At 40.9% G+C, this 72,089-nt stretch overlaps 3 protein-coding genes and 2 non-coding genes across 9 annotated transcripts in view; 2 read left to right on the top strand and 3 right to left on the bottom strand.

Moving 5' to 3' along the window:
- The window catches only part of LOC127644550 (gastrula zinc finger protein XlCGF57.1-like), a 22,244-nt gene extending 20,453 nt beyond the window's left edge, over positions 1–1,791 (bottom strand). For all 4 annotated transcript variants that reach the window (XR_007970674.1, XR_007970675.1, XR_007970676.1 and 1 more), the window contains exon 1: positions 1,741–1,791. The gene's annotated coding sequence lies outside the window, so the exon portion shown is untranslated. The remainder of the gene's footprint in view (positions 1–1,740) is intronic.
- Positions 1,792–18,311: 16,520 nt separating this feature from the next.
- Positions 18,312–32,635, top strand: LOC127644576 (G2/M phase-specific E3 ubiquitin-protein ligase-like). 2 transcript variants are annotated; one of them, XM_052127811.1, is made up of 4 exons: positions 18,312–18,392; positions 20,308–20,512; positions 30,177–30,349; positions 30,909–32,635. In XM_052127811.1, exons 2-4 carry the CDS (start codon positions 20,498–20,500, stop codon positions 31,075–31,077), a joined length of 357 nt encoding a protein of 118 aa, XP_051983771.1. In that variant the 5' UTR covers positions 18,312–18,392; positions 20,308–20,497; the 3' UTR covers positions 31,078–32,635. The 2 variants fall into 2 exon arrangements, with proteins under 2 accessions (XP_051983771.1, XP_051983769.1); XM_052127809.1 differs by lacking the exon at positions 18,312–18,392 and having other exon boundaries at positions 19,928–20,512.
- Positions 32,636–39,815: 7,180 nt separating this feature from the next.
- On the top strand, positions 39,816–57,007 carry LOC127645741 (oocyte zinc finger protein XlCOF6-like). Its single transcript, XM_052129403.1, has 6 exons — positions 39,816–39,900; positions 41,349–41,504; positions 41,658–42,621; positions 43,078–43,082; positions 54,169–55,420; positions 57,001–57,007. Exons 2-6 carry the CDS (start codon positions 41,420–41,422, stop codon positions 57,005–57,007), a joined length of 2,313 nt encoding a protein of 770 aa, XP_051985363.1. The 5' UTR covers positions 39,816–39,900; positions 41,349–41,419.
- Positions 57,008–65,894: 8,887 nt separating this feature from the next.
- Positions 65,895–65,967, bottom strand: trnak-uuu (transfer RNA lysine (anticodon UUU)). The gene has a single exon. It is a non-coding gene; the product is annotated as a tRNA-Lys (tRNA).
- A 5,564-nt stretch (positions 65,968–71,531) lies between these two features.
- Positions 71,532–71,613, bottom strand: trnac-aca (transfer RNA cysteine (anticodon ACA)). Its single transcript has one exon. It is a non-coding gene; the product is annotated as a tRNA-Cys (tRNA).
- Between the last annotated feature and the right edge of the window lie 476 nt (positions 71,614–72,089).

Genomic DNA, 72,089 nt, shown 5'->3' with positions numbered 1-72,089 from the left:
AAAAATATCGAGGTTACAGTGAGGCACTTACAATGGATTAGATTAATGTGGACAATTGTTGGAGGGTTTAAAGGCAGCAATGAAATTTGAACTTTATAATTTTATAAAAGCACACAATAATTCTGTTAAAACTCAAGCATTACTTGAGCTATAAAGTTGTTTAAATGATAATCTTCCCAATGTCAGTTTACATTGTCATGGCAAAAAAGTTGTACATTTTCTTGGTAAAATAAATTCTACACAGAAAAGGTTAGTAAGCGATTTATCACTCTAAAATTACATTAAAAAATACTGTTTATGTCTTGTGGCTGAACTTTTGAAACAGTGAGTATTTTAATGTTTACGGATTGGCCACATTCACTAGAACCCAGATTTTTGATTCTTCTTCTTTTTTTTACTTGTCAACCTGAGGTATTCTCTTTTTTTAATAACGCCAAAACCTAAGGATAGATATCTCCGACTGAGTTTGAACTCCTATATTGCCAGCATCCTCTCAGACCTGTTTTCTATACTCTACCAAAGATTCTCAAAAGACTCATTGATCCTCCAGGTCATCCAATTGTGGCTCAAACTAATGCTCTTCTATCTCCCTTATCGCAATATGTTGATTTTTTTTATAAAACCATTTGTTCATTCATTACCAGAATATATAAAAGATTCGACAGATTTAATTAATAAAATATCAGATGTACAAGGTTTACCTGAAACATCTTTGTTATTTGGACATAACTAGTTTATATACAAATATCTCTCATGAGGGGGACTTCGTGTGCTAAATCATTATTATTCTGGCCGAGGAGATGTCCACCTTCACAATTTCCAGTAGGCTAGATATGGATTCACTTGTTTTGAAATATAATTATTTTAGTTTCGATGATGATTTTTATTTACAATTGAGTGGGACTGCAATGGGATCGAGTTTGCCCCTGATTATGCTAATTTGTTTGGGTGTTTTTTAGAATTGTTATGTTTTTAACAGCTATGTTAATCCTTTCCTTTCACGCATCTTAAAATGGTATAGATACATTGATGATGTATTTTTGTGGGGGATCTTAACATAGTTCATGATTTTGTAAAACAGAATTTGGAATTTCATTTGGAAGTGAGTTCGATACGTGTCCATTTTCTTGACATGTGGGTTCAGAAAAATGAAGGGAGTCTCATTACTACCAGTAAGGTTTCTGCACCATCTCAGAGACTGTTTAGTCCGATCACAAATGGAAACTATCGATGTGGTAATTGTGCACAGTGCAATAATACTTTTTAATAACACTTTTTTTTGTCATCCACAAACTAGTAAAAGGTGTACAAAAAAACGGATTCGTTGCCCTTGTGGTCTTTGATACGTTGGGAAACATTGCGTTAGTGAACTAAGTGTTCAAAAAGGAGAAAAGATCTAAACTCCAGTTGCAGCTCATTTGTTTGAATTTAATAATGATGTCTCCTCTTTGCGTTTTTGTGGCATTGAGAGTGTTAAGATGCCACCAAGAGGAGGCAACATTGAATTGATTTTACAGAGACCTGAGATTTATTTGATCTACACACCGCAAACCTTATCACCGATGGGACTTAATAATGAAGCTCTGTTTTGTTGGGGGACATAAAACACATTAAGCAATGCTAAATGTGTAGATGCGCTTAACACGATTTACAAGATAACAATTATCAGCACTTCACATACTACAGTAAAATGATGAAAGCTCTGAAGCACTTTTGAACGTGTTGTATCGTTTAATTCACCTTATCCTGAAGAAAAAACTGCAACATAAACAGAAGATCAATGAATCTCGGCGCAGCTTTATGGCGTCACAACAATACAAAAACGACTAATCAAAATAAAAGTAACGCCAGACCCCAAAATAAATAAATAAATAGAAATAAATAAAAGCCATTTTACACTACCTATTTCTTCAATCACAAAATGAAAATTGAACAATAAAACAATGTAAAAAAAAAAAAAATAGTATTGTGGGATTTGAGAGAGATAATGTTTTCTAATAACTCTTTCAGCAGCGCTGTCGAAGCGCCCAGGGTCAAAGCAGAGAAGGAGAAAGCTGCTGATATGCGCTGTAGATCCAACAGCATACGCTCTGTAGAGATGAGTGGAATAGTAAGTGAATGCAGCTCACTGATCACACAACCGCTCAACTCTGAAGAAAAAATCTGAATGGACAGACACATATTTCCCTCCTTTTATACCCGTTCGACACAACGTCGAAGTGAGCGACAGATGGGGAAATTAAGATCAAAGCCTAATTTAACACAAAATTGAATAAATCAGTGTAACAGGGGTGTAACAGGGGTGTTCAAATGGGAAAAGAGGAGGCAGGAACCAGACGAACCATCAAAGTAATAGTTAATGTAAAATTACATTATTACATTGCGTGTGGCTCGCTCTCTCCCGAACTGCCACATCCGGCTGCCTTCATCCCTCTTCATGGCTGATTAGCCCGATTGGGAGCCGGGTGTGCATACTCACCCTGACCTCTGGCGGATGACATCTCGCTCCTCCCCCGGTGGACAGTAGTGGGTCCTCTGGCCCCGGGCAGACAGTGACTCTCCTCCCCCTCTTTTCTTTGTTTTCTATTCTTTTTTTCTTTGGGGGGACGGCAGTGTGCCTCAGATCCTCGGTGGCCAGCAGTGACGCCTCCATCCTCGGGCAGATGGCCTTCGGTTGGCTGGTAGTGGCGAAGACTCCACGACAGCACATCCCTCCTCTTTCCCAGGCTTCAGCACCAATGTAACAGAGGGGTTAAAATGGGAAAAGAGGAGGAGGGAACCAGATGAACCATCAAAGTAATCTTTAATGTAAAATTAAAACATAAAGACACACAGCAGCTGCGTGTGGCTCTCTCTCTCCTGAACTGCTGCATTGGCTGCCTTTATCCCACTCCTTGGCTGATTAGCCCGATTAATGAGAGAGGCTGGTCTGAGAGTGCAGCCAAATCTGCAATGCTCAACAACAGTGGCATCTATTGTGAGACATTTCTGTCAAAACAACAGGTAAAATGTGCATTCTGCAAGGACATCTGACTGAACTTCACATTACAGAAGTAAATTAAGCAAAGCCTCCAATCCCACTTGTGCGTAACTGTTTTTGTATTTCTGCTTTGGACCCAACAGTTACCTTCCACAGGCGGGAGAGGTAGAAATTTCACTGCTGTGCAGGAAACTGAAATCGTTGATATAGTCATCAGAAACAATGGCATAAAACATAAAAAGATTCAGGACAGAGTCTTGGCAGACAACATTACATTTGGAAATATTCACAATGTAAGCATACCAACTAATTCTAAAGTCCTGAAACAACATCAAGTCAGGATGAAGCAGTTGTATGCTGTCCCCTTTGAGAGGAACTCTGAACAAGTCAAGAAACTCAGGAACCAATCTGTCCAGGTAAGATGACTATAAAATACAGAACTGGTTTTGAACAAAACAGGGCAGAGGCACACAAAGACATGTTTTTAAGTATAATGTAAACTACCGTAATAGCCTAACTCTTATGTTGCCTTGTAGATTTATTTTAGAGAGTCATGGAGATTGAAGCCAGGCAAACAACCCACATATTCATCTTTGTGGAAGAGGCTGGTTTCAACTTGGCCAAAACACGGCGGCGAGGAAGGAATGTGATTGGGAAAAGTGCCAAAGTGGATGTCCCGGGCCAGAGGGGTGCCAACATCACAATCTGTGCAGCAATATCCTCTGATGGATTGTTTTTACACAAACAACTATTTGGGCCATACAACACAGAATGTCTCATTTCATCCCCGGAGGACTTCTATGGAAGGGTTGTGCCAGGTGAGGAAAGGTTTGCAGTGAGGCAAAATCAGCCAACGTTTGTAATTGTATGGGTCAAAGTGGCATTTCACCACTCCTGTGCAGTCGCAGATTGGTTTGCAGCCCATCCCGGGATGGTGTCACATTTTCTTCAACCTTACTCTCCATTTCTCAACCCCATAGAGGAATAATTTTCCTCAGGGAGTTGGAAGGTTTATGACCACCATCCACATGATCAAATGTCCCTCCTGGATGCAATGAATGCTGGAAGATTGCCAGGGGTGGATCAGGCATGCCAAAAGATTCTTTCCTAGGTGTATTCCCCAAGATTTCATGTGATGTGGATGAAAACCTGTGACAAAATGCAGAAGACAGGGTTGACTAGAATTGCTACTGTATCTGTATCAGTAGATGGTGTATATATATATATATATATATATATATATATATATATATATATATATATATATAAATTCTTGTATTTTGGAATTACTCAATGGCAAAAAATGACATAAAACATATTGAAGCATATTGCATCATGTCTGATTAATTCCTGTAACATATACGGCAGTGAATTCAAAACAGTAGAGAGGTGTCATTCTTGTTTTGAAAAAAACATTATGTAAAACATTGAGTAGTTTAAAAAAAAGCATCTTTTACTGATCTCATGTGGATTCTACTCATAGTATGAGGCATCAAGATATTTTAATGTCACATTAGTTAAGGTTTCAAATGTAGTCTTCTGCGTCTACATATGTACTGTAAATGGCCCTCTAAACTCCTCCCCCAGTGGCATGGCCAGTGTCTGAAAGTTAGATAAAAGTATTCCATTGCTCAGCTGTTTCTTTTTGGCTCAGAGGAAAGAGCAAATATAACTTCTCTGTGAGTGTGCCATGGCCTTTATTCTGCACACTTTGAAATTAATGACTGACTCCCTCCAAGGCCCACTGCTGTTAAATTTAGATCAAACAGGTCAGTTGATGACGCCAACAATCTGGCCCTACATTAAATTGTGTAGCACTTGGAGAGGTCTAATTCATATGTCCGTATTTTGTTTGTGAACTTTAGTTCCGTCTTCAATATTATCCCCAACATTCTCCTGACTAAATTGATGATACTCAATGTCCCTTTTACTCTCTTTAGCTGGATTTCACAGGAAGCAGTATGTCAGGTTTGGCGGCCACATCTCAGACCCAGTCTTTCTTGGTGGTGCTTTCTCCTTTGCTCTATTCACTTAAATGGAGCATATCATGATGAAGTAAACCATCTGGTGTCATGGTGTGGAACCAATCAACTGGAGCTATCAAAAAGACAGTGGAAATTATCAGATTTCAGGAAGAAGTCCCCTACGGTCCTTCCCTTGGAAATAAATGTCTCCACAGTTATCAGAGTGGATTTTTCACATTTCATGGCATCAGTGGCGCAGAGTGCTCAAGTAGTTACTTTGCCTAATTTGGGCTAATGATTTGCACTAAAAAGCCATTGGGGGATTCTTATTTGAAATCATGGATAAACAACAATGAACAAAGGTAAACTAAGGCCTACCTGATCACCACTAGCAATGCATGATCAGACTGTTATTTGACTAGTATGCCAATCACCTACCAAAACTTCATGTCTTCAGCAAAGTATGTTTTATTTAAACATTTGCTTATCTCAGCATACAAAGTCCATCATTATGAACAAAAAAGCAAAGAACCTATGTGCAAAAAATAATAATAATAATAAAATAAAATAACAACAACATATTTACATAAATAAAAATAAGTAAGTATACGGAGTATGAGAAATTCCGTCTAGTGCAGCCAAACAAATTTACTCAATGAAGGACCCAAAAACATCTCTCCTCCTTTCATTACCCTGAACATACTGCTGGGCAATGTCTTGCCTGTCCAGTCTGTCAAGCCTCTCTTGGTGAATATGGCACACAGCAATGCCATTGAGTCTTTTTTGTGTCATGGTTGATCGCAACCAAGTTTTCAACCTGCGTAACCCACTAAAACTGCGCTCTGCCTCAGCAGATGATATGGGCACCACCATCAACAATCTTACTAATGTCTCTACCTGATCAAATAGGCCCCTGACTTCAGGGGGCATTTCTCTCAAAACATGCACAGCATCTGCAGTTGTGCTGACCTTGTACTTGTTTTTAAACATGGCTAATTGGACTTTCAAGTCTTCCTCGTTCAGTTCAGGATATTTGCAAACTGCTGCATTATTTGTAATGGGAGTCAGGAGTGAGTTTTCCAGTTCTTTTAAAGTTTGAATGCCTGGTTGCATAAACTTCTCAGTAGTTTGTTCATCTACTCTGTCAAGGACACGGTAGAACTCTACTCTGTAAAAATCCACAGCTGATCCAGGTGTGTATGCAGGAGCCTGCCCAGAATATCTCTTAGGGGGCCTATATGTGCGTGGTGGAACAATGGTCTCTAGAGACAGATTGTCACACATGTCTCCTGCCTCCTTAAAGATTGCCTCAAAGTGTTCAGTGTTTCTTTTGGATTTCAAGCTTTCTTGGACAAGAGAGACTGCAGAGAGCATGCCCTCCACTGTCTGAGTTTTTTTCTGGAGAGATGCATTTAGAACCTCTAGTTCACTGATCACATCTAAGGCAAGCAGTAGTCCCAGTACAACATTACCCTGTTGCAGTCGAACACGTAAGCCCTCTGCCCGGCTTGCAGATCCAGAATTACTTTCAGCCATCTCATCCAGTGCATTTAGTACCATCCCATATTGGCTGAGAACAGCACGGATAGCAGGTGAGCGTACAGTCCACCTAGTGGGACATAAAGGCCTGATGGACAGGGCTGGCCCTTCTTCTTCAGCTGCAACAATGGCTTTAAACTTGTCTTTCAGCTTACCAGACTGCCCAAAAAATGTGCCAAGTTCATGTATCCAGTCAAGTGCATTTCGCACGACACTGGAGGCTGAGCAAGCCTGTTGTGTAATTAAATTAACACAGTGTGCCCCACAATGTATATATGGCGCTAGTGGCTGTGCTCGCTGAATAACAGCCTGGGCACCTGAGTACTTTCCAGACATATTTGAAGCCCCATCATATGCTTGACCTCTGAGGCCAGATATTATTATCCAAAATTATTCTGGCAAGGTTTTCACCTGTTGTAGAAGTTGTTTCATACAACCCTATAAAGTCTTCGTGCACCAGCAAATCAGTGTCAACATAACGTAGGCACAGCGCCTCCTGCTCAACACCAGAGATATCCCTTGTCCCATCCATAATTATCGAATACTGCAACACTGGAAGGGACCGGATCTCATCTGCAATTGTCCTGATAATCGATGAACTCATCAAATTGATATGCTCATTTTGACAATCCCAAGATGTGTGCACCCCCCTCTTTGCAGATAACCACATAGTGAATGATTGATCATCTTCAGCTTTGTATTTTAAAAGCTGGTCAAGGTTACCTTGATGATGTTCATGCCCCCTAAAGGCCAATCCCTGCCTCGCCAGAAACATCTCACCCCCTATTACTTTTAACAGGCTAGCTCCGTTTTCTGCCTGCTGTGTACTGACTCCACTGCTCAACTGTGTAGTAACTGGCCTGTTTTCATAGGCAGCAGTTGTAACAGCAATGTGGTGACCCTCTGATTTCTCATGCATGGAACATTTTTCAAGTGCTTTTTTCCAGTTTTTAAATCCAGTACTGACAAAAGCTGGGTCTATACTCTTGGCTTGTGCTGGTTTCCCTGTCTTGAAGTACTTAGAGCAATGAAAACACAGAACACCATCTGTACCCATACTAACATGCAGCCAAGGATACTTCTCATACCATGATTTTTGGAATGTCAGTGTCCGGTCTTTCATCACTTGCTTTTGCAAAACTTTAGGGTCAGGTTGATTTGGCTTTGTATATGTCATTATCATGTCAACATCCTCTCCCTCTGTGTTGCCTCCTGTCCCTCCTTGTTGTTCTGTCCCTGCTTCTTCTGTCTGTAATTCTACTGTCTCTCCTTCCTCATGCTGTCTTTTTCTACTGTGGCTGCCCTCCTGCAGATCCTCATTTGACTGACTAGGGTCTGACTCACTGTCATCAGAAATTGCCTGCAGGCCAGGAGGACAACATTTTAAATCTTATAATTTCAGTTAACCCTCTATACCTGTTAGGGTTACCTTGTCTTGTTTTACCGTTGCCCCTTTGGTTTCCATTTTTGTCCCTTTTGTTTTCCGTAGTTTTCACTTTTGTCCCTTGTTTAGCTCCACTGTCTCACTAGTCTATTGTTTAAAAGAACTACACTTCCCAGTATCCACCTGTCATCATCACTGCCATTTTGTTCATTGTTCTCACCTGTGTATCATTTGTAATCATCCTGTCCTTGTGTATTTATATCCTGGTTTTTGGTTCAGTCCTTGTCTTTTGTTGAATGTTGTTAGCCCGGTGTGTGTTCCCTGCCTGTGTTTTCTGTGTTATGTTTATTTCCCCATTGAGGGTTTTCCTTTGTGTTTTTGTGTTTCAATAAAGTAAAGCTTGCACTTAGATCCGCTCTCCTCGTCTGCCTTCGCTGTCTGCATTCGTAACAGAACGAAAGACCACAAATGGATCTAGCAGCTTACCTCATGGAACTGACCCAGGCGGAGTTGACCATCCGCTGAAGTTCTCCCACTTCTTTCCGCTGTTGCCCCCACACCGGCTTCGACGACGCATCCCTAAAGACCATCTACCAGCTCGGGCTACCAACATACCAGCTGAGGGAATTGCCGAACTCCGGAGACCTCACGTGGAGGGAATATGTGAGTTTAGTCTTGGGAGAACTTGCTGCCGGGGAACCACCTCTCTCGATCCCGGTTTCCGCCTCTGGGCTTTCCGTGCCTGCCACGGCCAACGAGCCAGCGTTGCCAGCTTCGTCCGCCCGGCGGAGGAGGAGGAGAGGAAAGGCTTCTGCTCCCCAGTCTCCGCCTGCCACGGCCAGCGAGCCAGAGCCCACGCCTGCCACGGCCAGCGAGCCAGAGCCCACGCCTGCTACGGCTCTGCTCCCAGAGACTCCAGAGCTTTCTAGGGCTCCGCCTCTCGAGCCTCCTACGGCTCCGCCTCTCGAGCCTCCTACGGCTCTGCTCCCAGAGACTCCAGAGCCTTCTAGGGCTCCGCCTCCCAAGCCTCCTACGGCTCCGCCTCCTGAGCCTCCTACGGCTCTGCCTCCCGAGCCTCCTACGGCTCTGCTCCCAGAGACTCCCGAGCCTTCTAGGACTCCGCCTCTAGAGCGTCCTACGGCTCTGCCTCCTGAGCCTCCCTCAGCTCTGCCTCCAGAACCTCCCGAGCCTCCTACGGCTCCGCCTCCCGATCCTCCTACGGCTCCGCCTCCCGATCCTCCTACGGCTCCACCCCCAAGGCCTCCTGAGCCTCCCACGGCTCCACCTCCTGAGCCTCCAGAACGTCCCACGGCTCCGCCTCCCGAGCCTCCTACGGCTCCGCCCCCAAAGCCTCCTGAGCCTCCTACGGCTCCGCCCCCAAAGCCTCCTGAGCCTCCTATGGCTCCGCCTCCTGAGCCTTCCTCGGCTCTGCCTCCTGAGCCTTCCTCAGTTCCGTCTCCTGAGCCTTCCTCAGCTCCGTCCTCAGAGCCTCCCAGGCCTCCTGACCCGGCCCCTGTCCTGTGGCCTCCTCCCAGGCCTCCTGACCCGGCCCCTGTCCTGTGGCCTCCTCCCAGGCCTCCTGACCCGGCCCCTGTCCTGTGGCCTCCTCCCAGGGCCCCCGACCCTGTTCCTGACCTGTGGCCTCCTCCCAGGCCTCCTGACCCGGCCCCTATCCTGTGGCCTCCTCCCAGGCCTCCTGACCCGGCCCCTGTCCTGTGGCCTCCTCCCAGGCCTCCTGAACCTGCCCCTGTCCAGTGGCCTTCTCCCCGGTCCCCCAGACCTATCCTTGCCCTGTGGCCAGCCCCCAGACCACCTGAACCTGTCCTTGTCCTGTGGTCAGCTCCCAGGCCTCCTGAACCTATCCTTGCCCTGTGGCCAGCTCCCAGGCCTCCTGAACCTATCCTTGCCCGGTGGCCAACTCCCAGACCACCTGAACCTGTCCTTACCCTCTGTGCCCCCCAGGACTTCCTGCTTGCCCTCTGTGCCCCTTGGACTTCCTGCCTGCCCTCTGTGCCCCATTGGACTTCCTGCCTGCCCTCTGTGCCCCCCTGGACTGCCTGTCTGCCCCTCGTTGCCCCCTTGGACTTCCTGCCTGTCCTCTGTGCCCCCTTGGACTTCCTGCCTGCCCTCTGTGCCCCATTGGACTTCTTGCCTGCCCTCTGTGCCCCCGGTGCCATCATTTTGTTTTCTGTGGGTTCCTTTTTGTCTTTTGGTGTTTTTTCTTTTAGGATCGTCTGAGATCCGATCCTTAGAGGGGGGGCTATGTTAGGGTTACCTTGTCTTGTTTTACCGTTGCCCCTTTGGTTTCCATTTTTGTCCCTTTTGTTTTCCGTAGTTTTCACTTTTGTCCCTTGTTTAGCTCCACTGTCTCACTAGTCTATTGTTTAAAAGAACTACACTTCCCAGTATCCACCTGTCGTCATCACTGCCATTTTGTTCATTGTTCTCACCTGTGTATCATTTGTAATCATCCTGTCCTTGTGTATTTATATCCTGGTTTTTGGTTCAGTCCTTGTCTTTCGTTGAATGTTGTTAGCCCGGTGTGTGTTCCCTGCCTGTGTTTTCTGTGTTATGTTTATTTCCCCCATTGAGGGTTTTCCTTTGTGTTTTTGTGTTTCAATAAAGTAAAGCTTGCACTTAGATCCGCTCTCCTCGTCTGCCTTCGCTGTCTGCATTCGTAACAATACCTCTATAGAATTTCACAACAATGTGAAATACAACATTATTCCTGAGAATTAATGGCTAAAACTACTATTTCAAATGTCTAAGAATAACTCAATTTTAAATTTAAGTGTTAATTACAAGTTTTTGCAAGTTATAGATTAGAAATATCTTTCAAATGATGTATGACATATTAAGAAATGTTTTTCATAGCCCATAATTTAAGAATCTATATCCTCCGTTGCTCTGTACAATAAAAAAAAAAACATGATTTCCTGCTATAAGAGGATGTCAAAAGTTTATGTAGGCCTTTATTTGTTGTTTGCATAAACCTTGCACCACACAAATTTACTTATTATAATTATTTTTATAGTGGCTTACACGACAGTGAACATACCTCCGTCAATTTATACAGTACAATGGGTTAAATGATAAGATAAAATATTATTTCCTGACGACGATAAATTGTTTGATTTATCCAACCATTCTTTTTATGTTCATTCATTATTTGCCTCTGTCCACTCACCTAAATGCATAGTTATGGTCTCCACATTTTGCTGTGTTTGCTAAGTGCAAAAGCCTTTTTGCCATTGTTGTCAGACTAGCTATTCCCCTTAACAAATCTAATCTGCCACATCTGGGAAAGTCAACAGCCATAGGATACTTACATTGTTTGGTTTTTGAAAAAACGAGGTGATTGTTTTTTGTCTCTTCATTGCCTTTATGTGGCATTTACAGTTGATTTTTCTCAGTTCAGAAAATCACCGACTCAGCTCAGTCATAGATGGTATATGATCACTATGGTTACCGATCCGCTCCTACAGGCACGATCGAGGCAGCTACCTCCTCATAGGACCCCGGCAACGTCACTCAGGAGTCGTAGCACACACACACACAGAGAGAGTGTAAACGTCGGTGGCATGATGGCATCGTGTGTTTATTGACAACAGAACAGCATGTAGTGAGAATGTGGGTACAAAGTAATGGTGACCGCCGACCGGTGTAGATTATTATTGTGTGTCAGCCTGCGTCTGTCCCGACCCGATTCTGAATCCTCTGTTTTACCGATTTTTGTCGCCTTTCGTAGGGATAGTGAGGGCGGGGGACGAATCGGGTCACTATGAATCTGGGGGGGTCATGTCCCCCCCGTCCCTAGTGCCATCTGCGCCCTTGCATGGCATTAAGTAGAGGAAATTGTTGTGCTCAAACAAAACTTATGTTACTTCAGGTGCATGGAGAGAAAACATTATTTAACCTGCAAAGTTCAAAAGTTGCAAGCAAACGTTTCAGCCCATAGCTTTCTTCAGTGCTCACACTAAAATAACAACATATACCTTTTATATACATAATTAGGAATGTAGACCAGCTGAGCTTGATGGGGGAAAAAGTTATCCAAGAAGACTTAAAATGGGACAAGAACTTTTCAAGCTCAACAAAGCACTCATTTTATTAACAATGCTAAGGAAAATTTGGCAGCCAAAAGCTCTTCTGGTACAAGTCTGTACTGCAATAATACAATCTGTAATTATATTCAGTAGCGGTTTTAGGCATGGGCGAACCGGGCATTCGCCCGGGGCGGCATTCTTTCATGTCACATGGGGGGCGGCACGAGCAGTTAAGAAAAATAAAATCCTCTGCGCCGCGAAGCGGTTTTCTACATAGAGGTTTTCTATTATCTATCATTTCACTGTGTGGGGAATTGGCAAATTGGCACAATCCACTGTATAACAGAGCAATACTCTAATGAAATTAGTGGGCTAAAGTCAGTCACACTCGACTTTCTTCCAAATAACGCACATTTTATTCATAATATTATAAATACAGGCCTATAGTTCCTGCACATTTTTGTTTTTCTGTGTGAAATGGCAAATAAAAATAAGTAATACAAAACGATTATGTGGTCACCTCACCAAGGTGAATTGGTTTAGTCTTGACTTCTGGCCGTGACTCGTACGTGAGTGACAGTGTTGGGGGCGGGGGATGGGAAATCTGTTGATTGTCGAGTGCCAAATAAACAGGGATGGATAGGAAAAGGTCAAAGCCATCAGGTGCACAATTTAGGAAAAAAAAGAAAAGAAGAAGAGGAGAAACGAGCAAAAGATAAAGGTATGCAACTATGTTCTCTCTGTGATATGATTACAGTATCCATGTTGTCATGAATGAAGGGCTAATGTTAATTGTTGGTAACTCTTACGTTTGTTAGCCTATTTGCTATGATGCTTGCTATGCTTATACAACAATAATTCGGTTTTAAGTCAACAAACACGAGATCTAATTTCACCATAATATTGTGCTTTGCAACCAAACTGTTACAAGTTCAGTTATTATTTATTTCCATCAGTTGGGTTACGTTAGGCCCTGTAATTAGCCAACAGAATTTTTTTTTAATCTGTAGGTAGTTTCAAAGAGACGACATTTGCTATTTATTTACTACTTATTTGCTACATGACACATGCCATGAATATGAAGGAGGTTTTTATGCATGTTTATGACAACTGTCATTAAGTGTCACTCGCTCAATTATGACATTTTTAATGCAAATATGACATTATTTGTTTGAGATGCCTTTGTTGACAACTTGACATTACCAAGACATCATAACCTGTCATAAATATGTCATAAAAAAACATGACATAGCAGACTAATTATTAAACTTAAGAAACTACTTAGCTTTATGAGTTAACATTACATTAAACTGCCATGTTGGTTTTGACATTGGCTGTCATGAAGCCATTATAGGCTAACTGTGTCATGAATATTTTTCTGACCACTTTTTTTCCCAGTAGAACAAATTGAATGTCAGTAAAATGTCATTAAGTGTTAATACTCTGTCAAGTTGTTTTATAACAGTGTCATGTATACTTTTCTTGACCTCAAGTGGTACAATGTCATTTTAATGACAAATTCAATGTGTACCACTGTAGTTGAGGTCAAGAAAAATATTCATGACACAGTTATAATGGCCTCATGACAGCCAATGTCAAAACCAACCACATGACAGTTTAATGTAAAGTTAACCCATAAAGCTAAGTGGTTTCTTAAGTTTGATAATTCATCTGCATGTTTATGACATATTTATGACAATTTATGTTGTCTTGGTAATGTCAAGAAGTTGTCATGTTTATGTCTCTCTTATTATGTTTGGGGTCAATTTGACTGGCGGTTTTAGCTGTTATAAAAATTCATCATATGGTCTGTTTAATTTCAATTTCAATTGCAATTCAGGGGCACTTCTAAAATATTTTGGAGCATCCTCTGCCACTGGTCAGGATGAGCCACCCACCTCCCCCGCTACACAGGCCTCTTCTGGAATGGTCTCGACTCTTCAGGATGAGCTACCATCTATGTCCTCAGATACACATATGTCTTCACAAATTTCTCCACAAATATCTGATATTGAGAAGAAATACTTCTCTCCAGCATGAGCCTTCAGGTGAATTTTGTGTGTGTATGTGTGTGTGTGTGTGTGTGTGTGTGGAGGGGGTATGCCTAGGCTACAAGACAACTGAACAACTGCAATTTAATGTAATTTTAATATTTCTGATAATTTCTGAGTAGGCCTATGTGTTATGTTCCACTGCTATCTGCTTTGAGTAATGTGCCAAAATGCTGTCTGATAGAAATGCCTGGAGCTGAACCCCGACTGAGCCCCACTGCTGAGGATGAGCCTCTGTCAACCGAGCCTGCTAACTGGCCCTCACATCTGACTGACAGGATTCAGACTGAGCTGGTTCACAGAGGACCATGTAAGGTGCCACCTGGCTTTGTTTTCCGTAGGAATGAGAGTGATGGGAGAAGTTGCCACCACCAATATTTTAGGAAGATAATAGTAAGTGGTGAAAAGATGGCAAGAAGTTGGCTGATTTATTCAGTGAAGAACAACAGCCTCTTTTGCTTCTGCTGCAAATTGTTTTCCAAGAGGAACATTATTTTAACAAGTGCAGGAATGGCAAATTGGAAACATGTGAGCGATTACCTCACATCACACGAAAACAGTCCAGAACACCTCAATTGCATGAAAGCATGGAAAGAACTGTCAGTGAGGTTAAAAAGTGGGGAAACTATTGATAAGCTGGAGATGGCACTTCTGGAGGCTGAGAGGGTAAGATGGAGAGCAGTGCTGACACGTCTCACTGCTATCGTGCAGTCACTGGCACTTCGAAATTTGGCTCTAAGGGGACACACAGAAACACTGTTCACACCATCAAATGGAAATTTTCTCAAAGAGGTCGAACTTATGGCTAGATTTGATCCCATTATGAAAGATCACCTTAACCGTGTCGAAAGAGGAACAGCAAGTCAAAACAGCTACCTAGGCCATCATGTGCAGAATGAGCTGATTGATTTGTTGAGCAGCAAAATTATATCTTCTATAGTGGATGACATCAAGCAGGCAAAGTTTTTTTCTGTAATTCTGGACTGCACCCCAGATATAAGTCACACAGAACAGTTGTCAGTGGTCATTAGAGTGGTGTCACTGATGGAGAAGCCCCATATCAGGGAACATTTTATGGGATTTATGGAGGCAGAGGAGTCCACAGGCCAGCACTTGGAATCCATGATCCTGACGAGACTTGAGGAGTTGGGAATTCCTTTTGAAGACTGCAGAGGACAGTCATATGACAACGGGGCAAACATGAAAGGCAAAAATAAGGGAGTTCAAGCCAGGCTCTTAGAAAAGAATCCCCGAGCTCTGTTTGTGCCATGTGGAGCGCATACATTGAATTTAGTTGTGTGTGATGCTGCTAAGGGATCTGTTGATGCTATAAGTTACTTTGGTGTCCTGCAAAAGCTCTACACATTATTTTCAGCCTCCACCCAAAGATAGGCCATACTGAAGAACCATGTGAGCATCACCTTAAAGATGTGGGCAGAAACAAGGTGGGAGAGCAAGGTCAAGAGTGTCGAGCCCATGAGGTACCAGGGAACTGCCGTGAGAGAGGCTTTAATTGAGGTGAGAGACCACACCAAAGACCCTGCTATAAAGGCTGAGGCCCAGTCTTTGTCTGAGGAGGTGGGGTCATACCGCTTCAGCATCTGCACGGTTGTTTGGTATGACATGCTATCTGCAATACAGCATGCCAGCAAACTCATGCAGTCTCCTAGTATGGATGTGGACCTAGCTGTGAGTCTTTTGAAGAAGACTGAGCGAGATCTCCAGAGCTACAGGGCAAGTGGGTTTGTGAATGCACAGATGCCGGCCAAAGACATTTGTGAAGAGATGAATGTGGAGGCTGTTTTAAAACAAAAAAGGCTGAGGTCCACAAAGCGGCACTTCTCATATGAATCACATGATGAGCCTTTCAGTGATGCACTTAGGAAGTTGGAGGTTGGATTCTTCAACGTTGTCATTGATGCAGCCACGTCAGCCATTAAGGAGAGATTTTCCACATTGGAAAATGTGGGAAAGAAATTCTGGGTTTTGACAAATTTCCCAAGTCTTGCAGGTGAGGAGCTGGCAGAGCAATGCGAGGCACTAGGCAGCACACTGCACTTTAAGGGGCACTCTGATGTGGACAGTAGAGAGCTTGTGCAGGAAATTAAGAACTTCCCTGAACTGCCATCAAAGACCATGAGCCTCCTTGAGCTTATCACTTTTATGCATTATACGGATCTATCGGAGATCTACCCCAATTTTTGGACTGCTATCAGGATTGCACTTACTCTGCCAGTCACTGTGGCTCAAGCAGAGAGGAGCTTTTCAAAACTAAAGTTGATCAAGTCATACCTGAGATCAACCATGTCCCAGGAACGGCTCACTGGCCTTGCCGTCATCAGTATCAATCACTCAATAGGGGAGCAGATTTCATACGATGACATCATTGATGATTTTGCATCAAGGAAAGCCAGAAAAGTCAGGTTTTCTGTTCTTAGTATAAATTTCTCTTTAAGAGAAATGTTGTTATAATAAAATATGACTGTTTGTGGATAATTTTGTGGGGGGGGGCGCTCAAAGGTGGTCTCGACCAGGGTGCAATTCAATGTAGAACCGCCACTGATTATATTCTCCATCTCTGTCTGGTTTTGGCTCTGTAAAGTGAAAGTTGCAGCACATTGTGCAATGTGATAAGATCACTGGCTGCCAGTTCACTTCCATCTAAGACCTTTATTCCTCAAGACTGTGAAAACCATGCCAGATCCTTCTCACCCTGGTCACTTTCTGTTAGGGATGGGCAATACCACTTATTTTATTTTCGATCCGATACCAAGTACTTTTTGGCCAATATTGGCAATATCGATACCAATACTGATACCTCTATTAAACTGAATTTTTACGAATTCTTTGAATAAAAGGAGTAACTATATTATTACTTACATTTTGTATATATTTATGGGCCTTAACAGAACATTATTAGGCTGCTTTGTTTACCTTTTAAAAAATAGTTATTATAAGTCACATATAAAACCTCAATTAACCATAGATATGGTTACTATTACTAAAACCAAATTACCATATGGATACTACAGTAATGCTGTAGTAAAACCATGGTTAATAGGATTAAAACCTGGTTACTACAGTTGTTGTTACTATGGTTAGTACAACATTACTACAGTAAATCCATGGTAAGTTTTCATAAGGGTATCATTAATGAATGAGGATTAAAGATTGTTATCAATTTAGAAACATCTCTGAATTTAAATAAACCTGAAAAAATGGTCAAACAAGCAATTATAATGCATGTCATGACTTGGTTTGTCATTACTTAGTGTTAATAACTCCAGATGCGGTTTTCCTGTCATTACCCCAGGAAAACACTGCTCCCTCTTTGAATGAGCGCTATGACTGAAAGGGAGAGCGCTGTCTGACTGTTAGTGTATTTTAGCATTTCTGTGCATCAAGATGAGTGGAAGAAAAAATAGTTCATGCAACAATTTGCTCGTACGGTTATTTTCTTTCCACTTTGAAGCTTATGAGATGCATTAATATTCATGTAATCTAATCTAATACTCAGATCACTTGTTAAAAAAAAAAAAAATCAGAATCGATACTTTTATGATCAATATTCTTGATACCACATCAGTATCGGAAGTACTGATACTTTAGTATTAATCCACCCATCCCTACTTTCTGTTGCAACATCTACCCTCTCAGCAGAGACCATGACCGAGAGTGCTAAAAACTAGGGCTGATCGTGAACTCCACCCCCACCCTCTCCATTTTGTTGCGTTGGTTATAGTTATTGTGGTTGTGGTTTCTCCAACTGCACCAAGATAAAAAAATATATATATATATTTTATAATTGGAAAATAAAAGTTATGTTTATGCTCTCTTTTAAATTGCCACATAAAGCATTTAACTGGATTCCACAGGCAAACCTCAGGATCACCACTTGAACTATATTTTACCACACGTATCATAACTCACTATAACTTACTAACTTACTAAAATAAAGCTAGAAAAAAGATGCTGGAAACACAGCATTAATTTTAACATATTTTTGTATTTCTTGATTTAAACTTATTGTTTAATTGATGTTTTTTGCTGTCAACAAGCAAACATAATCAAACAGGACATTTGTTTATATGAATACAGAGTTTCATCTCTGTATTTCAAACATTTATGCTCATTTAATTTAAAGTTAGGCCTGATAGGTCATATACCCTGACAGAAACAATAGGGGCATCACTGTTAACAGAGCTGCTGAGATCTCTTTTCACCCCAATTGACATCTGTGCCGCTCTCCATTCAAGACTCTTATTTTGAAGAAATTAACCAGTTGTACTGCCATCTACTGGTTGTCCATTGTGCTGTTACTGCTGTACCATTTTGTTCAGTTCCAGCAGAAAGATATACGCGGAGCACATGGCTGCATCTATGTCTAACAGATATTTCCTTTCACGTATTTCCTGAGACTATTCACAAGTAAGTAATATGAAGTTGATAATTTTGACATTTAAGCACAATTTTATTCTATAGAGCACACCTATTAGTATTTTAAAGAGTTATTTTGTGAAGAAAATTGCAAGAGCACTCTGCTTGCAAATGATGTCATATTTGAGTTCTGCCTGTTGCTCCTAATGCATGTGGATTGATATGTTTAGTTCTGTATATGCAGTTTTGCAAAAGTTCAAGATAAATCATGCATTGAGAGACTAATTTCTAGCTTTGCAAATGAGACATTAATGATTGTAAAATATCTTAGAAAAAAAGGATTGTAAATTTTAAACAAATTGAAACTTCAGCAAAATGAGTTAAAACTAAAAACTGCCATTGAAAAATGTTGCTTACAGTGAAGTAAGGAGCAAAAAGTAGCACATTTTAAAAATAAGCATACAACATCACCCTTTCACACCAACAGAGCAACCACAATTCACAACTTCAGCGAAGCCCCTCCCAAAGAATTTCACTTATAAACACTGGAAATGTTCCAGTGGTTTTACAGATGACATAAAGTGAAACAACTTCTGAAAAGTGTAACTGAAGTGTACTGACAAACTATTGGAGATTATGAAGTCTGTTAAAGAGGAGATTGAAGACTTGAGTTATCAAGAGCCACAGATAACGAAACATGAAGATATTGAGGAACAAAGATGTCCAGGTTGGTTTCCATTTTTAATTCTCCATAATGACTACTGAGAAACATTAAGGTAAGTAGATCTGGCAGCTGTAGTTGGATAATCATAGCAGTAAAACTACAGTAAAAAAAAAGAAAAAGAAATACTAGAATCTACATGAGAATGACAGAACTAATATATAGCATATCAGTGGTCACATAAAATAGATAGCTGCATACTTCCATTCAATTGATGTTCGGTTGTATATGTTGTTTCATGTTGGTCACAGTGCACTATGTTCATTTTAGACCTGTTGGAAGTGAAAGAGGAAAGTCAAGAACTGAAAGATGTGGATCAGAAACACCATCAGTGTCATAAATCTGACTACTTAGGAACTGGTGAAAAGTCTTCTAATTGCTCACAGACTGAAAATAATTTCTCTCAAAGAACAAGAGATAAAAATTATTACACATGCCCTCAGTGTGGAAAGTGTTTTGTACTAAAAGGAGATCTACAGAGACACCTGAGAATTCACACCGGAGAGAGACCTTTCACATGCACGCAGTGTGGAAAGAGTTTCAAACATAAAGGAAACCTTAAAAGTCACATGCTAATTCACACTGGAGATAAGCCTTTCACATGCCATCATTGTGGAAAGAGTTTCACAAAAAAAGGAGATCTAAAGAGGCACCTGAGAATTCACTCTGGAGAAAGACCTTTCACATGCACTCTGTGTGGAAAGAGTTTCACACAAAAAGTACATCTTAATAGACACATACAACGTCACTTCGGAGACCATTTCACCTGCCCTCAGTGTGGAATGAGTTTCACAAAAAAAGGAAACTTTGAGTGTCACCTGAGAATTCACACTGGGGAAAAGCCTTACGCATATCTTTAGCATGGAAATAGTTTCACACAAGCAAACCATCTCACAACACATCTGCACTCTCGATTAAAGGGAGAGTTCACCCTAAAATGAATATGCTCTGATCATTTACCTGCCCTCAATCCATCCTAGGGAGCAAGCAACCATTGAAACAATGCTAAGTCAACATTGATGAGTTGGCGTAATTTGTATTGAATTAATGTTGCAAGGTGATGTTGGTTCAATATCACTTTTGCGCCATCAGTTAATGTGATTGAATCAGTGTTACAGTATGATGTTGATTCTACATCACTATTGTTGAATCAGTGTTGAAATCTCAAGAAATCAATGGCAATGTTGTTGAATCAATGCTACAATCTAATGTTATCACTTTTTTTTATCACTTTTGCACCCTCAGTTGAAGGGATAGTAAACTGGCAGGGCGGAGGGCAGGGCCGGGTCTAGATTCCGCACACCCGGCCCCTTATCCCAGAGAGGGATAAAGGCCAACTGGAAGCTGCTCCATTGGGGTGGATGGTAGTGGCGAGGACTCTACTCCGGCACATTCGTCCTCCTCCCCGGATTTCAGCACCAGTGTAAAGGGATTAATGGAAAGGAAGGAGGTGAGAACCGGCTTGACAATATAAATAATATTTTAATTATAAACTGAACCAAAAATACAAAAACACAGGTGTCGGACAGATGTCCGTAAATCTCTGTCTCTCGCACTGCAACTTCCAGTCTGCGTTTATCCCTCTCTGAGGCTTGATTAGCCTGATTAGGGGCCGGGTGTGCGGAATCACGACCCAGCCCGCCCTCCGCCATGCCACATACACCCAAAAATTTTCATCATTTATTCATCCTCCTAGCATCCCAGATGTGTATGATTTTCTTCTGCAGAACACAAATGAATATTTTTAGAAGAATATTTCAGCTCTGTAGGTCCATACAATGCAAGTAACTGGGTACTCAAATTTTGAAGCTCCAAAATCCCCATAAAGAGAGCATTAAAGTAATCCATATGACTCCAGTGGTAAAATCCATGTCTTCTGACACAATATTATAAGTGTGAGTGAGAAACAGATCAATATTTAAGTAATTTTTTTGTCATATGTTCTCCTCCCTGCCCAGTTGGGGGTGAAATGCACAAAGACTGTGAATTACCAAAAACAGAAATAGGAGAAAGTGAAGGAAAAAGAACTTGCATATTTATCTGTTTTTCACTCACCTATCATATCACTTCAGAAGGTATGGTTTTAACCACCAAAGTCATCTGGAGTACTTTTATGCTATGTTGTATACTTATGTGCCTTTTGTTAAATTTTCAAAGCACTCCCAATGGCGCTAGCCTGCCATTGGGAGCAACTTGGGGTTCATTGTCTTGTCCCAAGGACACTTCGGCATGTGGAGTCATATGGGCCAGGAATTGAACCACCAACCCTGCGATTAGTTGATAATCCGCTCTACCACCTAAGCCACAGCCGCCCAAAATTGGCACCCATTCACTTGCATTGTATGGTGAAATTCGTAAGAAAATCTTAATTTGAGTTCAGCAGATGAAAGAAAGTCATAAACATCTGGGGTGGCATGAGGGTGAGAATTAAAATATTTGGGTGAACTAACACTTCAATGTTGAAATATTGTTGAAATTTCAACATAAACATCAATATTAATGTTACTGAATCAACGTAACACTGCAGTGTTGATTCTGCATCACTTTTGTTGAATCAACATTGAAATTTTAACATAAAATTAACGTTAATGTTGTTGAATCAATGTTAACTCTGATGTTGAGTCTACATCACCTTTGCACCTTCTGTTAATGTTTATGTTGAAAAATGTATATTGTTTAAAATTGTTAGAATGTGCACACTTGCATCCTGCATTTGTGTTGAAGCGACATTGAAGTATCAACAAAGACTCAAGACATTTGGTGAAAAACAATTACAGAAATGAAAACGACTTTCACAAAGTATGTAGAGTTTATTTATGTTCTTCACAAAAGTAAAAAAAAAAAAAGTTGTTGCTGGAGGCACCAGAGGAACTGCTCCCACACACGCTAAATCAAGGCATCTAAAACAGAATAGATCAAATAGAAAGAAATTAAAAAACAGTAAAATTAAGATCACTGAAACAAAATGGAAATTTAGTTTGAACAGTCCAGTTGAACACTTTTGACAATCGATCTTATAGGTTAGTCTGCATCTAGGACCCGAAGTCCTGCACATTTTGGGTGTCTCCCTGATTGAACACACCGGATGCTACTGATCTCGTTATGACCTGGACCGGTGTCATAAAAGAAAAATATCCAAAATGTGCAGTGTGGCAACAGACAATAATGAAAATAAACCGATTAGCCACAACATTAAAACCATCCATCGTGCCGCCAAAACAAGTGCCAACCCGCATCTCATTCTTCTCACCACAATTGTACAGAGTGGTTATCTGAGGTACTGTAGACTGTCAGTTCGAAGCTGTCTGGTCATCTAGTGAGCGGCAGTTCTGTCGATAGAAATGCCTTGTTGATGAGAGAGGTCAAACTGACAATGTCTATGGCAGTGGTTCTCAACCGGTGGGGCGCGCCAAGAATTGAGGATCTTTGCAAGGCAAAGCAGGCTCAGGTCTCACATTAACATCACCTACCAGCAAGCTTCTGTAAAAAATGCAGATGATGCCTACTATTAGGCCTAGTAATATTAAAAATAATAAAGCATAAATTAATATCAGAGGTCTGGTGCCCAATTCCCAATTATAGCAATAGCCTAGTAATGATAATAGGCCTACTGATGATGATAATAATAATAATAATAATAATAATAATAATAACAACAATAAAGCATGTAACCTCATAATCATATAGCAATAGCCTAGTAATGATGATAGGCCTACTACTACTCATAATAATAATGATGCCTGCAAGCTCACATTAGAAGTCTGGTGCTACTGCCAATTATAATAATAATAATAATAACAACAATAAAGCGTGGGGCGGGGCGGGGGGCACTGGGGCCCAAACTGCAATGAACCAGCTTTGGGGGGGCCCAGCTTGCAAAAGGTTGAGAACCCCTGGTCTATGGTAACCGCTCTGTACAAATGCGGGTTGCTGCTGTTTTGGCGGCACAAGGGGGACCTAAACAATATTAGGCAGGTGGTTTTGATGTTGTGGCTGATCGGTGTATTTTCATTATTGTCTGTTGCCACACTGCACATTTTTGGAGTTTTTTTTTTGCTTTTATGACACCAGTTCAGGTCATGGAGCCTCTACTAACGAGATCAGTGGCATCCGGTGGGTTCAATAATGGATACACCCAAAATGATCAGTGTATATGGTTTTTACTAGATTCTTTTAATAGTATCTAATATATTTTCTTCCTCATTGTATTGAGAGAATCCTCATAAGATCACCTTTGTTTTTTTGTAAGAGATGTTGATTACAGTTGTTTTTCAATTGCTTAAGCGAAATTTTGAAAACAGGGCCCAGTTTTTCAAACCCTTTTCACACAATTAGCACAACACTACACAAAGTAGCACAACACCTCAGATAATTTGCAAAATGGAACACTTTTGTCAAAACTATACAATGTCTTATAAAAACCTTATTTTGTTGTCATAACATAAACCCAACCATCAAATGGTCTGATTCTGTTTGAATCAGTTAAACACTCCTGTGCTCAACCGTAAACACTTTTAGCATTTACACAGAGAAAGTGTCAAAATAAATTCACCAACACCACATGACACCAATTGTGCAAACTAATGAAAATATTTATTTTTATGTACTCAAGTCAGTCAATACTTTACATTTCAACAAAACATTCATAACAATTTTTTTTCCAGTTTTCTTACAGTATCGCTGAACGTACTATTGTACTGTAAGCTTACAGTAATACTGTTACATAAATTACATATCCAGTTCAGTACCGAATAAAAAAGAAAAATAACCTAAACATCTCTCCGCCTAGCTGGATCTGGCCACAGGGCCTCGTCAACATCACAGGCTATATTTTCATTTGCAAGGCAATGTGGGAAGAATCTTTTGGAGTGACAAATCCACCCTTGTATGGATGCTGCTTCAATTTGATCACATGCTTCCTCCATAGCTTGAATGAGGGCCATCTGGACAATAACCTTCCACCGCCATGCTGAGAAGAACTCCTCGATGGGGTTTAGGAAGGGGGAGTATGGTGGAAGGTATTGAACTGTAAATTGTGGGTGTTGATGAAACCAGTTTTGGACCAGAGCAGAGCGATGGAAAGCTACATTGTCCCTGATGACAATGTATTTTATCTGGTCCCTTTGGTTTGCTGCTGTGATAATGTTGTGTAATCTGTTTAAAAATGTAAGAATGAGGTCAGTGTTGTAAGGACCCAAGTTGGCATGGCAGTGGAGGACCCATTCTGTGTAATGGCAGCACAAAGGGTAACGTTACCCCCACGTTGCCCTAGTAAGTGGTTCTCAACCGGCGGGGGCGCGCCCCCGGGCGCGAGTAGGCTACGATGGAAGGGAAAAAAAAAACTGGAAAAAATATTTTTTTGGGCACATTTTTTTTTATCACTAAACTACTGTCATAAAAAGTTATAGTTTTGTATATACATAACTCCTGAATAAAAATTTAAATGTGTTTGGACTGATTAAAAAAAAAAAGTTTTTTAAATTTGATTGGTTTGTCGATAGTGAGCGCAAATGCAGGTGATAAGCATAAGCGGTTTCCTTAAGCGAGTCATTGATTCGTTCATTCAAACGATTCGTTCAAACGCCGATTCATCAAGAATGAGACAGATGTTTGTGAATGGGTCATTGAATCTTTGACTCAACCGATTCGTTCACAACACTGAATCATTCAAAACACGATTGAGTATTGCTGTGAGATGCGCTATGGCTATGCTGTGTATGGCAAGCCGTTTTAACATTTAATCATTTTAACCTACTAGTCTCTATTTTCATGCTACTAGTGCTTATTTTTTAGATACTAGTATCTATTCCATTAAGTACTAGTACTTATTCATTAGCGACTAGTGCTTATTATTTAGGTACTAGTGCTTATTCAACAGATATTAGTGCTTATTCTTTAGGTACTAGTACTTATTCAATAGATACTAGTACTTATTCATTAGATACTAGTCCTTATTTATTAGATACTAGTACTTATTTATTAGATACTAGTCCTTATTTATTAGATACTAGTGCTTATCAATAAGCTACTAGTACTTATTCAATAGATACTAGTACTTATTCATTAGTTACTAGTACTTATTCATTAACTAGTACTTATTCATTAACTAGTAAATATTCTTTGTTACTAGTAAAAATTTTTTTTTTTTGCCATTGACTTCTATGGGGATCTGTCATTTAGATATCAACTATTCAGTTCTGACTAGTATCTATTCCAATTGTGACTAGTACATATATATTAGATACTGGTAGTTATTCTTTAGGTACTAGTACTTATTTTTTAGATACTAGTACTTATTCATTAGCTACTAGTACTTATTCAATAGATACTAGTACTTATTCATTAGATACTAGTACTTATTCATTAGATACTAGTACCTATTAATTAGATACTAGTACTTATCAATTAGCTACTAGTACTCATTCAATAGATACTAGTACTTATTCATTAGATACTAGTACTTATTCATTAGATACTAGTACTTATTCAATAGATACTAGTATCTATTTATTAGATACTAGTATTAATTCCAAATGTTACTAGTAAGATTTTTTATTTTACTAGTAAGATTTTTAATTGAACTATACAGTGGCCGTTCTGACTAGTCATAACATAAGACTAGTAAAAAAGCAGTTGTGACTAGTAAGATAAGAATAGTTACTAGTAACATCTGGAATAAATACTAGTATCTAATTAATAGGAACTAGTATCTATTGAATAAGTACTAGTAGCTAATTAATAAGTACTAGTATCTAATTAATATGTACTAGTATCTAATGAATAAGTACTAGTAATATTTAAAAAGATACTAGTCAAAATTGGAATACTTACTAGTCATAAATTAATAGATGATATCAAAACAGAATAGCTACTAGTATCTATTAATTTGCAGATATCTTCAACCTCATAAGGAACTAGTAAGGAAATATTAGGAGATATCTTCTTTCAAGCAGATTATTACATAAACATGAGTACTCTCAGCCATCCAATCAGAGTTCATATGGTAATGCAGGCTAAACTACGGCAATAGAAGAAGCTGATTGGTTAAGGGGAGAAAAGATGCGTTTAATATGACTTTTACATATAGACCATACTAAAGACTTAACTGCCAATAATAAAATCCAAACAACCGGTTCATAATTACCAGCCAAACAACCACAATCCAGAGATTGTGACTTTTGGAGAGCATTCATAATTCACATAAAAAAATTTGGATAGTCTGCGTCTGATATGCGATTGAATGTCAAAATTAAAGTAGCATGCACTATGTTAGGCTACATGCCTATTCATTATTATATTTTTTATACTGCTCACTCGCACACATGTCTGCAACACAAGATTTTCATAAAGGTAATAACTTGTCATTTTGGTCTGCTTGGGTTATTTCACGACAGATTTGGTAAGATTTCATAAGGTGACTAGTTCACAGTTCCAATACGTTTTTTTATTAGCCTATTCAGCAATAGTGTAAAAGGCCGGTAAATAAAATACAACCTTAACATTGTAAACACAATAAACATGTAGGCTATGCGAATTTTACTTCCCCTTACTTTATGACAAATCCTTCAATAAATGGTATTCAGAAAACAAGATTTAAAAAAATAAGTAGCCATGTAGGCTATAATAAAAAATATACAGTAGCCTAAAGCCTTTTGTGCTCTTTATTACAAACAATATTTAGCCTATTTAAACGCCAAGGCTAAACGAATTTATTTGTATCGAAACTGAAATTGTACGCACGTTGGGTTCGCGCATCTCTCATTCGGTCCAAAAGTTTCCATATTTGCAATGTAACATTTGCATCTATTAATATAAAGTCGAGTCCCAACATAGGCTAAATCCGCAACTTCACATCAAGGGATATGAGTTTGACTAACCGGCACAGCCTTTATATTTTAGGCTGACAAATTAAATTAAGCAACTTTTTATGTTTTGTTGACTGTTTTATGTGGTCTCATGAAAGTGCGTAACTATACCACAAATTTAATTTATCGTGCCATTTATACACCAAAAATAGTTTTTGCATGTAGGCCTAGCTATATGATACGCAGTTTTCACGTGCATATGATATGGCTACTGTAATACAGCCTACGCACGCACTCCACATCCCTAATCCCAAGAGATTTGCAGTGCGTAGCATATGCACGCAAAAAAAAAAAAAAAAAACTATTTTGGCGTAGGCCTATACATAGCACGAGAAATTAAAGTCGTGGTATAGATAGTCTACGCACTTTCGACATCGTGTTGCAATGCCATGCCAGAAGTGAACTGATAATATTGTGTGAGCGTGCGGCGCGGCGCCATCACTGGATTTGTTCCTCAGGGAAATAACTTAATACACTGTCATTAGTCATACAGATAATATGACATCATTCGAAAGAGTAAAATGTATATTTTTATTTGTGTACATTCAAAATGACTACAAATCATGTCATGCCTTTGAAAAATAAAGAAAACATGCTTTAGCGCGTCTCGGTCTCTTTGAACATCTTTCTGGCGCACACCAAAAATTAACCAAAATACAGCAATAAACGCCTTCTTGGCGTGTCTATACTTCTGAAAGTCAACATTTAGATTATTTGAACAAAGTTAAATGCATTATATTGGCCTAAGTCACTTTGGAATAAATCACAGCGTGTTTCATTAACCTATAAAAAAAACGTGACTTTAGTTTACAGTCCGGAAAATACAGTATCTGTTATCAAATTATTTCACACACCCCCCTTCACTTGAGATCTGCTGGTCTACACCAGTCTATGGTCTCTACACAGAAGAAAATCCCTGTCTACTCTTCCCCGGTACGGATTATGTCTGGTTGTTTGATGAGAAAAAGATGAAATATAGTTGCAATAAAGGCGTTAAGAATCCGTACAAATGCAGCCGGCTTTTATTCTGCTGTGCGGAACTGATGAAGGAACAATTTGATCTTCAGCTGATAAATCAGAGGAAAGGATAGTGTCTAATAAATAGGTACTAGTATCTATTGAATAAGTACTAGTAGCTAATTAATAAGTACTAGTATCTAATTAATAGTTACTAGTATCTAATGAATAAGTACTAGTATCTATTGAATAAGAACTAGTTTCTAATGAATAAGTACTCGTATCTATTGAATAAGAACTAGTTTCTAATGAATAAGTACTAGTATCTATTGAATAAGTACTAGTATCTAATATATATGTACTTGTCACAATTGGAATAGATACTAGTCAGAACTGAATAGTTGATCTAAATGACAGATCCCCATAGAAGTCAATGGCAAAAAAAAAAAAATAAATGTTACTAGTAACAAAAGAATAGTTACTAGTCACTATTGAAATAAGTACTAGTATCTAATGAATAAGTACTAGTAACTAATGAATAAGTACTAGTATCTAATGAAAAAGTACTAGTAACTAATAAATAAGCACTAGTATCTAATAAATAAGGACTAGTATCTAATGAATAAGTACTAGTAACTAATAAATAAGCACTAGTATCTAATAAATAAGGACTAGTATCTGTTGAATAAGTACTAGTATCTAAAGAATAAGCACTAGTCACTAATGAATAAGTACTAGTACTTAATGGAATAGATAGTATCTAACAAATTATTAAATGTTAAAACGGCGGCAGGAGTTCAGATTCTGGTGTGCTGGTATTTGTGTGCAGTCCAACTTTTCAAACACATTCTTTGACATTACATTCACTGCATGTGTACTTAACAGTTAGTTAGTCATGTGCCTCAACAAGTAAAGTCATAACATAATGAATGATACATTTCATATATGACTTAATATATTAACCATATAGAATTTGTATTAGTTGTTGATGCAGTAATCATCAATTAATGGTTTAGTTCTTCATGAGTCATACATTAACATATGATTATCGGTGCATTTGTTAAACATTAATTAATGCATGCTCCCGTATTGTAAAGTGTTTCCATTTAGGAAAGTATAGTGCTAATCTGGTTTTAGGATTTGTGCATTGATTAAAAACAATCTGAGGTGACCTCTGTGTTTAAAGGTTTGATGAAGGTGACGAAGGTCTGTAGAATGCTCCAAGCAATCACAAAAAATCCTAACAATCACAAAAATAACACCAGAAATTTGCAGTATTTTTTATTTTATTAACTGAAAGTAACGGCGCGGCACGTTACAGGCTCACGCGAATGATGAAATTGTAATTGTTTACATATAGACCAAAAAGAAAGATTAATAACTGAATTTACACAAAAGACAGTTCAAAAGTTTATATGTAATGCTTGTGGAATGCAGTACAGTAAACCTATGTATTACAGATCTATTTACAGCATAAACAGATTAATGTGAAAACCAAACAATACAGAAAACAGCTCTCATACAAAAATACAAAATAGGGTAGGCCACAATGAAACACTGCCAAATTTCCATACGTTAGCTTTTAATGAAGAGGGTGTCATTCTGATTTTGCGCTCATCATGCGTCTGTTAATGCGCACGCCAGACTGTCCGGGCGTTACGCAGTGATACACAGAACCGTTGGGTAAAGGGGTTATAGTTGTGCTTTATTGTGAATAAAACCACTATTGACCAATCAGAATCAAGGACAGGAACTAACAATTTTATTATATTTATACAACAGTTAGTTCTGGTCCCTGAATCTGATTGGCTGAGGTCTTTCCAGCCATGCGATGTTCTGCCAGTATCTCCACAGGAACCGTTTCACCGGTTGTATCACTCCTCTAACGCATTTCTCACAGCAAGTTTCATGGTGGATGAGCAAATCCACCATTTTTTTCAACAGAATACACTTGTCAATCTCTCTTTCTACCAAATACTCTACATTTATACTACACTTAATAAAGTAACGTTTCGGAGTTGATAATGGATGCTCGGGCTCAAACTGTTAAACTGCTAACTTGAGATTTGTATAAATGCCTAATTTATTTGAATCTGTGGCGGAAGGAAGTAGTTTCGCACAAAAGAGCTTTCTTATTTTTTTACACAATTGTGCCATCAAACTGTTGTATAAATGCAATGTCACACTTGTGCTGATATGGAGCCAAAAAGCACACAGAGTGTGATATTGCTTACTTAAAATGTCACAATTTGCATGGTAATAACTTCAAATTAATATATGTATATTTTCCAGATTGCCAATGCTGCAACCATGGAAGAGTTATGTCAGGCAACTGAGTGTATAACAGAATACCTGGCAAATGCAGGCAGTCTTCGAGCTATAAAACGCCTCGGAGACAAGGATCAGCTTGTAGACGATATTTTAATGTTCCAGGTTGTGAACAGAGTCCATGGCCCACTTGAACGGTAAGAATGATATAGAATGATCATGCTTTCGAGATTAGTTGATTCAATTGCACTATCAGTTTTGATATTTCTTAATGGCCACATACTTGGACAGTAAGGCAGATTTAATTTACTTTTATTATATAGTTTAATTTACATTTAGTATGCCATTCCAAACTTATTTATTTTTTTCTGCCCATTTTTGTTTTTTACTTTTTATGTGTGATTTTCTTGTCCTCTCACATCACTGAAATTTCTAAAACCTGAAATATTGATTAGTTTGTTTTTTTCTTGTGACGAGTGATCAGTGAGAAGAGTTATTGCACTTGAATTGATACTCTTGAATAGAGGTCTCTTCACATAATTTCCATAAATTAATATTTATTATAAATTATTATATAACTGTAATTATATATCGACCAGTAAACTATACAATTCTCTACAGGCTATCATAAATAACAAAACCTTATCCCATGAAAATGTGACAATTGTTGTTTGAAAAGGACAAATAATACGTTTATGCACTATATTTTAAAATGAGGATCGTTTTTATAAAACTATTTTTTCTTTTTTCTTGAAGACTCCGGGAGGGCCTGATGACTCTTGGCCTGTTGGATGCTGTTGTTAAACACAAAGAAGCCTTCAGACCCCTTTTCTGCAGCCCACAACAGCCACTTACTGCAGACACCCTTGAAGACTTGTTTAATATTCGCTACTCAGTTGCTGGAAGTAACAGCATACTGCTATAACTCACTAAAAAACTAATAAGCAAAAATTAAAATGATTTGTGTATTAGTTGTTAGTCTTAATGAATAGTAAATTCAACAAAACAATCTGATCAGCCAAAACACAGACAATTAGTATGGGTGTATTTTAATGTCAATTTAGATTTGTTTTACTGGTTTTCACACAGTGGACGTGGAGGGTTCAGCTAAACAGATTTGCTTTATGTAAGAAAAAATATTTGAAGGGATTTTTTTTTTTAATTTCAATCAAGGTCAGTCACATCAGACCACAAGGATTAATATGTATAAATGTGTAAAATTGTTAAATAAAATGTATGTATATATATATTTTTTTTAAAGAAAATCCTAAATACCTGATGAGACGCATATTTCCATCCATGTGCCACAGACTGTTTGGATATGGCACATAATATGTTCTTCTGGCCACGGCAGCACTCCATCTACGTGCAGCTGTTGCTGGGTCAATGTTCGTCAAAATTACTCTCACTCTCTGTCGTGATTCCAGCAATCCCTCTGCTCGCAGCAATGCTCTCATCATCTGTGATGTTTTGGTATGCAAATAATTACACAGAGTTTGATTTACACCCAATTTCACAGACAATGCTTAAAGGATTAGTTCAGCCAAAAATGGCAAAAATTAGCCCATGATTTTCCATCATTAAAGTGTTCCACATGGCTTTGAGGGGTTAATAAAGGCCTTCTGAAGCGATGCGTACGTGTAAGAAAAATATCCATTTTTATTACATGGCTTGGTTGAATTGTAATGTAGAATGCGGTGTGTTATTTCTTGATAACAGACCGTTGCCATGAAAAACAGAGCGTTGCCATGGACACAGTTCTGTTCACTCTGCAGGACAGCTATCAATCCGAAAGCAATACAATATTTTTTAAATCAATAAACTCCTTTTTAAATCAATATTTTGTCAAATTATTGATTTATTTGGTAGGTAGCCATGTAAGAAGCGGGATAATGTAGAGCGATGCGGTTGTTATAGCGAATACAACCCCTTCAGGCTGATTCAAGACACCGACGCGAATCAGCCTGTCGGGGTTGTATTCGCTATAACAACCGCCTGGCTCTACATTATCCCTTAACACATTACAAAGTAAAATTCTAGCTTCCGGCCAAACGCACATACATAGTCTACTTGCACCTAAACGCAACTTAGTTTTAAATATGGATATTTTTCCAACACAAACGCATGGCTTCGCTTCAGAAGGCCTCACCCCAGAGCTGTGTGTAGCATTTTAATGATGGATGGGTTCACTTTTATGATGGATAGAAACAGCCATTCATTGCCATTATAAAGCTTGGAAGAGCCAGGACATTTTTTAATATAACTCCAAATTGTATTCGTCTGAAAGAAGAATGTCACATGAACCTAGAATGGTTTGAGGGTGAGTAAATCATGGGCTAATTTTCATTTTTGGGTGAACTACCTAGTCCCAAACTATAATGCATGTTTGAAATTATACTGAAAGCAACTTATCTCACGATACACAGTAATATTTTTTGTTTTATAAGGCACATTTATAAAAGCTACTTAATGTCCTAATTGAACTAAGGCCAAATTCTGGCTTTATCTAATCCATATCTGTGAAACCAGGTGTTATACTTGAAAAACTTGAATAGTTCACCCAATAAAGAGTATTAACTTACACATGTTGCATACCTGTATTACTCTCTCGTATTTGTATATGCATGTTCATAGTTTGCAATGTACAGAGATTTACAAGTCACTTTTTTTTTTCAAATTATTGCAACACCTGCGTGTGACTGGTCAGTGGATTCTGGCTAACTTAAACTGCTCTGATATGAACTGCATACTAGAACACTACTCTTACTCTGAATCTAAAAAGTTCACATTTAAAGTAACAAAATGTAAAATTACAATAATAATATACAACAATATAGAGATAAAAAAGTTTGGTACTACCTCATTGCCAGATCTGGGATATAACCCATGAAGTCGTCTAATGTGCTGTTCCAACTCCTCATCAGTCAACGATCTTGACATGGAATTCCTAGTTGGCAGCCCTAGAGCTTTTGTCCTCTTGTATAAAAATGATGCCGAACATCCCAAAAGTTGGGCCATGCGCTTGATGGTGTAGCCCTGGGTCACCAAGAATTCCAGCTGTTGTCTCGTCACGGTGATCTTAGGTCTCCTCAGCTGACCTATGGATATACACACACTGTTAAGCAAAATTGACTAAACAACAATTAATGATTTATTGTGTGAAATAAATATTTAAACACAAAATTTTACTTGAGAATATACAAATCATGTTTTAACAGAAACTATGAATAATAGTAATGCATTTTGTCTTGTGGCAGTGATAGGATTTTGGTTTTTATGAAGCATAAATATGTAATATGTGCCAATACCACAAGACAAAGTTCTGAAGCTGATGTAGGGACACCTAAATATCTTTTATTTTATTGCCACATTTATTTTTGAATACATTCTTGTATTCTCAAATGTAAGTATATGAATACAAAACCTTAAAAAATATGTAAAACTCTTAAAATTATTTTTATTTACAGCTAGTTTCCATTGAACTAAAAAAAAAAACAGCAAATGCACCAGGATTATACAAAATTTGGGTTGTTGAGATTAATATAAACTGTTAATTCCTTTTCTTCTTTAATTTTGTTTTTTAATTCCTTGCTTTGCATAAATAGTGTAATTTGATCTTAAATGTCATTATGCATGTATATTTCAACGTCTAATAAACACATTTAGACAGGTATTGTTTACTGGGGAACCCTGTAAGAACAGAATGTTTGGTAGCAGGGGCGTTTCTAGACTTTTATCAGTATTGGGGCAAAAAGCATTGGGCTCCCCTAACATTTTCCAATTTCTTGAATAATAAATACTGTGCATCAATAAAGTACTGTATGACTTCACTAGCTCAAATTATCTGCATAATTATAACTAAACATGCATTTTAATTAAATCGAAACAATGACATCATGACAAATTTATATGCATTTTTGAACTGCAGAATCTCAAGACTCTGCCTATTTGATGTATTTATCGTTGGGAATTACATTATTGTAAAAAAAACAATTGAAAACTCATTGATAACAATAAGAACAAGTTTGTTATGTTAATGTATTCAATTCAGTGCTGTTTATTTCCTTGCAATAAAAAAAGAACTGCATGTGTTCACATATAACAAGTTTTTATTTTTTTTACCTATTTACATAAAATCACTAATTGAACTTTTTGAAAATAATATTAAAGGTAGCCTACCACCATGCTGCAGAGAAATACTGTAGACTAACGTTATACAGTGGATATTAAATTATTCCTGCATTCATGTAGGCTACTGTAAGGAGGTATTTGCAAGGCATTAGTTCATAAAACCAAAGTTCTTCCACTGTTTCAGGAGACAGCATGCCTTCAATTCTTCTTAAATTCAATAAAGTCGAATCAATGGCATTCAGATGTGCGCTTCCTAAGATTCCATGTCCATGTGCTCTTTCTACATGACTGCATTTTCTGCAAATTTGTTCAACAACCTCCGACATGTTGCACCTTAATTCTTTCTCCTCTTCTCCTTCCGTTTCCTGTCATCTCCCCTTAATATGCAGTTGGTTCATTAATATTCAAAATATTATTTGCATACTGATTATTTAAATAGTACTAGTATCTATTAAGGTAAGGATATCTTTGATCTAAAATGTTACTAGTAACTAAAAAATAAGCACTAGTTCTATTTTTTCTTAACAAGTTGGGTATAATTAAATACTAGACACTATTGGAATAAGCACTAGTATCTAATAAATAAGGACTAGTATCTAATGAATAAGTACTAGTATCTAAAGAAAAGGCACTACTACCTAAAGAATAAGCACTAGTATCTAAAGAAAAGGCACTAGTACCTAAAGAATAAGCACTAGTAGCTAATGAATAAGTACTAGTACTTAATGGAACAGATACTAGTATCTAAAAAATAAGCACTAGTAGCCTGAAAATAGAGACTAGTAGGTTAAAATGATTAAATGTTAAAACGGCTTGCCATATGCTGTGATCTTTGTTTGGATTCATCGGATCTATTTTCGCTGCTAAAATAGACCAAAACAGTCATTATTTCGTCTAAAATGTAAGTGACTTAATATTATTAACTTGTTTGTTGAACTGTCATATGAAATCAGTGTCACATTTTCAATCGTGAGGTGATGGTAAATTAAGTGATGGTCAATTGTCAGCTCTCTTGGTCGTCACGTATGTTGCTGAACTGTATTCAGATATTATAAATATAAAAACACCACATTTTGAAATTTAACTGCAGTATGTCAATTTAGTTTATTTGTGTGTGCTGCGCTCATAGACTCTAGAAAATGGCGCTCATTTGTTTGATTTCAACCTGTCTTTGCAAGGCCGCGAAACTCATATTTTGCTCCTTGCAGACAAAGTGCACGCCTTCACACAAAAACTAGCCTCTGGCATGGCCGCATCAGTCGAGGGAACTGCGACATGTTCCCCAGCCTTGCAGACTTTATCACTGATGCAGGCACGTCACACGATTTCTCCTCCCTATTTCAATCAGCGTCTGAGCACCTGTCAGCAATGAGAAAACAATTTGCGACGTACTTTAAAGAGGATTATCGCTCTTTTGCGTGGGTTCGAGATCCGTTTGTGTGCACAGCAAACGAGCTATCAATTGATATGCATTTAATATAGCCATAATTCTCAATCAGTTGTGTCTTGAGCCCACTATCAAGGTTACAAATAGTGTGAATGCAAAGAGAACTGGGTCCTTTTTCACTCGGTTCACTTTTTGGTCCACTTATAGGGGTCTGAGTTTGGTTCTTTTAAAGAGGACCCTTAATCTCTTTGGATTTACCAACATAATGACTATTATGTTTGTCTGCCACAGATGCATTGAATGTGCAATGATGTGAAGAATATTAGCGTTTGTCTGCCGCGAGCCTGCGGCTGTGTTGCAAGAGATGTGAAGAATGTGAGCTGCTCTCTGAAGGTGATTTATTTGGACACAAGCAGGTAAACCATAATACTTATGATCACAAGCCTGCAAAGACATGTATGTCATAAATAGCGGTTCACAATTTGATATGATTGCATTCATATTCATAGCGAACCGCGCCGGAGTTCACATGAACTGTACCCCACCTTTTCAAGTGGACTCCGGTGTGGTTCGCTGGTGAGCACCAGAGTTCGGAAAGACACGTTCACACCACCCAAAAAAATGAACTCTGGCATCATTTGGGCCACCTGGAAGCGGAGTTACGGCCACTGACCGCAAGGGGAGAAGGGGCTCCTAACTGACCGCCTGGAGCGGTAAGGGCTGCTGCCAGGGGCGGAGGAGTACCCTACCAGCCGCTGAAACGCATTCGTGAATGGGGAGTGGCTCGCTGCCAACCGCCTGGAGTGGGAGAACTGCTGCCAAGTGCGGGGGAGACCCCTTCTGTTCCCCGAGAATGCGGCGGGGCGTTCCGTCTGCCAGGGGCTGGAGGACTGCCTCCGATCCACCTGAGGAGGCATGGCTGTCATCCATTAGAGGGTGGAAAAGTGGCCGAGGACCAAGCTACGGTGTATCGGAGAACTGGCGATTAAGTGTTTTATTTTTTTCATCGCTCTCTCCTCTTTCTCTCTCTCACTGCTGGGGGGTGTATGACTTTCTTTCTTCTGCTGAACACAAAAAGATTTTTCGAAGAATATCTCAGATCTGTAGGTCCATACAATTCAAGTGAATAGGTCAAAAAGACTGCATAAAAGTAATCCATACGACTCCAGTAGTTAAACCCATGTCTTCTGAGGTGATTATTATAGGTGTGGTTGAGAAACATATCAATATTTAATTCTTTCACTTTTACATTCAGCCACCTACTGTTTGGGACTAGTCCAAGGTGCAGATTGATTGATTGAAAGGACTTACACTCATCTATCATATTACTTCAGAAGATATGGCTTTAACCTGTCACGATTCCCTTGTTGTCTGCCCTGTGTTTCACTAGTCTTTGTCAAAAACTACACTTCCCACAATTCCCGGCCCTCATCACTGCCAGCAGTGTCATTGTTCTCACCTGCTTGTCGTTTGTTATCATCATGTCTCCTGTGTATTTAAACCCTGCTGTTTCTCCACTCCTTGTTGATCGTTGTATGTTTCACTGTTTTGAATGTTTCAGATGTTTCTATGTTACCTTTGCCCATCGTGGATGTTTCCCCAGCCTGTTTATTCTTTTGATGTTTTTTCGTGTTTTGGTTTTGTTTTCCCACCGTGGATGTTTCATTTGTTCCTGTTTGTTTGTCTTCAATCTGATTAATAATAAAGAACCCGCAATTAGATCCCCACTCCTTGTCTGCATACTTAACATAACCACTGGAGTTGTTGGATCCAATTCAAAAATGGACATTTGTGACTTCTTTAGAAAGAAACAAGCTGTGGATGAGTTTGAGAGGATGCCAGAAACTCAAAGTGTAACAGCAGAGACAGACTTAGCGGCTACAGGTTTGTGCAGGGTTTGTGTTTGCTAGCTAGCTAATCTTAGGGCTCAGCATATCAACGGTTAAGTAAGCATTTCTTTGGGAGAACACGAAACAACTCAATTAACCTACTAACATTTTATAAACCACCTAGCTAGAACTTTATATCATTAACTATGTTTCCGTCCAAGGATATTTTTGCGAAAAAAGTTTTAGCGCATCAAAATAAAGCTGATGGAAACACAAATTATCCCTAAAATGTCACAAATGTCGACATAATATTTTTCAGTTTAACTCTAGCACATAAAATATATTTTGATACATCAAATGTCGCGTATCATTTCGATACATCAAATGTCGCGCAAATGTGGCATTAACGCAAAAATGTAATGTCACATGACAGAGTTTGCCCCAATCGTTAGCCTGTGTTAATCATAACAACAGTATTGAAAGCCAATTTAATGTACGTGATTATGGATTGAACTTTACGGCATATTTCACTCCAGGAGTGCCAACACAAATATCTTGTGCACATTGTACAAATGAATGGGCACTGTTTGCGATTAATTTAATCACAGTATCCATCTGTTTATTTTGTTAACTTTTCCACCCCATACAAAAAAAAAAAAAATAGACTGTAGTCATGGAATTAGCCTTACAGCCCAATTCTATTAAATTATTGTTTAGTTTTACTTTTGAAAAAATGCTTGCAAAATGTTCTGTATTAAATAAAATAAATTACCAGATGAAAAAAGCATTAAATTAAAAAATAATTAAATTACCAAACAAAAAAATGTATATATAATAATAAAAATATATGCCTTTTCTTTACACACGCTTAAATTAGCTTTACCCTGTTCTGTAGATGAATAAAGTCGGCTGAATGACATTCTCAGAATGCTCTAGACTTTTTTTCAAGACTATAAACTATCAGAACTATTTGTCCAATGCTGAGTTCACTTTCAGAAAACAAGATTTTGAACATTTTAAAACGTTAAAATATTTTAAATGTAACCATCTTTACCTCGGATCGCATTTGCTGAGCTTCAGAAAATGTAAATTGCATTATGATGCTAAAATACATTTTAAACGACAGTCATGTTAAGTTGGTCATTAAATGTTGCTGGACAAATATGCGGGACATGATGCAGATGTGATGGCGATGATAGTTCAAAATAGTCTATTGAATATCAGGAATGTATCATGTAAACCCTGATATTACACCGTTTCTTTAATAGTTGTGCACACAGCATGAACACAGCGATGGATGCTCCTTATACTAAGACCGAAATTTCCCCCGCTAAGAAGCAGCAGAAAAAATTATTCTATCAGTATACAGTACAGTACATACTGACATGTTGCATCTTTACTTTGCTACTTTGCAGATGAGATAAAAGTGAGGGCAGATGAGAGCAGCAGCAGGCAGGGGCAACTGGTCAAGCCATTACTGATATAGGAGACCCAGACACAGGCCCTTAACAAGTAAAGCTACCTCAATATTCCCTTGAACGATTTGGATTGCAAAAAAGGGCCTTTTATCGCAAGTGATCTGAAATCTTTGATTGGCTTTAATACTCGATTGAGACCAGGAAAGACACAGAAAGGCAACAAATAGTACAATATGATGGAAACGCAAGGAAAGACAAAGAGTATGGTGTGCATTAACAGAAAGGGGTAGATACAGGAGTTGTTACTGAAATGGTATAAAATGTTCTTCCAAAACATGCAATTTGTCAGTAATGCATTTAGCTGTATTTAGCTCTCGTGTGCTGAACCTACATCAGTCATGGCAGATCGCACAATGATTGCTTTCTTTATTCCAAACCAAGTGGATGCAATAGAAATTAAGTAGACAGACGCTTTAATTTTACATGTAATAACCAGAAACGCTATTCATTTGACTAGGTTACTTGCTGCTTGTACCTGTAGAAAGTCAGATATAAGCCTGTTATGTTAATATTTATAAAGGAGTCACTATTTTTGAATCAGTTTAAATTGTTTTATGTATAAACATGTAAAGTGGAAGTGTGTAAAGTGGAAGTGAAATTTGCAAAACAAGGGTCTGTCAAAACCTTCTTGAGGCCAGTGACAGAAATTGTAGTTCTAATGTCTGAGGAAAATACTTCTTAAAAGGATTGTCAATTAAAGGAGAGTGTTACAGTTATTCTGCATCAATAGTGGCACAAGGAATGCTGCCAGGTTGTAAGTGTGCTGCTCTCTTATGCGGGACTCTTATTTTGAAATCATTGTCTTGAAGTCATTGTACTGCCATTTTGTTCAGTTCCAGCAGGAAGTAGTTTGCGGAGAAAAGGGCTGCATTTCTGTGCAGCAAATATTTTCTTTTACACCTTTCCTGAGATACTGTTTGTCTGTAAGTAATATAAAGTTGATTATTTTAACAATAAAACAATTTTATTCACTAGGCCAGGAAAATTTGTATTTTCCTTAGTAATTATCTTATTTGAGTGCTGCATGTAGTTCCTACATGTAGACTGATTAGAATATTTTGATTTGATGTCTTCGTGTAATTTTACTATATATACACACACACACACACACACACACACACACACACACACACACACATATACCTATCAGCCACACCATTTAAATCACCTGCCTAATATTGTGTAGGGTTGCCAAAACAGAGTCAACCCACTATTCTGAGATTATATTCTTCTCACCACAATTGTGATGAGTACAGAGTGGTTATCTGAGTTACTGTGGACATTGTCAGTTCAAACCAGTCTGGCCATTCTCTGTTGACCTCGCATATCATGTATGTTTTTTTGTTTTTGGCACCATTCTGAGTAAACTATAAAGGCTGTTGTGTGTGAAAATCCCAGGAGACCAATTATTACAGAAATACTCAAACCAGCCCGTCTGGCACCAACAATCATCTATGTGATTATCTAATCAGCCAACCGTGTTGGAGCAGTGCATAAAATAATTCAGATACGGGTCAGGAGCTTAAGTTAATGTTCACATCAACCATCAGAATGGTGAAAAATGTGATCTCAGTGATTTGGACCGTGGCATGATTGTTGGTGCCAGACGGGCTGGTTTGAGTATTTCTGTAACTGCTGATCTCTTGGGATTTTCACACACAACAGTCTCTAGAATTTATTCAGAATGGTACCAAAAACTAAAAAAAACATCCAGTGAGTGGCAGTTCTGTGGATGGAAATGCCTTGTTGATGAGAGGGGTCAACAGAGAGTGGCCAGACTGGTTCGAAATGACAAAGTCTACAGTAACTCAGATAACCGCTCTGTACAATTGTGGCAAAAATAATATAGTCTCAGAATGTTATTCTGAGATGAGGGTTGGTGCTGTTTTGGTGGCACGAGGTGGGACCAACACAATATTAGGCAGGTGGTTTTAATGTTGTGGCTGATTGGTATATATATATATATATATATATATATATATATATATATATATCTATATATATATATATATCAGGTCAAGAAAACTTGTCTTGAGTGATTACTGGAATACATTCAAAATGTTAGCTTGCTGTCTAGCTCTGCAAAGCAATGCATAGTGAGGACAGTAAGATCTATTTTAAAATCTGAATATTAAAAAAGGTCAATTTAAACCAAATGTAAAAAAACATATTTAACCACAGTTCAGCTAAATAACAAATTTAATGTAGAAACTACTTATGTGATTATCTAAAGGGATACCTAGGTATTTGTTGCTTATTTGAAGAAAATTACATTTTCAGAATAAATTACAACATCACCAACACCTTCAGTGAACCCCCTCCCATTGTAAATTCCCTCATAAATACTGGAACTATTCCCATCATCATACAGGTGAAGGTGGAATATAAAGAGGAACAACTACAAGTGTAACAACAACTGAAGTCTACTGACATGTTGCAAAAATGAAGTCCATTAAAGAGGAGAAAGAAGACTTGAGTGATTCAGAGCCATTGATAGTGAAACATGAAGATACTGAGGAACAAAGAGGTTGGTGTCCATTCTTGATTCTTCACAATGATTATTGAGGAACCTTAAGGTGGCAAAGTTTCAAATAGTCCTTTAGATCTGGCCTAAAATCAAATTACGGTTAAAATATATTGATTGTTTCACATTTATCACAATTTACTATGTTCATTTTAGACTTGATGGAAGTGAAAGAGGAAAGCCAAGAACTGAATGATGAGGTGGAGAAAAATCTGAATGATAAATCTGATTTCATTTTTGATGAAAAATATTCTAGTTGCTCACAGAAAACAACCAAAAAATCATTTACATGCCCTCAGTGTGGAAAGAGTTTCATTTGCAGAAGAAATCTTAACATTCACTTAAAACTTCACTCTGGAGAGAAGCCTTTCACATGCCTTCAATGTGGGAAGAGTTTTGCACGAAAAGCACACCTTATGAGTCATATGAAAATTCACACAGGAGAGAAGCCGTTTACATGCTCTCAGTGCGGAAACAGTTTTGCACGAAAAGCACACCTTAGAAGTCATATGAGAATTCACACCGGAGAGAAGCCTTTCATATGCTCTCAATGTGGAAAGAGTTTTGCACAAAAAGCACACCTTAGGAGTCATATGGCAATTCACACCGGAGAGAAGCCTTTCATATGCTCTCAATGCGGAAAGAGTTTTGCACGAAAAGCAGTTCTTAAGAAGCACCTGAGAGTTCACACTGGAGAGAAGCCTTTCACATGCCTTCGGTGTGGAAAGAGTTTCACACAAAAAGGATACCTGAAGAGTCACGTGATGATTCACACTGGAGAGAGGCCTTTTACGTGCTCTCAATGTGGAATGAGTTTTGCACTTAAAAGAGAACTTGAGGTGCACCTGAGAATTCACACAGGAGAGAGGCCATACACATGCCCTCAGTGTGGAAAGAGTTTTACACGGAACGCAGTTCTTAAGAGGCACCTGAGATTTCACTCTAGAGAGAAGCCTTTCGCATGCACTCAGTGTGGAAAATCTTTCGCAATAAAAGGAGATCTTGAAAGGCACCTGAGAATTCACTCTATAGACAAGCCTTTCACATGTCTTCAGTGTGGAAAGAGTTTCAAATATGCTGGCTATCTCATAATTCATCAGCACTCTCACTCTGGACTAAAGCCATAAGTGTCATCAGTGCAGCAAAATGCAACAACTCAAGAAGCATTACATGTGTTCTTTTTAAGGAACGAGTTTTACAGCCTCAGGAACCCTGAAAGCTTATGAGAGAGTACATACTGGAGAGAAGCCACACCACTTGCTTCACGTGGGACAAATTTCACAGAAGCATTTAAAAAGCATTGTCCAAAGTTGTCATAGGGAGCAAAGATCATCTTCAGGGACAACACTTTAATGCAACACAACATTATATAGCGAATAATAACACCAGTTAAAGAACATAAAGAAAAATGCCCTGAAATGGATTGAAATGACCTTGTATAACAATTATGTAACAGATTTGCTGTCATTGATGTTAGAGTGATGGAATTAACCTTTTTACCGTGTTATTTCTTTAACATTATTGCAAAAATGTTGGTGATTTCTGATAATGTTAAAATGTCCTGCTATATACACAGCTCTGGTACTTGAAGCTCATTAAACATGTGAGAAGACAGAGGTGTTGTACAGGCTGTATGCACTGACACTCTGCTCTGTACATGTCCTGGCAAAAACAGAGATCTACCTTTTAGTCAACAGAATTCCACCAAACCGAAATAATGTGTGAGCATGAGTGATTGTTGAGTATGCAACCGATGATCTTTTTATACACAGTTTTATGCATACAGAAGCAAACACACATATTAAACTATAAAGCGCAAGAGAGACAGTGTTCAGCAGAATAACAATGTAATAATGAGAAGGTTATTTGTATTCACTTTGTTTTATTGATGTTTAATTGGTTTTTGATTAATGGAAATAGTTGAGTAAGCCTTCAATAACTGGTGGAAAGGCTATTTAAATGAAGTTTCCTCTCTTGTTTTCTACAAACTAGCTGTTTATGTTTGATACATTTACTCTTAATAAAGTCAAACCTCAGCTGATTATTCTGAAAGGCTTGTTTATTAATGTAACTAGACGCTACTCATCTCTGCCATGCCGAATGCACCTATAAATAGAAAGCATGCCACCATAAACAACACGTGATTATCGACACACCAGATGCATCACAATTTTGGTGATATTGTATTGCTCAAAGACTAAGGAATGCGTGGCCTGTGGGAATCATTGTCAACTCTTCACAGATGCAAACGTATGCAAAGTAAAAGTTGCAAAACAAGGGTCTGTCAAAACCTTCTAGAGACCAGTGACAGAAATAGTAGTTCTACTTTCTGAGAAAAATACTTCTTAAAGTGTTTGTCAGTTACAGGGTTGTATCAATAGTGACACAAGTAACGCTGCAATGTGGTAAGTGTGCTGCTCGCTCGTACAGGACTCTTATTTTGAAATCCTTTTTTCGACCAGTCGTACGGCCATTTGCCATCCTTTTTCGGTTCCAGCAGGAAGTAGTTTGCAGAGAAAAGGGCTGCATTTCTGTGCAACAAATATTTTCTTTTATGCCTTTCCTGAGATACTGTTTGTCTGTAAGTAATGTAAAGTTGATCATTTTAACATTAAGCACAATTCCGTTTAATAGGCCATGATAATTTGTATTTTAAAAGTGTTATTCTGAAGAAAATTGTCTTAAGGAGTCTGCCTGTAAACAATGTCTTCTTTGAGTGTTGAATGAAGCTCCTAATGCATGTACATTGAGTAGTTTATTTTGTTTTGTTGTCTGTTTGCCTTAAAAAAAAAAAAACGAAAGAAAAAAGATATATGATAACTTCCATTAAATTCAAGTGAATATAGTCTTGAGTAACCTTTTTTCCAAAATGTTTAGCTTGCTGTCTAGCTTTGGAAACAACACAGTAAAATATTTATTGAAAAAGGTAAATTTAAACCAAATGTGCACACTACAGTATATTTAAACACAATACACCTAAATAAAAAGTTACAGGTAGAGATTACTATTGAGATCATTTTTTATTGATATTAATAGGTCACTGATTCTTGAGATAATGACAAAACATGTTCTACATACAATAATAATAAAATAAAATCATTATAAAAATACTGGAAAATTTCCAACCTCAGGAAGGTCACAATGTTAAACTGTCAAACAGTGTTTAGACATGCAACAAATTCATAAATATAAATCTAAAATAAAAGGTTAGGATCTGTACAATATCAAACATTACATAAAGTAAACTTTAAATAATATTTTACATAAAACAATTGTCCATCAAAGTTGTCACTTTGCATCAATACATTTTTCTTTTATATTTGTGAAGAAATCAAACAATGTCATGGTCAGCTATAACTCGGAGGACCCCTTTTTCACTTCTTGCTCATGGTGGATGCAACAGTAGGTCTGGCGAGTTTTATATATATTTTTATTTTAAATTAACAATGTTGAAGTCTCTGCGGTCAACTCCATAATTTCCATTTTCCCATTGTGATCATTTCTGTTAGAAATGTGGGATAAATTTCGGCGTTTAGGTTATAGAGACAGCTGCAACTGAGGAAAAAACTAAATGGCTCCAGTCTAAAACACATGTGTTCAATCCAAACTTCCCTACTATATAGTATGCCAAAAACAGTATGCCAATGGAGTAGTATGATGAGTCCAAAGTATTCATGAAGCAGTAAGCGAGAAGTTCACAGATGACCTACTATTTCCAGTGAGATTCCGATCCCATAATACCTCTGGAGCTGAGGTGACGTCATGTTCAAAATGCTGAATTTAAAAGAACAGCGAGGGGACCTGGGTAGCAACCAAATTGGCCCGGTTGCTAGGGAGGGTAGAATCACATGGGGTAATGTTATAATTTTGTCATCCAATGTATTTAATTTATTTTGTTGATCTGCAATCCCCGTCTCGATGCGGCTCAGTTGAGGGAAGAAAGAAATGACACAGACACCCAATGCTATCAGATCCTTCTTCAAAGTTTATTGTTCAGCACTTTGTTATATGGTCCAGAAAAACCACATTCCATTGGACCCCCACCAATTAAATAGTTCTTTACCTTATTTGGGGATGACATACATGTTTGAGCTACAAGTGAAACGTGAGAGTACAGAGACAGGAAACCAATTCCTACAGAAAACATCCTATTCTTACAAGGGGTAGCTGTGCTTTGTAATGACACAGCAAGCTACATCACCCAGAGAAGTTGTTGAGAAGCCTTAATAATTTCACATTGCCCACTTTGATCCTGAAAGGATCACGTAGCCTTCTCAACCAACTTCAGTATTAGGTATTGCGTATACCTAATACTGAAGTTGGTTGAGAAGGCTACGTGATCCTTTCAGGATCAATGTGGGCAATGTCGCGTAGCGATATTATGCCTGCTTATCATCACATTCAACTTTTGCATTAGTAATTGTAGCAAACATGGGCCAAATAATAACATAAGTATAATGCATACACCAATCGATATATTGGAAGACATCCAGGGTGCGAACCACCCAAACATATTGAAAAAATGTCCCCAAATTCCCTGATGACCGGCGTTATCTGCTAACTATTTATTCAACCTATCCATTTCTTTTAATACTTTTGTGAATTCTCCATCATCATCAGTGTGACCCGGGATGTATGTACAGCATTTGTCACCAAACATTTTACAGGTAACCTCCTTGTGGGCACTATAATGTGGTTTGTTCTCGACGGGGCACGTGGTGAATTGAGCGTGGATGCTGCGGTGAATGGTGTTAAGCCTCCACACACGCTATGTTTCCGTGGCAATGCACTAAACAAGCCATGTGATAAAGATGAGCAGGTTGACGCTCTCAGACGCGGAAGAAGTTGAGATTTGTCCTCCGCCACACGGATTGAGTCACTGTGCAACCATGAGGATTTAAAAGCGAATTGGGCATTCCAAATTGGGTGAAAAAGGGAAAAGAAACATCGCAAGTTGGACGGCTCTTCTCAACTGTAAGTGCTATATATACCAAGATAATTGTTCCCTGAGTGCTTGTTTAACAAAACCTGAACGGTTTTCACGGTTGTTGTTCTTAAGTCATATATTCGGGTCAATGCCCACGTACCCGGATGAAATATATCCAAAATCTACTACTCGCATGCATACCTAAAAGAACATACTGCTTTCTTTTTCCTTCATCAAATACAGTACATACTGTGACAATTCGTGGTTTCGGAAGCAGCAGTGGTTAAGATGGAAAAATCTAAAATTGTCAAATACAAATACAGATTTTTTTTAAAAATAAAATGTATTTTATCTCAACTTCTTTACTGAAAACAATTATTAGATAATTATAGACTTTACACTCTTGTTGAGGGGATCAAATTAATATAGCATGCTTTTTGTGTGTCTGACGGAGTTTACAAATTACAGTAAGATATATGAAGTGAAAAAAGCATTTTTATAAAACTTGTTCCCTTACATGGTTCGTTAGCTGATACTTTTGTATCCATTTCAGACTAATTAAGTATTAAAAAATAAAAACTAATAAACATGTTTTGTCCCTTATCTCAAGAATCAGTGAGGTATTTGGTTTTATATAGCACTTAAACATTTAAAAAATAAGCCTACAAAATCACCAATTAACACCCTCAAAGCAATCCAAATTTGCATCTTCACTGAAGCCCCTCCCACTGTTTTTCACTTATAAATGCTGGAAATATTCCCATCATCCAACAGGTGAAGAAAGAGGAATAAGTTGGCATATAAGGTGGAATAACCCCAAGTGTAACCACTGAAATCTACTGACATACTGTTGCAAAAATGAAGTCTGTTAAAGAGGAGATTGAAGACTTGAGTTATCCAGAGACGCTGATAATGAAACGTGAAGATACTGAGGAACAAAGAGGTTGGTGTCCACCCTTAATTATTTACAATGACTATTAAAATAAATTGAGGTGACAAAGCTTCAGACAGTTTGCTAGACCTGGCAGCTTTAGTTCGAAAATCATAGAACAAGTAAAATTACAGTTAAGCTCTCGAGAGTTCATGGCAAATTTGCCGCAATCTTGCTGTAAATTCGGCACTGATAATTTTCACATGCAACTGAGCTTTGCGGCAAACTTGCAGCAAATTGTCCATTGTTGCCAAAGGTTTGTTGGAGGTTCACCACCACCGGCGAAGAGCTGCAAACATTGGCGGCCAATCAAAAGCTCATTTGCATGTGAAAATAACAAGTGGCAAATTTGCTGCAAACAAGTAAAACCATTATTATATATTACCATAAGTAGTATTTTATGAACATAAGCTGAACTAAACTTCTGCATATCAAAGAAAACGTATCGGTTACCTAACGTAACCTCGGTTCTCTCTAGATGAGGGAACGAGTATTGCGTAAGCTAGCTTACGCTACGGGAAAGATTCATCTTTTCTGAGATATTGAAGCCAAAAAATTATCCTTAATTTTGTATCCATTGTCAACGCAGTGCGGCAGCTGCAGACCTTGAGCGTGCTAGCTAGCGAGCTCATTGTTTGCTCTGCGGCAACTGCTGCAGCCTATAGACGAGCTTGGGCTGAACTCGCGATCCAATGAGAGGCGCCCGCGCTCACTGCATCAAAGCCCGCCAAAAGGGCGTGACTAGAGTGCATATAAGCGTAGTTCGTGAGGCTGGAACCCTGGTTTTCATTGACTGAAGCTGAAAAGTCGCCGTGGGCGCGAAGCACGCCAGCTACGCAATACTGCTCCCTCATCTAGAGAGAACCGAGGTTACGTTAGGTAACCGATACGTTCTCTTACAAGAGGTTCTCTCAGATATGCGTAAGCTAGCTTACGCTACGGAACCCATTGTCATCGCCAGGCGCCAAGCATCCACTGTATGAGCCCCAGGGAATTAAGGGGAACCCGGGAGCCCTTATGAGTGGGGAAATAAGATTTGGCCGGCAAGAATGCGGGTCAGTGTTTGTGTAATATATAAGCACATAGTGGGAAGGGAACGACAGAGCGGTGGTGCCGGTCTGTGTGGAATGTGTCCCATCAGTGCAGCTCACCAGGGGAGCTGTAGCGTATTAAACCGCTAGTAGTTTTGCCTGCAGAGCGGGCACTTCCATATTGTAAAAGCTGACAAATGTGGAGGGGGAAGTCCATCCCGCTGCCACACATATGTCGTGAATGGGAATCCCGCTGGACCATGCCCACGAGGATGCCATGCCTCTAGTGGAGTGAGCCCTAATGCCCAACGGGCATGGCAGGTCTTTTGACGCTTATGCAGCAGCAATAGCGTCCACTATCCATCTAGATAGTGTCTGTTTCGAGGCGGCGAGACCTTTGGTGCACCCTCCGAACTAAACGAAAAGCTGCTCAGAGCGCCTGAAAGCGGCGGAGCGCGCGTATACAATCTCAGTGCTCTGACTGGGCAAAGGAGATTGGCGTCGCGCTCGCTATCGGATGCTGGTAGCGCCGATAGGGAAATGACCTGTGCTCTGAAAGGAGTACCGATCACCTTGGGAACATAGCCGTGTCTAGGTTTTAAAATGACCTTGGAGTCACTTGGTCCAAACTCAAGACACGCAGCTGACAGACAGCGCGTGAAGGTCTCCCACACGCTTGACTGATGACAGGGCAGTCAGAAAAACGGTTTTGAGTGAAAGGTATTTCAAATCCACGGATTGAAGTGGTTCGAAGGGGGGCTTTCATAGTTTCGAGAACTATAGAAAGATCCCAGATAGGAACCGATGGGGGCGCTGGGGTTCATCCTTCTAGCTCCCCTAAGGAAGCGGATGACCAGCTCGCTTTTTCCCCATGACTGGCCGTGCAGGGGTTCAGCTAACGCCGCAACGGCTGCCACATACACTTTGAGCGTGGATGGGGATCTGCCCTTATCCAGCAGCTCTTGTAGAAATACGAGCAGCGACGTACACCCCACATGTCCGCGAGTCCAGGTCTCTGTCGGTGCACCATTTTGAGAACACAGACCATTTTGACGATAGAGTCTTCTTGTGGAAGGGGCTCTAGCGTGTATAATGGTATTTATTACTCCTTCTGGCAGAGCGACGGGTAGTCGCTGATCACCCACGCATGCAGCCCAGCTCTGGGTGGGGGTGCCAGATTGTGCCGCGAGCTTGAGAGAGGAGATCTGCTCTCACTGGGATGGGCCACGGCGCTGTCAGTGACAGCTGCGTAAGCTCCGGAACCATGTCTGATTCTCCCAACGCTGGGCTATGAGGAGCACCGAGTGACGCTGCTTCCTGATCCTCTGCATTACCTGTGGCAATAGCGCAGACGGGGAAGGCGAAAGCGGGCGCCTGGGCCAGTCCTGGGCCAGCGTGTCCTCGCTGAGAAAAATATCGGGCAGTGAGAGTTCTCTTCTGACGCAATGAGGTCTATCTCTGCTCTGCCGAATAGGTGCCATAACGCCTGGACTGTTTGAGCGTGCAGGACCATTCCCCTGGGGAATATTGTCTCTGGACAGTCTGTCCGGGCCGCCGCTCAGGTGGCCTGGCACGCGCGTCGCCCTCAGCGAGCGCAGGTGGCACTGGGACCAACTCAGTATGCGCTCCGCCAGATGGAAAAGGTTCCTGGATCTGACACCGCCCTGACGGTTTAGGTAGGATACCACAGATCTGTTGTCCGAACGGACCAGGACGCGGTGACCCTGAATGACCGGGAGAAAGCGCACGAGCGCCAGCATCGACCGCTATCATTTCCAGACAATTTATGTGAAGGAGCTTTTCCTGAACTGACCATAGGCCAAAACCGGAGAGCTCTCGCGAGACCGCGCCCAACCCGTGTTGGACGCTGCCTGTCGAGATGACTTTTCGGCGAGATACAGCTCCCATTGTCACTCCTCGCTGATACCACTTGGCCACTGTCCAAGGCTGCAGAGCTGAAATACAGGTCTGAGTCACCTTGATGGGCTGGCGGCCTGTGGCCCAAGCCCGGCGAGACGCTGGGTGCTTAGCCAATGCTGAAGCGGGCGATGTGCAGTAAAACCCAGCTGAAGTACTGCTGCGGCTGAGGCCATGTAACCTAGCACTCTCTGGAATTTCTTCAGAGGCGTGAGGCTGTTCATCTGAAAAGATGCGCTAGTCGCTGAACATGGCGCTGCGCTGTGTAGATAAGCTGAGCCGCCATTGCCACGGAGTCTAGTTCTATCCCAAGGAAGGAAATTGTCTGACTGGGCTGTAGTGAGCTCTTGGTCCAATTGACTGCAAGACCTAAACTGTTCAGATGGCTGAGGAGAACTGCTCTGTGAGACAGAAGCTCCATATGTGACTGAGCCATAATCAGCCAGTCGTCCAAATAGTTCAGAATTCGCAAACCCTGACTCCGCAGGGGTGCGTGCGCCGCATCCATGCACTTCATGAAAGTACGGGGTGCTAAGGACAGGCCAAACGGAAGGACGGTGTATTGATAAACCTGGCCGTCGAAGGCGAATCTCAAGAATGGCCTGTGACAGGGATTTATCTGAATCTGAAAGTATGCATCTTTCAGATCGAGAGAAATAAACCAGTCCCCTGGCGCACATGCGCGAGGAGTTTCCTGATTGTAAGCATTTTGAACGGTCTTTTGCAAGCACCTTGTTCAAAACCCTGAGATCTAATATGGGTCTGAGGCTGCCGCCTTTCTTGGGAACAAGAAAATAACGGCTGTAATGCCCCGACTCGCCAGAGAGGGTGGCACTTTCTATGGCCCTTTTGCACAGAAGGCTTGCTATTTCTGAACGAAGCATGCACGCTAAGCTTCCGTGTTCACAGTGGTTTCGAGCCGCGCTCTGAAGCGAGGAGGGCGGCGATCGAATTGTAGCAAATAGCCCTGTTGTATTGTGCTTAACACCCACTTGGATATCCCTGGAATAGCTTCCCACGCTTTGAAGCTGTAACGCTAGAGGGTGAATGGCCAATTCGCTCTGATTGCCGCACACAGAGCACCGAACAAAATGTGTGAGCGCGCTTAGTGTGTTTATGCATGATTGCTCGCAGACAGCATGAACAGGCTGTTTTGTGAGTGACTTCCGATTGGAATGAATGGGGAAAGAGTCACATCTGTTACGTGATGCGTAAGCATAGTCATGGGCACGGACTTACACACAGAGGAATGTTTGCTGGCCGTGTAACAGAGCGGGCAGAGAATGGGCGTATTCGTGGGCGCATTTATTGACTCTAGCGCTTGAGCTGTTCGTGAATCGCTTTATGTGAGCTGCGTCTGGTGGGGACACGAGACATGCAGTGCTTGTGTGCAGAAGTGAACACTGGATTGTGGGCACGCTTTCACACATAGGGCTGGTCGTGGTGACAGAGCGCCAGAGAATGGGCGCACAAGACGCATTTGTGGGCGTCTTCATTGACTGACGCCGAGCGGTTTGTAACCGCTTTATGAGAGCGTGCTCTGATAGGGGCACGGGATGTGTTATGCTTGTGTGTAGGGGCTTAACACAGGGTTGTGGGCACATTTTCTACACATAAGACATGTTTGCTCTTTACAAGATTTATTTGGGTCGCCGTGAAAACGGCGCTTGAGTGCAGGCAAGCCGGCAGTGTCACCGGCTTGTTGGCTGCTAAATTCACCACTGCAGTAGCCTGAGAGAAGGGGACTGACAGGGGCTAAGCTTTGACGGTGGTCCGCCACGGCGGACTGAGTCGCCGCTTGTTCAACAAGCCTAGGAGGACTTCGGTTGTTCAGGTTTCAGCGCAATCTTAGGCCGAGGCCCACGGGGGCGGTGGTCTACGGCGGCTGTCTGAGCCGATCTGGGGCGGCCGCTCTGTCGGCGCTGGGAAGTCTGGCTTTGTTGAGCTGGGCGCTGTGAAGATGCTCGTGCAGGAGGCTGGTTACGTGGGCTGCCTGCAGAGGAGCTAGCGCGGCGAGGCAGGAAGAGGTTCATGGCTTGGGTGGCTTTCTGGACTTCCGAAAACGGTCAACAATGCCACTTACCGCGGAACCGAAGAGACCGGACGGAGAGAGCGCGCGCTGAGGAACGTGGAGCGTCAGTTTCTCCCATGTTGGCTAGCGTTAGCCACAGGTGTCTCTCGGTTACAGTCAGCGAGGCCATGCACTTCCCTATAGCTTGGGCTGCAGCTTTGGTGGCGCGAAGGGCGAGGTCCGTCGTGCTCCTTAGATCTGTAACAGCCTCTGGGTGCCTGCCTCTCTCATCCCACTCCCGAAGAAGGTCCGCTTGGAGGATCTGCAAGATGGCCATGGAATGCAGAGCAGATGCGGCTTGGCCGGCAGCGGAATAGGCGTGGCCAACACAGGCGGAAGTAGTTCTGCAGGCCTTAGACGGGAGCACTGGTTTAGACCGCCATCTCGCGGAGGGCGGGCAAAGGTGTGCTGCTACCGAATCCTCGACTGGGGGGATGGAAGAGTAGCCCTTCTCGGCGGCGCCATCCACTGAAGCGAGAGCGGTGGAGACATGGGATCGAGTCCTGGCCGAGAGAGGCGCTGCTCCACGATTTAGAGAGCTCGGCGTGGAGTTCCGCAGGAAGGAGCGTCCGGCCGCTGGCGCCGCGCGTGACGGCTTTGAAGAAAACAGCCGCCGAGTCTGTTGGGAGCCTGCTCAGGGGCGGTGACCACTGAGCCCGAGGCGGTTGGCGGTTGAGGAGGTGTATCAGTTCCCTTCGACCCGGCGCTGGTCCTGCTGGATTCCTGGGCCGCTGAGGAGGCTTGTGACCACTCCTCGCTGTCCGAAGCCATGATGGAACAGCAGCCTTTGTCCTCCGCCTCGCTCTCCGAGGTGGCAGCAGTGCGGCCGCCGGCAGCAACTGCGCGGCCCCGGGGCGGGAGGGTGAACACGATGCTCGAGGGAGGGGCTCCGGCGAGACAGTCGCTTCTAAAACCGGTTCCGCAGCCTTTGGGAGCGGCGCTTCTCCGCGCTGGCGAAACAGAAGGCGCGCGCAGCTCGGTTTTGCATACTTCGAGTCGAGCCCGCGAGGGTCGACATCGGAAGCTCCTCGCAGAGGTCGCATCCGCCGCCAGCGAGGGCGCAGCTCTGCATGCCCCAGTCCCAGGCAGAGAGCGCAGATGATGTGTCGGTCTCCGGCGCTGAGAGGAGCGCGGCATGAGCCGCAGGAAGTGCGAGGCATCTTTAAAAAGACGCCGATACTCTTTTGTGAAGTTCGCTGAGGAACTTAGCTTGCTCTAAAAAGGATACGTCGCCGGATGGCGTAGCTCGCAGGATGGCTGAAGGTGGCGAAGACGGCCGGCTTCTTCGAAGCTGTCCACGCTTGCTAGATGCCCTTCGAACGGCTACGCAGCTTCCAGTTCAGAGATGCGAAGAGCTTCGCTGAAGAGATGAAAATCAGGGTTCCAGCCTACGAACTACGCTTATATGCACTCTAGTCACGCCCTTTTTAGCGGGCTTTGATGCAGTGAGCGCGCGGACGCCTCTCATTGGATGAGAGTTCGCCCAAGCTCGTCTGTAGGCTGCAGCAGTTGCCGCAGAGCAACCAATGAGCTCGCTAGCTAGCCCGCTCAAGGTGTGCAGCTGCCGCACTGCGTTGACAATGGATACAAAATTAAGGATAATTTTTTGGCATCAATATCTCAGAAAAGATTAATCTTTCCCGTAGCGTAAGCTAGCTTACGCAATACGAGAGAACCTCTCGTAAGAGAACATAAAAATGTACAATTGGCCTCCACTGCTTACTGTCATTAAAGGGCAGTTCAACTGTATTTCATGTTTCACATTTGTTTCTATTTTCTTTTCATTTCAGACCTTATGGAAGTAAAAGTGGAAAGTCAACAACTGAATGATGTGGAGGAGAAACATCAGAATGACATATGTGATTTCATTTTTGGTGAAAAATCTTCTAGTTGCTCACAGATGAAAACTAATTTCTCAAAAAAAAGAACTCCAAGAACAAGAGTCAAAAAAACCTTCACTTGCCCTCAATGTGGAAAAAGTTTTGCACTCAAAGCAGTTCTTCAAAAGCACCTGAGAATTCACACCGGAGAGAAGCCTTTCACATGCACTCAGTGTGGAAAGTGTTTTACGCAAAAAGGACACCTTAAGAGTCACATAATAATTCACACTGGAGAGAAGCCATTTACATGCGCTCAATGTGGAAAGAGTTTTGCACTCAGAACAGTTCTCAAAAAGCACCTGAGAATTCACTCTGGAGAGAAGTCTTTCACATGCACTCAGTGTGGAAAGAGTTTTATACAAAATGGACACCTTAAGAGTCACATGATAATTCACACTGGAGAGAAGCCATTTTCATGTGCTCAATGTGGAAAGAGTTTTGCAGTAAAAGGAGTTCTTAAGAAGCACCTGAGAATTCACACAGGAGAGAGGCCTTTCACATGCCCTCAGTGTGGAAAGAGTTTCACAAATAAAGAACACCTTAAAAGTCATATGATGATTCACACTGGAGAGAGGCCTTTCACATGCACTCAATGTGGAAAGAGTTTTGCACTCAAAGCAGTTCTAAAAAAGCACCTGAGAATTCACACAGGAGAGAAGCCTTTCACGTGCACTCAGTGTGGAAAGAGTTTCACACAAAAAGGACACCTTAAGAGTCACATGATTATTCACACTGGAGAGAGGCATTTTACATGCCCTCAATGTGGAAAGAGTTTTGCACTCAAAGCAGTTCTAAAAAAGCACCTGAGAATTCACACCGGAGAGAAGCCTTTCACATGCACTCAGTGTGGAAAGAGTTTCACACAAAAAGGACACCTTAAGAGTCACATGATGATTCACACTGGGGAGAGGCGTTTTAAATGTGCCCAGTGTGGAAAGAGGTTTGTAAGGAAAGGAGATCTTATAAAGCACATGAGAATTCACACTGGAGAGAAGCCTTTTATATGCCATCAATGTGGAAAGAGTTTTGCACGAAAATCAGTTCTTGAGAGGCACCTGAGAATGCACACCGGAGAGAGGCCTTTCAAATGCCCCCAGTGTAGAAAGAGTTTCACACGCAAAGTACACCTTAAGAGTCACTTGATGATTCACACTGGAGAGAAGCCTTTAACACCCCTTCAGTGTGGAAAGAGTTAAAATGCTGTTTTATACTTCATCAGCATTACCACTCTGGAATAAAGCCATCATTGTGGCAAAAAACTATGTGGGAATCACATCTAAAGTTACATCTGTCAACTCATGCTATTGAGAAGCCTTAAGTGTGCACTTCATGTGGGAAGAGTTTTGCCCATTGAACTGGTATACAGAAGCATTTAAAAAAGCATTGTCCAAAGTTGTCCTAGTGAGTAAAGTTTGTCTTCATGGTCAACACTTACTTAATGCAGTATAACACAATTTTAATGTAACAACATATACTGCGGGTGAAATAAGTATTGAACATGTCAAAATTTATTTCAGTAAATATATTTCCAAAGGTGCTATTGACATGAAATTTTCACCAGATGTTGGTAACAACCCAAGTAATCCATACATAAGAAACCAAGACATATGACCTCAGCAAATTAAGTTATGTGTAATAATGTGAAATGACACAGGGAAATAGTATTGAACACGCTTACTGATATTTATTTAAATACTTTGTACAGAAGCCTTTGTTGGTAATGACAGCTTCAAGACGCCTCCTATATGGAGAAACTAGTCGCATGCATTGCTCTGGTTTGATTTTGGCCCATTCTTCCACACAAACAGTCTTCAAATCTTTAAGGTTCTCTTCTATGAATCTTGATCTTCAGTTATTTCCATAGATTTTCAATGGGATTTAAGTCAGGTGATTGGCTGAGCCATTCTAGCAGCTTTATTTTCTTTCTTTGAAACCAATTGGGAGAGTTTCCTTGGCTATGTGTTTGGGATCATTGTCTTGCTGAAATGTCCACCGTCGTTTCATCTTCATCATCCTGGTAGATGGCAGCAGATTTTTGTCAAGAATGTCTCGGTATATTTGCCCATTCATCCTTCCTTCAATTATGTGAAGTTTGCCAGTACCATTTGCTGAAAAGCAGCCCCACCCCATGATGTTCCCACCTCCAAACTTCACTTTTGGTATAGTGTTTTTAGGGTGATGTGCAGTGCCGTTTCTCCTCCAAACATGGTGTGTATTATGGCATCCAAACAGTTCAATTTTGCTCTCATCTGACCACACTCTATTCTCCCAATATTTCACTGGCTTTTCCAAATGTTGTGCAGCAAACTTTAAACGAGCTTCAACATGCTTTTTTTTTCAGCAATGGAGTCTTGCGTTGTGAGTGTGCATACAGGCCACGGCGGTGGAGTGCATTACTTACTGTTATCTTTGAGACAACAGTACCTGCTAACTGCAGGTCTTTTTGAAGCTCTCCACAAGTGGTCCTTGGCTCTTGGACAACTCTTCTGATTATTCTTTTCACTCCTCTGTCAGAAATCTTGCGAGGAGCACCTGGTCGAGGCAAATTTATGGTGAAATGATTGTCTTTCCACTTCCGTATTATGGCCCCAACAGTGCTCATTGGAACATTCAGAGGCTTAGAAATGCACCTATAGCCAATGCCATCGTTATGTTTTGCAACAATTAGGTTGCGAAGGTCTTGACACAGCTCTTTGCTTTTACCCATCATGAGATGTGTCTTGTGTGACACTTCTTCTTTAGTGTTTAATGGCGGTTGGCTAACCAGTTTAATGGTGCATTACCGCCACCAACTGGACTGGAGTGTGGAACGAGAGATTAAGCAGGAAATAAATAAAATAAACAAAACAAACAAAACAAAAATGTAATTATTTTATCTAAATCAGACATCATGATGTTTTGCCTTCCGTAATGACTGAAAGAGGCGTTCCCTCTTGATAGTGTATCTCCTACACTGAAGGAAAACATGTTCAACTGTTTGTTACAATGTATATACATTTCCCAGTTAGGTGCTTGCCTATTTTATATAACGAAAGGTTGAGACCTGTATGTACTATTCTCAGACGAGTGATTACATTTTCTTCCCTACGTTTCCAGCACACCGTCCTCCCAGCACCAACATGTCTCTGTACATTATATAGATGCCTTCTAGTTTCACTGTTGTCCCAATGCTCCTGCCATACTGACTGTGCATATGTCCTGATAAATGTCTTAGCTTCATCTTTAGTTAATGGGGTTTTTAGGTCTACATGTTTGATTTTGAGTGTTTCTTTGGCCAGAATATCCACCTGCTTATTTCCCTCCACACCAACATGAGCAGGAACCCAAAGGAAGCATGTGGATAAACCCTTTAGCTCCATCCTGTACAATATATGGAATATGTCATTGATGATATTTGATCTAAATGATGATTTGCGAGATGTAATACTCATAAGTGCAGACAAGCTATCAGATGCAATAACAGTACTATTTGTTTCCCACTCTTCTATCCACTGCAGGGCCAGTAATATTGCAGTCAATTCTGTGGTATACACTGACATATGATCTGATATTCTTTTCTTAATATATGACTCACTTGCTGGGATATAAACTGCTGCACCTGCATGCCCTGTATCAGGATCTTTGGAGCCATCTATGAATATAAACACGGAATCTGAAAAATGCAAATCAAAATAATTCTGTACTATGCTGCATTCTGGACGTTGCTTTGACGTTTCCTTGAATTCCTGTTGTATGTTTAGGTCTACACTTGGTGTTGGGAATAACCAGGGAGGAATGGAAGACTGTGACACTGTAGGGCTGTAATCTAATTGTCGTAATCCTATGACTTCTGCCTTTGCATCACCAACCCACCCAAAACTTGTGAAATTTGTCTCATTGTGTTCCCAGCAATCTATTAAAAGACTCTTGGCAGGATGAGAATCACATTGCCCCTGGAGATTAACCCAGTATGCCAGCATTAACTTTACTCGACTGATCCTTAACAGCATTTCTCCCATTTCCACCTGCATTGCTGATACCGGAGATGTTCTGAATGATCCACTGCAAATTCTCAAGGCCTGAGCTTGTAATACATCCCATTTCTTAAGGTTTGATTCTGCTGCTGACATGTACGCTACACATCCATAGTCAAAAACGGATCTCATGAGTGCCCAGTATATATTTTGTAGAGCTGCTCTACTTGCTCCCCACTCTTGTCCTGGCAGACAACGTAGTATATTGATGACCTTTTTGCATTTGTTCTTAACTTTGTCTAAATGAGTATTCCATGTGAGCTTCTCATCAAACCAAACCCCAAGAAATCTAACTGTTTTGACTTGGTCAAGTGGTTGTTCGTGATAACTTCATGGAAATAGGTGTGACTTTATGCCCCCTTGAGAAACAAATCACCTGTGTTTTTGCTACAGATAATTTGAATCCCCATTTATTTGCCCATTTTTCCACATCAATTATTGCAGCTTGCATTTTCTTACTGACGTGCGAAACATTGCAGCCTCTTACCCACAGAGCCCCGTCATCTGTGTACAAAGATTTCCCTTTGTTCAACCTGAGAGAAGATGTCATTTACCATTATGTTGAATAACAGTGGGCTACACACACTACCCTGCGGAGTCCCATTCTCCACCTTATATTCACTGCATATTCTGCGCCTACTCTTACTTGTATTTCCCTGTCAAATAAAAATGTAATAACCCAATTATATGTTCTACCACCAATACTCAATGACTTCAATTTAATAAGTAACCCTTCTTTCCAGAGCATATCATGTGCTTTTTCTGCGTCAAAGAATACAGCTATCAATACTTCTTTGTTGGTCTGTGCTTTCCTGATGTCTGATTCTAAGCACAATACTGAGTCCATTGTATTCCGACCCCTACGGAACTCACTTTGGTATGAGTACAGAAGAGCTTTACTCTCTAGGAAATATGTTAAATGTTCAGTGACTATTCGTTCCATAATTTTGCAATAGGTTAATGCAATAGGTCTGTAACTAGAAGGGTCTGACTGATCTTTTCCTGGTTTTGGAATGGGCACTATTATTGCTTGTTTCCAAGCTAAAGGAAGTTGGCCAATATCCCAAACTTTATTAAACAATCCCAACACCATAACATACACCATCTTTCCCTGGAGTGGTCTGACGAGCACTCGTAATTGCTCTTCTTAGCTCAAACATATTAAACGGTAGATCTATGGGATCTCCTGACACCTCTCTTTTGTCTATTATTTTGGGATTCTCCATTAAGATTCTATTTCTACACTGCCTAGCCTTATCTGTGAGATTACATGAACTATGAACCCTTTCAAATGTTTGTGCAAGAAGTTCCGCCTTTTCTAAATGAATGACAGCCATTTTGTTCCCAGTGTTCAACACTGGTTTCTCATAATTTCTTCTAATCCCCCCCATTCTTCTAGTCATGCCCCACACATCTGACAGCTGTACTTCCCTTCCAATAGTGCTACAATACTGCCTCCAAAATGTTTGTTTTTGTATTCTTATAGTCCTCCTTACTATTGCTTAGGCCCTTTTATACTGGATCAATGCATCCTGAGAATGAAGTTTCTTGAGTTCTCTAAATGCTTTATTCCTAGCTTTTATGGCTTTACTACAGTTATCATTCCACCAGGGTACTCTTGGTCCGTTTAGTTCCTGTACTCTTAGGGATTGTTTCCTCAGCAGACTGAATAATCTCATTAACTATTTTACTATTGAATATGTTTACATCTGTCTGGTTCTCCTCTTTAAGTTTCCTGAATCTGTTTGTACTGATCTCTTGGAAAATATCCCAGTTAGCATTTCCCACTTTCCATCTGGGAATTTTCTTTCCCTTATCATAATAACCTTCAATGCCAACTTTAGTTACCACAGGGTAGTGATCACTTCCTATTGTGGTATGTTTGATCACATTCCATGTGCTTAAACCTGCTATTTGACTAGACACAAGTGTTAGATCAAGCGCTGCCCCTGTGTTTTGCATACTATTGTATCTTGTTCCTTCCCCATTATTAATACATACCAAACAGTGATTATCTATAAATTCTTCAACTATTAAACCATTTAAATCTGTTATAATAAAAATAAATTGATCAATTGTCACACATACATATCTAATTAAAATTATTAATTTTTCACATATCCCAGCTAAGCTGGGGTCAGAGTGCAGGGTCAGCCATGATACAGCACCCCTGGAGCAGATAGGTTCAAGGGCCTTGCTCAAGGGCCCATCAGGGGTGTCTTGGTGGTGTTGGGGCTCAAACCTCCTGACCTTCTGGTCAGTAACCAAGAGCCTTAACCACTGAGCCAACACTGCCTGTTATTGCTGCCCCATAGTGAATTATGTGAATTGAAAACCCCACACCATATCACATTATCTTGCAATAGCCCTCCAACATCCTCTAATATATCTAGACTTATTTTCCCACATGGATTATAGTAATTATGTCAATATTACCTCTATTAGTCCATACCTTAATCGCAATTGATTCATGATCCGTGCTTATACGTATAACCTTATAACTCATTCCATTTTGTACGAATGTCACAACGCCTCCACCTTTGCCATATTCTCTATCTCTCCTAACAGCAGTATATCCCTTTATAATAAAGTCCAACTGTGGCTTTAACCATGTCTCCTGTATACAAATTACATCAGGTTTCTCTTCCAACTTTATCAATATACTTTTTAAACTCTTGGCCATTTGAAATTAAGCTTCTCGCATCCGCGGTAAGCTGAGATGTTCTCCTCCACAATTACAACATGTCAGCTTTGTCCCCTCTGCACATTTGCCATACTCGTGGTTTCCACCGCATCTGCCACATATTTGCTTTCCCTTGCACACGGATGCTACATGTCCGAACCTCTGACATTTGAAACATCTGAGAGGTGGGGGAACATACGGCCTCACATCATAACACATATAGCCAATAAAGATCTTTTCCGGTAGTCTTTCCTCATCAAATGTGATCAGTACAGAGAGACTGTCACTTTTAATCCCATTTCTGCTTGCTTTAAGATGTCTGACTTCACTCACTTTTGCATTTGTTACATTTCCTTTAACATCATCTGCTGTTACATTTACCGGAATCCCTGTAATAACTCCTCTGTCCAACTTTCTATCATTCGTCAGAGAACATTGAACTTTCTTGCCATTTATTTTATTCATTCTGTCTGCTTTTCCTTGTTGTACTCCATCCTTACATACAATTAGTAATGATCCACTTCGTAATATTTTAGCACTCCTTACCTCTCCGATTTCCTTACTTATGGATTTAGTTAGCTGTATTGGATTCCAATCGCCGAATGAAGCCCCCTCTTGCGCAAGTTTTACTATTGCCTTGAAATCCTTTCTCCTCCTTTGTTACAGCTACTCTCCCGTCACTATCACTCCCATCTGAATTTAGGTTCTTTTTACGCTTATTTTTCCTACCTGCTATATTCCACTTTTTATAACTCCTACATCCATCTCTCCTAACTCACTTCCTGAACCATCACTTCCATCTGCCATCTCTTGTCCCCACTCGGATCCGATTGGCCCTTGTGTGACACCTTGGCAATGAGACCTTTTTGTAGGCCATCAGTTGGGACTGAACCAGCTGATATTATTTTGCACTGACAAGGGGCTGGATTGCTTTTTAATTACTGATGGATTCAGCTGTTGTCTTGGCTTTCCATGCCTTTTTGCACCTCCCTTTCTTCATGTGTTCAATACTATTTCCCTGTGTCATTTCACATGATTACACATAACTTAATTTGCTGAGCTCGTTTGTTTTGGTTTCTTTGTATGTATGGATTACTTGGGTTGTTACCAACATTTGGTGAAAATTTCATGTCAATAGCACCTTTGGAAATATATTTACTGAAAAAAAAAAATGTTGACGTGTTCAATACTTATTTCACCCGCTGTATATCAGATCACGAGATCCAACCCAATCTCATGAAAAGTCGTATATAATTTCCGAGTTGGCTATTTTGTATGGTCTTGCATAAAACTTCATCACGTGCAAATTCCCGGATATCTAACGCGGAAGCGTGAGTTCCGCTCACGAGGCATCAAGGATATACTTATTAATATTATGCCCCAACCCAAACCCCTTTTTCTCTCAATTTGGAGTGCCCAATTCCCACTACTTAGCAGATCCTCGTGGTGGTGCGGTTATTCACCTCAATCCGGGTGGTGGAGGACAAGTCCCAGTTGCCTCCACTTCCGAGACAGTCAATCAATGCATTTTATCACGTGGCTTGCGGAGACTCACAGCACGGGAGACTCATGCTACTCTCCGCAATCCATGCACAATTTACCATGTGCCCCATTGAGAGCAAGAATCAATCACGACCACGAAGAGGTTACCCCATGTGACTCTACCCTCCCTAGCAACTGGGCCAATTTGGTTGCTTAGGAGACCTGGCTGGAGTCACTCAGCATGCCCTGGATTCAAACTTGTGACTCCTGGGGTGGTAGTCAGCGTCAATAATTGCTGAGCTACCCAGGCCCCCACCCAAACCCCTTATCTAAACTTAACCAAACATTAGAGTGTGTAAACATGATAGGAAGCTGTTCTGTGTGACAGAAGCAAGTAATTGTTGCGTATTAGATGGAAACGATGTCCAGCGACATCATTGGCTGTAGTGAAAGTCATAGGAATTCAAACTAGTGCATATCGTACGAATTAGCCAAATTTAGAAAAGTTGTCCGAATCCTGATGATTCACTGAAGAGTGTTGCGAGATCTGTTTGCTGTAGTTAGAAAATAATACCAGCAAAAGAACATTTGATAGGGAAAGAAAAATGCCATCAAGTGTGTTTAAATGCCCACTTCATATGACCAGATTTAATGTCATAAATATTAGAATGACCAAATGAACATTTAGCCCATCACATAAAAAGATTCAAATTAATTGGGGTTCACTTTAGTGCATTATTTCTTTATCTCCATTGAATTGATTTTGACGATTTCTGGTAATGTGATCAAAAACTATATTCTTAGAATTTCTGCTGTATGCACACAGTTCTGGTACTTGAAGAGAAACAGATTCAGCTCTTTGAACAAGAGAGAAGACGGTCTCAAAGTGTAAAAGTGGAGCTGCAGAGATTTCAAAACATTTTGTTTTAATTGACAGCAGGCATTTATGTATGAAAACACTAATTCAACTATTGTATCAAGTGCAAGATGGACATATTTTTAGCAGAGAGCCAGTGGTGTAAAGTAGGTTATTTATATTTGTTTTGTTGTTTGATGTTTAATTCATGTAATTTTGAGAGAAATATTAGTCGTCTTCAATAGAGCTGTTTTAAAGGTGACTAACATTTAGTTTTCTTTGCACTGTTCAAACAGCAAACTGTACGTATGTTTCTTATTATACTCCTATATCATAATAAAGTCAAACGTCTGCTGATTATCCTGAAAAGCTTGTTTCATTATTGTAAAAAGCCTGAGAGAAATAACAGAACTATCACTGTTAATAGAACTACTGAAAAGCCTCATTATTTCATATCAATAGTCCCTTTATTTCACCTATATCATAAGGTGATGTCTTATGGTGATTACTTATGAACATCCACTAAAAGCACATTTAATTGATGCAAAGTACAAAATCAATTGATCAATTGTTTGGGGAACAAAGAGCAAATCAATAGAACACTAAAAATTCTCAAACAGATGGCCATAGTAGGATTCATAAATCAAATGATAAAAAATAATTCAAGTATCTGTTCTTTATCATTTATTATTTGTTCTACACTTATTTCATGAGCATACTATTTAACTTTTTAATACATTACATTTCAGAAAAAACTTGTCAGTTTTGACTGTAACCTTTGTTCCCCGAAAGGAGCAAATGAAACACTGCGTCGGTAGCTGATGCCATGAGCAGTTGCATTAATCCATGGGCTTACACAGGCTGAAACCAAGGGGCCCACAACTCCAAGGGGGGGTCCTTTTGCCAGGCAACCCATTCTCCCCCACTGACATTCGCGGGAGGAGTGCATCTTAAAGCTTTTAGTGAAAGAGGCTGTTGTGAACAAGGAGATGGTTTGCAACCGTAAAAGCCATCCGTGTAGCACAGGAGTCCCCAAACTAGGGCCCGCAGGCCGAATACGGTCCTCCGAAATGTTTTGACTGGCCTGCACTGGAAGCATGAGACTGCTTTGGTGGCTTTTCATGTCTGTAAGTCTGACTATAGTGTTAGCCAATAGCATTCGATTGCACGCTGTTAAGCAGTGTTATATCATTGGTTTTACCCGCTAAACGAATATACCACTTAACTGATGTTTGGGTCAGTCATTTGAGTCTGAACAAAATAAGACGTCTCATTCATAAAGAAACTGAAATAGTACCCTTGTTCATGATCAAAATGAATGAATCATTGTTAAAAAGAATCTGCTGAACAACAAAACGACAGGAGGCGGCAAGTCGTTTGTTCAATTCTGCAAACTCGTTCAACAAGAACATTTATTATGAATAAATAAATGAATACACTTATTACATCAGCATATGGACTTTATTGAAACTCATAATTGTTTTGTTAGGCTAATATTATCTTTTTTGTATAGTAATACTCAGCAGATTACAGTAATAGATACTGTATGGCTTTGTTGTCATTTGTGAGGGAATGCTCATGACGCTTAAATACTCTGGTGTGCTGAAGTCACTTAGTAGAACTGTTGAGATGCAAATTTTTATAAATGATAATTAGTAGGGCTGTCAATTGATATTTTTTTTTAAATCAAATTAATTACATGGTGTCCCGATTAATTAATCGTGATTAATCGCATTACATCGCATATACAAATATTTACTGAGAAACAATAATTGGCCATGGCTACACCCATATTTCAATTATTGAGAAACAATAATTGGCCAAGGCTACACCCTCTGCACTACTGTACTGTTTAAGCAAAGACTTGGGTGGGCAAAGCACTGGACAAAGCAGAGCTTGAGGGAACACACAGAGACACACAATTGAAAGGTTGGCGTGAGCAGAAGTGACAAAATGAGCAAATTTTCTTCGTCTGTTGGAAAAGGCTGCCATGACCTGTATTCGAACCAGTGTTGCTGCTGCCACAACACAAAACACTAACCACTACACAATAACTGCATAGCTCTTACCCTGAGTTTAAATCGCATGCTCAGACCTACCGAAAATCTAAAAAGCCTTTGGCTTGCCTGTCTTGTGGTGTACATTTAAAAGAATTTCTGAGGCATATATGGACCACAATTCTTTTCAAATTTCATAGCATTACCAAATAACTTTTTTATTAACGATCTTAATACCAAAAAAAGAAAGCAGATGAACAGTAGCACCATAATTGGCAGGATTCGAACCTGCGCAGGGAAACCCCAGTGGATTTTGAGTCCCATCACCTTAACCACTCAGCCACGTAATAAATACAGCCCAAGCAAAGTGCAGGACTGCTTGGTCTGGCAAAACCTGCCAGTGTTGCACTCAATGCAGCCCCTTTGCCGGCTTCGTTGTTCTTCCCTGGAGATATTGCCACCTAGCCCTCCAGTGGCTAAATCTAAATCCCATAGTAAAGAAAATACAATTGCATATTATACCTTTTGGAGGTCACATCCAAAAGAGCAAGAGGACAATCACAAGGGAACATGGAAGCTGGATGGATCTCACTATAAACTGATATTGCCTGAACAGGGACTTGTACCCTGGACCCTCAGATTAAAAGTATGATGCTCTACCGGCTGAACTATCCAGGCATTTGCACAAGCTCAGCCTATATGTACACTTCAGAATCAGAATCAGCTTTATTGCCAAGTATGCTTACACATACAAGGAATTTGTCTTGGTGACAGGAGCTTCCAGTCTACAACAATACAAACAATACCAAAAACAGCAGCATGACATAGGTAATTAAAAACAAAAAAGAACACAATATAAATAATTATACATATACGTACATACACTCACCTTCATACATACCCACATACACACACGTAAGTGCAAATCTAATACAATCTGTATATAAAGAACAAAAAACAGTATATTATGTACAGAGCAATGTAAGTAATGGCAGAAGTGGATATGTTGGATAATATCAATTAAAATTAAAATTAAACTGTGTATTGCACATCATTATTGCTCAATGGGGCAATTTAATTGTTCATTAGATGGATGGCCTGAGGGAAAAAACTGTTCCTGTGTCTGACGGTTCTGGTTTTCAGAGCTCTGAAGCGCCGGCCAGAAGGCAACAGTTCAAAAATGTAGTGGGCAGGGTGAGTGGTGTCCAGAGTGATTTTACCAGCCTTTTCCTCACTCTGGAAGTGTATAGTTCTTGAAGATACTGTCATTATAGTCATTGTAGATACTGTAAAGATGTCATTTAAATAGAGAATAAATAATTTAGGTCCCAAAACTGAAGCTTGAGGAAGGCCGCATATTACTGTTTCTAATTCAGACTGCGTATTATTAATTTGTACATACTGAAATCTATTACTTAAATAACTCTTTAACCACTGATGTGTGACCCCTCGTAAACCATATTGTTCACATTTTTTCAACAATAAAGCATGGTCAATAGTGTCAAACGCTTTACACAAATCAATAAACACACCCACTGTATTGAGTTTTTGGTCAACTGCAGCTGCAACATGTTCAACAAGCTCCATCACAGCTAAGGATGTAGAGCAGTTGTTCCTAAATCCATATTGGTGCTCACTTAGTACATCGTATTTATTTAGAAAGGAGTCCAATCTGTTTATAAACAATTTTTCAAGTATTTTTGAAAACTGAGGTAACAGTGATATACACTCACCTAAAGGATTATTAGGAACACCATACTAATACTGTGTTTGACCCCCTTTCGCCTTCAGAACTGCCTTAAGTCTACGTGGCATTGATTCAACAAGGTGCTGAAAGCATTCTTTAGAAATGTTGGCCCATATTGATAGGAGAGCATCTTGCAGTTGATGGAGATTTGTGGGATGCACATCCAGGGCACGAAGCTCCCGTTCCACCACATCCCAAAGATGCTCTATTGGGTTGAGATCTGGTGACTGTGGGGGCCATTTTAGTACAGTGAATTCATTGTCATGTTCAAGAAACCAATTTGAAATGATTCAAGCTTTGTGACATGGTGCATTATCCTGCTGGAAGTAGCCATCAGAGGATGGGTACATGGTGGCCATAAAGGGATGGACATGGTCAGAAACAATGCTCAGGTAGTCTGTGGCATTTAAACGATGCCCAATTGGCACCAAGGGGCCTAAAGTGTGCCAAGAAAACATCCCCCACACCATTACACCACCACCAACAGCCTGCACAGTGGTAACAAGGCATGATGGATCCATGTTCTCATTCTGTTTACGCCAAATTCTGACTCTACCATCTGAATGTCTCAACAGTCAACAGACTCATCAGACCAGGCAACATTTTTCCAGTCTTCAACTGTCCAATTTTGGTGAGCTCTTGCAAATTGTAGCCTCTTTTTCCTATTTGTAGTGGAGATGAGTGGTACCCGGTGGGGTCTTCTGCTGTTGTAGCCCATCCGCCTCAAGGTTGTGCGTGTTGTGGCTTCACAAATGCTTTGCTGCATACCTCGGTTGTAACGAGTGGTTATTTCAGTCAAAGTTGCTCTTCTATCAGCTTGAATCAGTCGGCCCATTCTCCTCTGACCTCTAGCATCAACAAGGCATTTTCGCCCACAGGACTGCTGCATACTGGATGTTTTTCCCTTTTCACACCATTCTTTGTAAACCCTAGAAATGGTTGTGTGTGAAAATCCCAGTAACTGAGCAGATTGTGAAATACTCAGACCAGCCCGTCTGGCACCAACAACCATGCCACGCTCAAAATTGCTTAACGCTTTGCCGGTCCGATGTGCCGCACACGACCCACGGTGTGTTTCAGAGGTTTATGTTTTTGAAAGATAACACTCCAAAAAAAAAAAAAGTAAACTGTGGCAGCGGGGGCGTGGTCAAGCGCCCGTCCGGGAGAGAAAAGCGGTAAGGGCGCTCACACCTGGGCTAAATTATGTCTAACACCTGTCTCTAATTGCAGTAGAGCGAGGAGAGCGGTTAAAAAGCCAGCAGCCACAGAGCAGAGAGAGGCGGAGACGGACGTACAGCCACTCAGCGTTTCTGTGCTTACGTGTGTGTGTGTGCACATTATAAAAAAACAATTAAAAGACTTACCTTGTGCCAGACCCCCTGTTTTCCTGTCCTCCTTGAGAAAGTCACTACACTGGTGCTGAAACCCGGGAAAAATTGATGATGGAACAGAGTCGCCCCATAGAGTCCTCCCAGCTGACGGAAGTCCTCCAGTCCCTCGCTACACTCCATCAGAGCCACCAACAATCCCCTGCTTGAGCTCCGGCAAGACCAGGATCTTCGGTTCTTCGAGATCATGCGGGCTCAAGCAGAGGACCGGCACGCCATCCGGAGCCTCCTCAGCCAGGAGGCCGCTCCAGCCGCAGCCGCGACCCCGGACACTCGCGCCAAATTGCCCCCACCCGCGTTACAGAAGATGGGGCCGGCAGATGATCCAGAGGCATTCATCGATCTGTTCGAACGATCGGCGGAAATTTGGGGGTGGCCCCAAGACCAATGGGCAGCCCGTCTAGTCCCTCTGTTGTCCGGGGAAGCACAGCTCGCGGCGCAACAGCTGCCGGCAACAAGCCTCCTGGCTTATCCTGATCTGAGGAGAGCCATCTTGCAACGGGTTGGTCAGAGTCCCGAAGAAAGTCGCCAGCTCTTCCGGCCTTGAAGCTCGATAAATCCGACCGCCCGCTTGCGTTCAGCCCAGCGGCTCCGTGATGCCTGTCGGAGGTGGCTGCTCGCGCGGGACCGCGACGCCGAGGAGCTAGTCGATCAGGTGGTACTGGAGCAGTTTGTCCAGCGCTTGCCCCGAAGACGGGCGGAGTGGGTCCAGTGCCACCGCCCGGCGTCGCTGGAGGAAGCCGTCCGACTCGCGGAGGACCACATGGCGGCGATTCCCAGGGCGGATGAGCCCTCTCTCTCTGTCTCCCCTTCCCCTGTGTCTTCCCCTGTTTTTTTTCCCTCCCCTCTTCCCTCTCGCTCTGCTCTCTCCCCAGGGTCCGTTCCTGCCCCCCGCAGGCGAGGAGCGTTTGTGAGACCAGCTTCCCGGCCTTGGGAACACCCGCCTAGCCCTTCCCCGTCCTTCAGCCGCTCTCCTCCTCATGTGGGGGCACCCGCCAGCACGGGTGCGGCCGCGGCGCCTGGGCCGGTCTGCTGGAGGTGCGGAGACCCGGACCACTTCCGGGATCAGTGTCCGCTGATGGAAATAGGGGCAGTGGTGCGGGTCTCCGATGTTCCGCAGGCTGCCCCCGATCGGGCTGGAGCGTATCGGATTCCGGTAAGGATCCAGGGGGGTACATACCAAGCTTTGTTGGATACCGGCTGTAACCAGACCACCATCCACCAACGCTTGGTTCAACCCGGGGGCTCTGGGCTCAGCTAAACTGGTGAGGGTGAGGTGTGTGCATGGGGATATTCACAAGTATCCCGTGGTGACTCTGGCGATCAAATTCCGGGGAGAAAAACATAGTGTGGTGGCAGCGGTTAGTTCCCGCCTCACCCATCCGCTAATTTTGGGTACGGATTGGCCGAATTTTAGAAAGTTATTGGGGGGAGTTTGTGAGGCTTACATTTAAAATAACTTCTGAAGCATATATGGACCACAATTCTTTTCAAAATTCATAGCATTAGCAAATAACTTTTTTATTAACGATCTTAATACCAAAAAAGGAAGCAGATGAACAGCAGCACCAAAGTTGACAGGATTCAAACCTGCACAGGGAATCCCCAATGGATTTCAAGTCCAGCGCCTTAACCACTCGGCCGCGACTACTTTACAGTCATGTGTAGCTTTTATCTGGCTTGTGGCATCAATACAGCACAAGCAAATGGCAGAACTGCTTGGTCAGGCAAACCTGCCAGTGTTGCTCTCAAAGCAGCAGCTTTGCCAGCTTCGTCATACTTCCCTCTAGAGATTGCCACCTAGCCCTCCAGTAGCTAAACCTAAATTAAAATGGGAAGAAATTCAGCTTGGACATTATCCCTTTTGGATGTTTCTCACATCCAAGAGATCAAGTATACATTCATTTAGAAGGGAAATGGGAAATATGATTCACTGTAAACTGATAGCCCAAACAGGGACATCAACCCTGTACCCTAAGATTAAACGTTTCATGCGTTACTTGCTGAGCTACCCAGGCTCCTGAAAGCTTTGACAGCCCCGCTAATATAAAGACAGTCCAGCCAATATGTGCACTTGACCTGTTGACTGAGTTACTTTGCAATGAACTCTACAAAGAATAAGGATTGGGGGCGTTGTGCTGCTCTTGGCAGGAAGGGAATGCTAAAAAAAAGTCTGGGATCCATTTTATGGCAGCTTTCCCAATCTATTTTGGTCTAGAGAGCCGAGTAATTATTACTAAAATGTTACAATGAGCACACTTCATTTTTATAAAAGAGAACATAAGAGCTCTTTGAGTGGAGGACCTATGCATTTACATGAGAATTTCTTCCCTTTAAGAAGATAAAGCAGTAATATTCCAAAAAGCCAGTAGAAAGGCAACCTTTCATTGCTCTGATATGGAAGATTCTCTACTCAATATCAAGCATTTACTCTTGAACTTGCTATTTAAGGCCTCTAAGTCATGAGGGGGTACCAAAGCCACAGCTCCTACTGCCTGACTTGGACCTTTTGGAACAGTGCCCACTTCAGGCTCGAAACGAGACACGGATCAGCAAGTGAAATACAAAAGAAGAATCTTGTACAAAGACACGGCCAAAGGCATAATTAATGAATCTAAGTGACAGCCACTCTAAAACAAGAGAATAAAGCCAAAGCAAAACAGAGAGCAAGCCTAGTCAGCTTAACCACTCGGCCATGACTACACCGTTCTGCACTACTGTACTCTTTTGGCTGGATGGGCAAAGCACAGGACACAGCAGAGCTTGAGAGAACACACACAGTTGAAAGGCTTGTGTCAGCAGAAGTGTCAAAATGAGCTAGCTTTCTTCGTCTAATGGAAACTGCTGCCGTGACCCGGATTTCGAACCGGGGTTGCTGTGGCCACAACACAGAGTACTAACCACTATACGATCACGGCACACCACACACCTAGTGCATAAGGCATCTGCTCAGACCTGCTAATATTTAAAAAGCCTTATGCTTGCCTGTGTCACTGTGTACATTCAAAAGGTCTTCTGAAGCATACATGAACCACAATTCTTTTCAAAATACATAACATTGTCACAGAACTTTTTTTAACGATCATAACACCAAAAAATAGCAGACTCGTAGTCAGCAGGATTCGAACATGCGCGGGGAGACCCCAATGGATTTGTAGTCCATCGCCTTAACCACTCGGCCACAACTACTTCAAAACAGTTACATATAGCTTTTATCTGGCTTGTGGCATCAATACAGCCCAAGCAAATGGCAGAATTGCTTGGTCAGGGAACTTAGAGGGTTGTTGGAAATCTGCCCATTGCAATCACTGGCCATCATACGTTTCATGGATGCGAGGGACGATGACAGGTTCGTGTACCGCCCTATTGCCACTTATCTCATAGACCGGATGGAGGATGTCGGTTCGTGGATGGTGAAATTTCCAAATAGTGATGGTCCGGTTTACATGCCCGAACGGACGCACATAGGGGGCGATGTAAGCTGTGGTGAGACCCCTGGTGTCCCGCGGTCCCACTATCTGCCCTAACCAACTGTTTTTCCCAAATAGGTTTTTATGCTCTGGGATTTCACGGGCCATGTGTTTGGTGGTCGTGGTGCCCACCCACACCCTCAAAAAGGCATAATTTGAAGGTGAAAAAAAAGAATCGCAGGAGGAGTCTGCCCT

Source organism: Xyrauchen texanus, chromosome 6, assembly GCF_025860055.1.
Source record: "Xyrauchen texanus isolate HMW12.3.18 chromosome 6, RBS_HiC_50CHRs, whole genome shotgun sequence".
Taxonomy (NCBI): Eukaryota; Metazoa; Chordata; class Actinopteri; order Cypriniformes; family Catostomidae; genus Xyrauchen; species Xyrauchen texanus.
This window is presented reverse-complemented; position numbering and strand designations above follow the sequence as displayed.

Coding starts and splice junctions, on each gene's coding strand:
- LOC127644576 (XM_052127811.1), top strand. Junction 30,350..30,908: donor GTCCATGGCCCACTTGAACG/GTAAGAATGATA, acceptor TTTTTCTTGAAG/ACTCCGGGAGGGCCTGATGA.
- LOC127645741 (XM_052129403.1), top strand. CDS start 41,420: ATGAAGTCCATTAAAGAGGAGAAAGAAGACTTGAGTGATTCAGAGCCA. Junction 41,505..41,657: donor AGATACTGAGGAACAAAGAG/GTTGGTGTCCAT, acceptor TGTTCATTTTAG/ACTTGATGGAAGTGAAAGAG.